A 57,694-nucleotide genomic window follows, 5' to 3' on the forward strand; every position below is an offset into this window, starting at 1 on the left:
GCCAATCGGCCTCCCCTGGGTCACTCCCGCCTCTCCTTCTGCTGGTTCACAAACTTCACAGCAGACAGGCTGAATCCAACCACTCAGGATTCTTCCTGCCCAGGGAAATTACCCTGATCCCTTCTCCCAGGAATATTGGGGTTGTGGCAGGTCCCAGGTCGGGGAGGCCAGCGGGGTGGGGGAGCTGGGAACGGGCTAATGAGCAGCAGAAGTTGCTCAGACACCACCATGAAGGGGAAGGAGCAGAAGGCAGGAGAGCTGCAGGCAGGCTGGTACCTTTTCTTCCAACCTCCTGGCCCCTTCGTCCCTGGTTCACTGTGAGCTGTGGGAGCTCTCTGGGGCACAAGAGCCGGCTGGTGCCCAGGTGGAACGACGTTGCTTATTGCACAGATCTCGCTTTCCCCGAACATTGAAAATGCTTCTACAACCATACCAGGGCCCGCCAGGATCCTTGCAGCTGGTCAGTGCTAAATTGTGAACTGTGCCCTGGCCTCCCCAAGGGGGGCAGTGGGAGAGGGTGGGGCTGGCCCAAGGCCCTGCTGGATTGCGTCTCACGCGTACGGGTCCCAGTGCTACAGAGCTCTGTGCCAGGGGCCGCGCTTTGTGGGGGTTTCGCAGCTCATCTCTCCAAGGCCTGTGTGGCAGCAGCTGCTGCAGAGAATCCCAGGCCTGATTCCTCCCAAGCTGGGTCTCTGAATGGCCCCTGCCCTGCGGGGCTCCATTCCTCACCCACTGTCTCCTGCTGACTCTCCAGCAGCTGCATGGCAGGTGTCCTAATGCAGCTCTAGTCCTCTCCAGCGCTCAGGGGGACTGTCCTGGTGAATAGAACAATGGCTCCTGGCAACCTGAGAATGCCTCTTCCCCTAGCAACCTCCGTGCCATTCCCGATGGAAGGGATGGTGTCAGCAAAGGTGATGGAGGTGGTCAGGCCTAGTGGTTGGAGCTGGACTCAGGAGGCCAGGGCATGGGTGGAGCAAGGCTGGAGGGAGACCAGGGCTGGAGTAGGACTAGGAGCAGGGCTGGAGCAGGCTAAGACTGTTGCCAATGTCAGACAGGAGCGAGTTCCTGGCCCTGGAGTCATGTTGAGCAGACTGAGCTGCTGCTGTGAAATTAATATACCTGCTCTGGGAGTCACGGGTCCAGTTCCTGGCTTGTGGATTGGCTGGAGCCCAGCACAGGACGGACTCAGGGCCTGACAGATGGCTCCAGGGGGTGCTTGGCTCCCAGCCCTGCTGGGTACTGACATGCCAGGCACCCCAGGGCATTATCACCAGCCCGTTCGCAGTCTTGGCATGGCAGTATGTTTCCTTCCCAGTCGCCGTCCCCTGGCATTAAACCAGGAACTCTGCACTGGGGATGTGCACCTGGCAGCACGCAGCCTCCTGAGAACAGACAGGCCAGGGTGCAGGGCGAGGGCTCCCAGAGAGAAATAGCATGAGGGCAATGCTGGGAACCCCCAGGCCGTCTTCATCTAGAGCATGAGTGTGCCCTGGCCTCCTGGAGAGCATGAATCTAGCTTCAGCTCAGCCTTTGTGTCCCCCCGTTCTTTGTGCTAGATGGGTCGGTCTCCTGGAGGGACAAAGTGCCAATCAGGAGTTCCTGGCTTATCCAATGTCAGTTTCCAGCTCTTGTAAAAAAAAAAAAAAAGAAAAAACAAAAAAACAGTGACTTCCCTAACACAGGAGCTGGCCTTCTTCAGGCTGTGCTGTGCCTGTACACGTTCCACTGTAGGGGCGTGTGTACCCAGGGCACGCGAGTCACAGACGTTTGCCAACAGTACCACGGAGCGGTGCCTATGCCCCTGCTCTCCCCATGTGCTCGGGCTCGGGCATCAAAAGGGCACATCTGCCACCTCCCTCTCAAGTCCTTCGCACCTGTGTGCTGCCAGGTGAACATCCCCATTTCTACTGAAGCCTCAGGGGCAAGGTTTATGAGAAACTGGCTGGAGTTGATCCCGCACTGTGTTGCACCCCTACAGCGAGCTGGGGATCCAAACTGACACTCACGGGTTTGAGCCCCTGCCTAACCAGGCCCTGTTCCCTCCCCCCAGGCAGTTGCTGGCCCTGAACTCCTGCAGGCAGCCATGACACCCAGGCACTCTGGGCTCGAGAGAAGGGCTATCGCCGGCTGAATGACCCCTGCCTGTACGGTGGGGATTGAGGCCACTTTGCCAGCAGGTGCCCCCCAAGTCCTGTGCTATGCTGAAAGATGAGTGAATATGTATGGTATAGAGCGCAGCACCCCCTAACGCTGGGCAGGAGGACTGGGAGATGTGTAGGATACAGAGCACAGCGTCCTCTAACCCCTGGCAGGGGGGCTGAGAGATGGGGGGTGTAGGGTACAGAGCACAAGGGCGTGGTCTCCTGCCCTGACTGACTGGGAGGGAGCCACGAACACCCCTGGTGGGCAGAACCGGGACACCCATGGCCGCCCTGCCAGAAGCAGAAGGGCAGGACAGGAAGCAGAACTGTGCAAGGCCGGCCCTGCAGCTCAGATGGGAGAGAGCTGCCAGATGAGCAGGATGTCTCTTCTCCGCTGCGGGAGCCCAGACCTGACTGAGAGCACTCTCCTGACAGAGACCCAGAGGGGCTGCTGGAGCTGCCAGATGCCGGGGACTCAGAGGAGCTGGTGGGGCTGCCACTAGCCATCTACCCTAGTGAAGCTAACAACCCTGGAACCCAGGTACACACAGAATGGGCATGTAGGAAGGAGCCCAGGGCAGCTGAATAGGGTTCAGCCGTGTTATTGACTACAAGCCGGCCACTGTGTTGCCATCAGATTTTCCCTGCTGCCCCAGTGGCAGACCACTCCGCTGTTGTTAGGGCCCCGGGCTGGGACACAGTGGAGCGGGAAGGCCTGGGTTCCCTTGCCCCCGCCACCCCACCGTCAGGAGTGGCAGCCTCCCCACCTGGTTGTCAGGAGGCCTGCATTGGTCTGGCACCCGCCTGAATCAGGACGCCAGATGGTTGTGCTGACTCTCCCACCAGAGAGCTAACCTCCCCTAGACTGCAACAGCTCTGCCAGACTGTAGGCCAGAACCCCCCTACTTGATTGCTGCCCAGCCCTGATCAAGGCCAGGCAAACGGACCTCCTGCTGCTCAGCCTGTAGGCCAGGGCTCCTTCTCGATTGCAGCCCTGCCCTGATTGAGGGCCCCAGGCAAACAGAGTCTCTACCATTGCTCAGCCTGACTGAAGGCCAGAACCATTAATACTGAGCTAATTTTCCCCTGAACCAAGGTAACCCGGAAGTATCGTAGTGAGTGGAGTGGTCTCCCACCCAGACGGATGGGGAGGGAGCTGCGAATCCCTTACAGCCTCTCTTTCTACTCGTTCATACTTTTCCTCTAAATATGTCAAAACACAAGCACGCAACCTTCTCCCGGCCAGACATGGAAAAATAATACAAAATAAATTTTCAAAATGTCCGACACCACCAAAAATGTACATGACCGGAAACGGGAATGGAGGGTGGAACATAAACCCTACACGGGGCACGGAAAACTGTCAAAAAAGTACATGGTGATAAAAGCTATCAAGCAGTTAACTACTCACATGGCTGGGGAGGGCATGAGGCCAATGGGGAAGAAGCCATGGTCTGGCATGAAGTGCTCCACCCTGCTCCAGGCAGACTCTCATGCTCCAAGTCCCCAAAGAGGGGAGGCTGGCTTTAACCAGAGCTAGGGCAGCTGGGCAGCTCCAATGACCGGGCTCTCCCTAGTATACATCGCTGTCATCCTGTGGAACAACATCCATAGGCTGGAGCGGGCTGGAAGGTGGTTCCTGAAAGTATCCAGGATGAGGATGGTCTGTGAAGCCAGGCATTGGACCAAGGACTTGCTGTCCTGTCCTGAAGGAAATGGATGTCAGAGCCACGGCGTTCTGGAAAGCCCCGGCAGACCAAGCCAGCACTGTACCTCTCGGCCCGCAACAAGGAGGCAGCAGGATGGAGGCAGGGGACTCGCGGGAACAACCAGCAACCCTCACTAAACATCCCCGCCGCCCTCCACAGCTGGGGGAGCCTCCAGACACAGGCAAGAAGTCACAATGAATCCCATTCGCTCACTATTTCTTGGACTGCCCCATCCCTGCGGTATCTGAGCTCCTCATCCCTGCCTGTATTTACCCTCCCCCTTCCCCCCAATGCACGGATGGGCACTTAGGCCCAGAGAGGGGGAGATTCACAAAGGGGGCTTGGGCATTTTTAGGCTACGCCTAACTTCAGGTGCCCTGCTGCCCTCCAGGAGGGAGTTCAGCCATTCTCTAGCTCCAGTTGGGAGGCCCAGCTGTGAACCTGCTCTGGGAGTGAGGAGCCTGAGCTATGTCACCCCCTCTTCCCCTTTTCCCCAACAAATGTGGAGGAGACACTGCTCTGCCCTGCACTGGCCCAGGGGTCTGAGCATGCAGTAGGGAGGTAGAAGACCAGACATCACCTCGGCCTCATTTGGAGCAGCGGCTTGACCCCAGGCGCCCCACATGGAGGTGACTGTCCCAAACACTGAACTAGTGAGTGCAAGGGGGGCAGGCAGGACCCCACCTTGGCTGTGTTTTGGGGTGGGGGAGGCAATCGTCTGCGAAGGCCAGGCAGCTCAGGCCGTTTGGGGATCTGCCAGGCCACAGCTCTGATGTCAGGGCTAAGTGCCTGGGCACATGCCAACCAGCAGACACAACAGGGTGAGGGAGCAGCTGATCAGGGGTTGGGCATCTACATTTTGCATCCCTTTGTTGTTCTTGCCCATGATCACATTGCTGGAGTCGGAGACTGAACCCAGGCCGCGGCTCTGGGTCATTCGTCCCCCTAATGCTCAGTGCTCAAAGCGGTTACCACTCACCGTTGCAGATGGCATCCAGCTTGTCCTGGCTTCTCTGGTCCAGCTGCCAGGCAGTGAGCCCTCTACACACACAAACAGCTTGTCACCTCCCCACATCCTCAGCGAGGGTGTCAAAGCATCTGTCACCCTCCAAGCAGTGGGGCTTTCCCCCGCCCCTCGCTGACCAGGATGTGCTCCTGAGTCCCCAGGGAAAGGGTGAGTCCCCAGGGATGGCTGTGGAGCTGGTTGCCAAAGGAAAGCATAGCGCCTTGAGGTTCCACTACCAAAAGCCCATGGCGGGGCGGGTACTGCATGGGGAGCAGTGGGGTTCGAGGGGGCCCATCAGCCAATCAAGGCAGTGTGGGGTGAGCTTGCTCCTGCGGGTTTCTGACACCCCTGAGCCTTCATTCGGCAATCAGGAGCCCAGTGGTTACTTCTCGCTGCCAGCAGGGATTGAGCAGAACCTGGGACTGGATCCAGCCCACCTGCTAAGTGGAGCCCTCTGCTCTGTGCTTACCTAGGAACCTGATGGCCACTTCTCTAATTGGAGCCTGCAGGTTCTCCAGAAAGGCCATAGTCTGACACAGGAAGGTTTCTGCTCTCCCCTTGTAGTGCGCCACCGAGGAGCCAGAACAAGGGAGCACCAGATTCTGAAAGGCCTTTCCGTCCCGCAGGCCGGGTTCCAGGTCTGTGGAGTGGCCTGCCTTCGCCCCTCCTTCCTGTGCCGGGGGGATCACACAGAGGGACTACACCCAGGGCCAGGTCTGGTCCCGGGGCTGGGGCTCGGTGTGGGTACAGAGCTGGGCAATAGCGGGTGCCCTATCCACCGATTCCCCCACTCCTGCCAGCGAGGTCTGCACAGTGAATGACCCGAGGGCTCCCTCACCCGGCAGTCACAGCTTCGCCACAGCTCCTTTTGCTGGATGAGGGCACCGAGTTGGCGCCACCTCAGGAATTGTGCAGCACTGCTGAAGGTGTCCCAACACACCTGCAAAACAAGAGGGGCCGGAGCGAGCCGGCCACGGTTACGGGAGCCGGAAGCCAGGGCCGCCCCTAGGCATACGCAGCTGCGTAGGGCACCATGAAATTTGGGGCACCAAATTGCCCCAAATTTCATGGTGCCCCTAGGCAGCTGCGTGCTGCATACGGAGCAGCCCAAGCCCCAGTGACCAGCCCCATCCCTCGGCCAGCCCCACGCAGGCTGTGCCCACTACTAAGGGCAGGGCAGTCCCGGGGGAGGGGGTCCCAGACAACTCCCTCCACCCTGCCTTTTACCCTTCCCCCTGCTCCGCCCTTGGCCCGCCCCCATTCCACCTCTTCTCTGCAAGCCTCTTCCCCCAGCGACCCCACACTCACCAGCAGTGGCAGGAAGTGGAGCAACCTGGTCCCAGCCTGCTGTACTCCGCCAGCTCCCAGCTGCGGCGCTCCACTTCCCGGCACTGGTGAGTGTGGGGAAAGGATTACTCCCCTGCACTAACCAGTGGTGGGAAGTGGAGCAACGCAGGCCCAGCCTGCTCTGCTTCCCTTGCCCCAGCTCCAGCCATGTCACTCGGGTGGGGAAAGGACTGCCCCACGCTCTCACCGGCGGTGGGAAACGGAGCGCCACAGCTGGGAGCTGGTGGAATAGAACGGGCTGGGGCTGGGCTGCTCTCCTTCCCGCTGCTGTCAGTGAGTGTAGGGGGCGGGGTAGGATCCCTTCCCTGAAACCTCCTCCCCCGAGCAACACGGCTGGAGCTGGGGCAAGGGAAGCAGAGCGGGGTGCTCCTGGCTCCCCACTAATCCCCTGGGCCACTCTGGGCCTGTAGGGCCCCCAAAAGTGGCCCCCACAGCTCCTGCCTCCCAGACCCTGGTGAGGGGTGGAGGGGGAGGCCTGGGGCTTCACACAGCCACACTGCAGGGGGGCTGCATAGGGCACCCGAATGGCTAGGGACGGCCCATCTCTGCTGGACTAACCCTCCCCCTTAGTCTCTTTGGGGCAGGACTCTTAGTCAGGAAGGGAAAAGGAAGAGGGTCAGGGATGAGATGTTCAGCAACATGCTCTGCAGCACTGATGACCCGCTGGAGTAGCAGAAGGCGAAGGAGGAATGGGACGCCCAGCAGGAGGAAGGAATACTGGCTCAATTCCTCAAGCATGAAGAGATCAATTGGGACCAGGACCAGTTGCTGATGGAGCAGTTGATCGACCTGTTGGCCATTGGGTACAACCTCCACCTCCAGTACCAGGGCACAGCCCACTACAGCACCATCTCCATGAGTACAAACTTCCACTCCAGGGCTGCACTATTCTGCAGGGTACCACGTCCTGCAGCCGGAACAGACCCTGGAAACTCTGTGGTTCGGTGGTCAGTGAACAGCTGTATGCCCTGGAATGGACAGATGTTCCCTGTGCACACCACCCGCATCGCCTGTACACCTATGTGCAACATGGGCAACACATTCTGTTGGGGGCAGGAGAGCAGGGGCCAGACTTCTGACCGATTTTGTGCAACAGTATGAAACCTTCCTGCATCACATTCCCCCAACACATGCCCCATCATTGCATTACAAACTCCTCATCCCTGCGTTGCCAGGATGTGGGCACACAAGGCATCCCTCATTTCCCTTGCTTGCCTGGATCCAGCCCCAGTGAGGATAGGGGCACTATCTGGTTGCTAGTAGACTGGGCAGGTGAATCAACAGGAAGCTCCCAGCTCAGTCAAGGAGGAGTTCAGCTGCTGGGAGACCAGAGAGCAAGAGAACTCAGCTAGTGCACAGTCCCTAGAAGGAGGGCCACGAACCCTGATCTAGAGGGGTGAAATTACAGGCCGGAGAGGATTTGAACCACACAGCCCCAGAAGGCAGATTGTGGAAACTCTGACCTGAGGGGCTCACTTTGGGGAGCTGAACTAGGTTGAATATATTAGACCCCAAGAGAGGAGGAATACTGCTTTGAAGAGTTCTTGCTGTGAGTGGATTATTTTTGGGAAACTGATGGACCAGCCGAGACCACGAAGGGTTGCCCTGGGACAGTACCTGTCTACAGTCCCAGTTTGGGATGGGATCTCCATTTTATCTTTTGAAAATTTGAAGGATGGGAAAACCACCCCTCCCCTAGCTCTACTATTTAGGTTTGCTTCTTTCCTGTGCCCCTGTAATGGGGTCGCCACTTCTGAGCACCTGTCATGGCTGGGGATGGCTCTGCAGGTGCCTCTGCCTCAGTTTCTCCTCACCAGGCTTTTCCATCTCTCCCAAGAATTCACATTGCTCAGCCCTCCAGCCAGGTCACTTTTAGAGTTCAGCCCTTTTCAGGGTATTCAAAATACAAAATAAACCTGACCTGTGGCAATAGTCTCAAGTTAACATGATGTGACATTATAAGTGTAATATAATATCTCATTGAAAGGTGACAGGGCCTGTCATAAATATAAAGGGAAGGGTAAACCCCTTTAAAATCCCTCCTGGCCAGAGGAAAAATCCTCTCACCTCTAAAGGGTTAAGAAGCTAAAAGGTAACCTCGCTGGCACCTGACCAAAATGACCAATGAGGAGACAAGATACTTTCAAAAGCTGGGAGGAGGGAGAAAAACAAAGGGTGTGGGTCTGTCTGTGTGATGCTTTTGCTGAAGACAGAACAGAAATGGAGTCTTAGAATTTAGGAAATAATCTAGCTAGGTATGTGTTAGATTATGATTTCTTTAAATGGCTGAGAAAAGAGCTGTGCTGAATAGAGTGACTATTCCTGTCTGTGTGTCTTTTTTGTAATTTAAGGTTTTGCCTAGAGGGATTCTCTATGTTTTGAATCTAATTACCCTGTAAGGTATTTACCATCCTGATTTTACAGAGATTATTCTTTTTTACTTCTATTTAAAGTCTTCTTGTAAGAAAACTGAATGCTTTTTCATTGTTCTAAGATCCAAGGGTTTGGGTCAGTGGTCACCTATGCAAATTGGTGAGGATTTTTACCAAACCTTCCCCAGGAAGTGGGGTGCAAGGGGTGGGAGGATTTGGGGGGAAAGACGTGTCCAAACTATGTTTTTTCAGACCTGCATGAAAACCTCCTCAGCTTACTTTTACCAGCTTAGGTTAAAACTTCCCCAAGGTACAAATTAATTTTACCCTTTGCCCTTGGATTTCCTCTGCCACCACCAAACTTTATCTGGGTTCCTGAAAAAAACGGAGTTTGGACACATCTTTCACTCCCAAATCCTCCCACCCCTTGCACCCCACTTCCTGGGGAAGAGTTTGGTAAAAATCCTCACCAATTTGCCTAGGTGACCACAGACCCAAACCTTGGATCTTAGAACAATGAAAAAGCATTCATTTTCCTTACAAGAAGACTTTTAATAGAAGTAAAAAAGAATAATCTCTGTAAAATCAGGATGGTAAATACCTTACAGGGTAATTAGACTCAAAACATAGGGAATCCCTCTAGGCAAAACCTTAAATTACAAAAAAGACATACAGACAGGAATAGTCACTCTATTCAGCACAGCTCTTTTCTCAGCCATTTAAAGAAATCATAATCTAACACATACCTAGCTAGATTATTTCCTAAATTCTAAGACTCCATTTCTGTTCTGTCTTCAGCAAAAGCATCACACAGACAGACCCACACCCTTTGTTTTTCTCCCTCCTCCCAGCTTTTGAAAGTATCTTGTCTCCTCATTGGTCATTTTGGTCAGGTGCCAGCGAGGTTACCTTTTAGCTTCTTAACCCTTTAGAGGTGAGAGGATTTTTCCTCTGGCCAGGAGGGATTTTAAAGGGGTTTTCCCTTCCCTTTATATTTATGACAGGAACAGAAAGAGTTAATTAACTCCCAGACTGACCTGACCCATGGCCGAACTTTAGAGACTGGTTAGGAAGAGATGTAAATAATAGAGCTTTGAAATGCAGCCTGTATCCTTAGAGATAGAAGAGTAGCTGTTTGCTCAGGTCTTGTGGTGTAAACAAACAAGTCTTGTCTATGGCTATAGCTTTGATTCAAAGACCAAAAAAGGAATATTAACATTTAGGAAGATATTTGAGTGAAATAGTTCAGATACAGGTTATCACAACCTTCAAAGAGACATAGACAATAATACTGTTTAATGGATAAATTATCCTGTGCTAATTGCCATGATGTTGAGAAGAAGGAAAGTTAAGCCTATTGTTTTCTCAGGCCAAAAGGCTGCAGGAAATGTATAAAAACCTTGGGACATGATCCTTCTTCATCTCAGATCTGCTTTGAGTTTCAAGAAAGGGAAACCTTAAGCCATGAGGATTGAGATCCCCAGTCACTGGAATCACCCTGAATATGGACATTGGACTATAACCTATGAGCTATTTCTAAAAGGACTTTTGGCAACTACAAGCTCCTCTCTGCTATGTATCTGAACCTCAAGAATTGAATTCAAGTCTGTCTGGATATTGATCTTTTAACCAACACACTCTCTCTTTTCTTTTTACTAAATTTTAGTTTAGTTAATAAGAATTGACTGTAAGCGTGTATTTGGGGTATGATCTAAGTTATTATTTGACCTGGGTCTGGGGCTTGGTCCTTTGGGGTCAGGAGAACCTTTTCTTTTATATGATGAAATAAGAGTTTCAGAATTTATCATCATATGTTTGACATGTGTGTCTGGATGGAAGCCTGAGGCAGGGTACTTTAAGGGAACTGCATTATTTGGACTTCTGAGTAACCAGTGAGGTAATACAGAAGTTGTTTTGCGCTGGCTTGGCAAATCTAAGTATTGGAATATCCACCAGCTTTTGGGGTTTGTCTGCCCCATTTTGTTTGCAGTTCACCCTAATTGAGTGACCTCAGCTAGCTCCCATGGGCAGCACCTCACATATGAATTAAAGGTTTTCCATCCCTCCTGAGCTCAACTCACAGTTCTTCTCTCTCTCATGGGAGCACTATCTGGGGTTTCCCCACTGGGAGTGCAAGTACAACACAAACAGAAACGGGCTCCTGCGCCCTCCTAGGCTTCACACTCTCCTTAAACAAAGTTGGTCTTAATCCTTACCAGAGCACTGACTCCCAGAGCTTTTCCTGGAGCCTGGCCTCTTCTCTGCCTTGGCCAGTAATACCTACCTGGAGACCTTTTCTCCCCTGTGCCCTCAGGGTCTCCTGCAAGAGCCTTCTTGCTTTCTGCAACCAACTACCACTGCCCCTTTCTGCCTAACCTGCTAGGCTAACTAAGGCCAGATTGTGTCATATGACCCACTGTCATTCTCCCCACATGGAGAGAGTCACGGGTGGGGCTGGGCCCATTTCCCCTTCAAAGGGACAGTCACTCTGCATTAAATCCCTTTTCCTTGCCACCTCTTGTTTTCAGGGAAAGGAGGTAGGAAATATGACAGGCAGCTTCTTCCCCGGAACCTCACTGATTATAGACATTGGTGTCCTGGGAGGCAAAAGTGGAGCAAATTTCCATTGATCATGTGGGTTGATGGCTGACCCACAACACAGAGACTCAGAGATTATAAGTGTAAGCAGTCAGGATGAGCTCCACCCTGACATCTGGTGGTGAGGTGTGGCAAGTTGTGGAAAAGAACTTCAGGGGCTGATCTCATTAGCATAAGCACACCCACCCCACCTAGAATGAGGCCATAGCTGCCCAAATAGTCACTTTGGCTGCTGTGGGATCCCCAGTGTCTCTGTTATTGGGGCAGGAAGAATAAATTGTTATTACCCTGATTATGGGAATCAAGGACAGTGGAACTGTACTTGGTCTTTTGTATGATGGAGGGACTCGCCATCAACTAAGTAGCACTCGCTAGGCAAGGGATATGGGTACCAAAACTCTGTAAATGAAGAGGCTTGAGATAGGTATTAGTTTCTGGTGGTGTGGTCCCCCTTTGTGAGGGCCTGAACTATCAGTTGCACCTCTGTCTCTCTCCACTATGGAATGTCAGAGCTAAGTTTGGCTCTATTAAGAGTCTAGCTACAAGTACTGTGCTGAATTCATTTTGGCCTTATGGTGCAGCAGCACTAAGGCTCCTACTACTACAAGCTGAAATCACTAAAAAGCTAAAATTACTAAGAGCTGAAATCACTGTGCTAAGTAGTGGGGAGCCTGAAGATCTAGAGTGCAGTGGTGCTGTTTGTGGATGGGCTGGTGGAGCTGTTCATGAGACGGTGAGTGGAGAGGTTTGTGGAGCGGATCAGAGTGAAGCCCTGTGGGGCAGTCAGCTTCAGGTCACGTAAGGTGCCCCAAATATTTCCCCCCCCCCCCGCACACACTTTTTACCCAGACTGGGGAGTAACACTCTGCAGATGAACTTTTGAACTCTGGGGCTGGACTTTTTGGACTTTGGGTGATTTTTGGATTGCTGGACTCAAGAGACATTTGGGTTGTGGGACTCAAGAACCCGAGGGAAAGGATGTGGCCCAATTTGCTGGGGTGGGTCTTTGCTTATGGTTTGGTTAATGAACAGTAGTTGTGGTGTTTTCCCAATTTAATGCTGATGTCGTTTACCTCATGTTATTAAAGATTCTCTGCTACACTGAGACTCTGTGCTTGCGAGAGGGGAAATATTGCCTCTTTGAGGTGCCCAGGGGGTGTGTAAGATTTTCCCAGGTCAGTGGGTGGGGGCTCGAGCCAGTTTTGCATTTGCTTTGATGAGAGGGAACCCCTGTGTACTGAACCCAGCCCTTGCTGCTATCAACTCGGCCTGGCAGAAGGGTTACATAAAGCCAGAAAGGACCATTGTGATCATCTAGCCCAGGGGTGGGCAAACTTTTTGGCCCGAGGACCACATCATGTTGTGAAACTGTATGGAGGGCTGGGTAGGGAAGGCTGTGCCTCCCCAAACCGCCTGGTCCCTGTCCCCACCCCCTTTCTGCCTCCTCCCACTTCCCGCCCCCTGACTGCCCCCCTCAGAACACCCGACCCATCCAACGCCCCCTGCTCCTTGTCCCCTGACCACCCCCTCCTGGGACCCCCGCCCGTAACTGCCTCCCATGACCCCACCCCCATCCAACCCCCCCTGCTACCTGTCCCCTGACTGCCCAGACCCCTATCCACACCCCTGCCCCTAACTACCCCCTGGGACCTCACCCCCATCCAACCCCCACTGCTTCCTGTCCCCTGACTTCCCCGACCCCTATCCACACCTCCACCCCCTGACAGCCCCCCCGGGACTCCCACCCCTATCCAACCAACCCCTGCTCCCTGTCCCCTGACTGCCCCCGGAACCCCCTGGCCCTTATCCAACCCCCCCCCATTCACCACCCCCTTACCATGCTGCTCAGAGCAGCAGGAGCTCGCACAGGAGCTCACAGCCCCACCGCCCGCACTGCCCGACAGGAGCAGTGGGCCAGAGCGCTGGCGGTGTGGTGCGCTGAGGCTGCGGTGGAGGGGGGGGACAGTGCGGGAGGGACCAGGAGCTCAGGGGCCGGGCAGGATGATCCCATGGGCTGGATGTGGGCCATAGTTTGCCCACCGCTGATCTCGCCTGACCAATCTAAGGCAGGCCACAGGACTCCCCCGAATAAATTCCTGTTAGAGTGGAGCCTAACTTTAACAAAAACATCCACTCTTCATTTTAAAATTGTCAACAAAGGAGAATGAACCACAACCCTCGGTCGGTCATACCAATGGTTAATTATCCTCACTATTAAAAAAATAGTGCCTTATTTCTAGCCTGAATTTACTAACCTTCAACTTCCAGCCATTGGATCCTGTTATACCTTTGTCTGCAAATTTAAGAGCCCCTTGCCAAAGTTTTATTCTTCATGTAGATTCTCATAGACTGCAATCCAGTCACCCCCTAACATTCTCTTTGATAATCCTTCTTAAATATTGGGCACCAGAACTAGACACAGTTTCTCCATCAGTGGTAGAACAAGTGCCAACTACAGAAGTAATATAATGCTGCTCCTACTCAATATTCCCCTCTTTATACATCCAAGGATTGCATTAATTCTTTTGTACACAGCATCACACTGGGAGATCATGTTCAGCTGATTATCCACCATAAGCCCCAAATCTTTCTCAGGGTCACTGCTTCCTAGGAGAAAGTTTCCCCATCCTATAAGCAGGGTCTACATTCTTTGTTCCTAGACGGATAACTTCACATTTGGCCACATTAAAACACATATTAGTTGCTTGTGTCCAGCTTACCAAGTGATCCAGATCATTCTGTATCAGTGACCTGTCCTACTCACCCAGTCTGTTGTCATCTGCTAACTTTATCAGTGATGACTTTATCTTTTCTTCCAGATCATTGATAAAAAAGGTTAAATAGCATAAGGCCAAGAACTGATCCCTGCAGGGCCCCACTAGAAACATACCAGCTCGATTATAAATCCCTGTTTACAGTTACATTTTGAGACCTGTGTTGACCTGTAACCCCAACTTGATCTGAGTGTGCAAAATTAGATTATAAATCATGTATTAAGGCATAAAATCCTTGAAGATAGTAAAATAGAAGCTATTGGAGCTGTAATGCAAGACATGCAAGTAGGTTTACATAAGAATCTGTGTAACAACTAAGATGGGCTTGACAATAAGCTGAGGCCTGGTGGGCCTGTTAGTAGTTATGATAGCCTATGTAGGAAATGTGTTTGCATGACTGCTTAACCAAACATTATAGGATTTAACAATAGTTTCCAATATGTATCTTGGGATACACAAGGGCACCACAGAAGCTGGAAATAATGGGGCTTTCTAGGGGCTTTGTGGGGGTTTGGAGAAACCATATGTATGTATTGAAACCACTGGAAAAAGAATGACACAAAAAGAGATGATGCTAGTAAGCAAAACCTAAATTATGGGCCCCGCAATGACAAATGTGGGCAGAGGGCAGAGACCTAAATCAAAAATGGTCCCAGATGTGTGGGGGACATAAGGAAAGGGGTATAGAAGATGTTTGTAGATAAAGATACTACCTAACATACCTCATCTCTTTTTTAAACAGATGGCCAAGCCAATGCCTAGTTGAGGCATTAGGATGGTGGAAACCAGATCATTACTGTCCATTTTTGGTGCTCTCCACATACTATTCTCTTCACCTTTATCTCTAATAGTTTCCATAAGATTGCAAGTATGTGAGACTTGGGGGTGTTTTGTTTACATATATATATATATAGAAAGAGAAAACCACCAGTCCAAAATAGGTCTAACGCTTAAACCTAGGTATCGTGATTTTAGCTCTGCAGCATATAACAAGGCTCTTAACAAAGTCAAAATTAGCTCTGTTATTACACAGTACAGAGAGAAAGGTCCAAAGTGGTGTTTGTCACCCAGGTACACATACCTACCCCACAACCTCTCTCAGTTCACTGAGCTTTGGACCCCATGTCCCTTGCCTAGCAAGTGCTTCTTAGTTGAGGGCAAGTCCCTCTATCATAAAATGCCAAGTACAGTTCTACTGTCCTTGAATCACATAACCAGGATAACAACACTTTATTACTCTTGTCCCAATAACAAAGAGACTTGGGATCCCACAGCAGCCAAAGTGACCATTTGGGCAAGCAGTCCCATCATGCTAGGTGGGGTGGGTGTGCCCATGCAAACGAGATCAGCCCCTAAAGTCCTTTTCCACAGCTCAGCACCAGATGTCAGGGTAGAGCTCATTCTGGCTCTGCTTACATATATATGTTTTCATATAATTATGCTTATGCTTGGATTTATTTGGATTTTAAATAAATTTAAACAAAGTCTTCCTGTTCCTATTTGTGTGATTCACCAGTCTCATTTGATAATAATCTTTGGTAGCTCCCTGAGTAAGGAACCTGTTATTAGTGACCTGTGGAATTTGCACCCTAAACTTATCAAAGGCTACACCTGTCAGGTAGCCACTTTTCAATCCAAACCAAGTTGAACATTATTTATCAACAAAATTTGTAAACTCACCAAAAAGGGACATCAAGTTAATTTGACAGGATGCATTTTCCATAAACCCATGTTGTTTGGCATTAATTAAATTATACTCATTTAATTCTCTATTGATTGAGTCCCATATCAGAAATTCTATTATTTTTCCTGGAACCAATGTCAGCCTCACAGACCTATAATTATCTTCAGGGGTTCTCAAACTGCGGGGGGCATGACCCCTTGAGGGGTCACAAGGTTATTACATGGCGGGTTGCGAGCCGTTAGCCTCCTCCCACAAACCCAACTTCGCCTCCAGCATTGATAATAGTGTTGAATATGAATATATAATTACAAGTGGATAAATAGGTTACGTGATATAGATAGACAGATAGACAGATATTTTAATTTTTATAGCGGCCTTCACTTCCCATTAAAGCCAGGTTGGTTTATTTTTAACTGCTGCAGCCCTTCTTCTTTCTTCTTTAAACCCCCTGATAATAAAGCAGGAGATGGATAAATTGTTAATTATTCTTATTAATAATCAAATCGTTATTACATTTATATTATTGAGACACCCAAAGGCTCATTTAGGTCACAGATATAGACACACTCCCAGCTCCAGAGACCTGACAGTCCAAAAGACTCAAGTACAGGTGCAGGATTGGATGTGGGAGAAATAACATAGAAGCAAATTCACATGGTGATGATTGGTACAATTTCCTGTTTTGTCGTTACCGTTTAAGTAGCAGTAAGGCTGAGTGAGGGGGAATGGCAGGATTAGGGAGCGGAGGTTGGTTAAAATAAGGAAAGGGAAGGAAAGGCAAGAGGCACACCCAGAGCTCCTCACCTGCCAAGCTAGTCACTGTCAAGAGTTGTTCCGGAAACACAACAGAGGGAGGGATCTCAAGAAGGGATTCAAAGGAGGATCAGGTGTTGGCTGCACAGATTTTTGGGGGGAGTTTTCTCCATAAAGAAAGGGCAGCACGGGAGAAAATGGAGAGGTAAAGAGTTAAAGATGTTTCCCTTAATCCAAGTATTTGTAACAGTTCTCTTTAGGAAGAGCCTGAGGTGGTGTGATGCCAGCCAGTCATTATTCTGAGCTATATGCCCCTTGCCTTGTGCTTGTTCCGTTAATTGTCTGTGTCCCAAGAATCAAGTAAACTTCTTTCCAAGGAGTCTTCCCCCTACTGACAGCACTGATGGGCATAATGTGTGCCAAACATCCTGCTACTGCAAGAGAGGGTTATGGCCTACTCAGGAAGCCCTGAGATCTGCCTCTACCACAAATGATCATGGTCTAGGCAGGAAACCCCAAGGTCTATTAGTAGAAGAACTGTCAATATTACAGGTGGTGCTGGGTAATTTATCTTGTACAACACCTGATCTGAGTGACACAACCTGGTTTTAGTGACATGTCCTTGTCTACAGTTGGGCATGTCCTATACTGGGAATTGGTCTTGTAATGATCACCTTTGGCACATGGCATTTCTTCCCTAGTTTATAAAATAACCTGCCTCTAATGTCTCTCAACTGATGTCTAATACAATATAGAATCTATGAGGGTGAGAAACAACATAGGTACATACAGTTTGTACAGCAGTTTTTCTTCCCGCACCAGAGATGGGGGTTACCCGATGATCTGAGGCTGTGGTAAATCTGACATCAGGAGGGGGCTCATCACTCATATATGGTGATGTTTGTTGCTTTTGAGTTTTATTGGATGTTTTAGCTTCATACATTCACAGATAAAACCACTGATAATAACTAAAAAGGCAGATGGGTTTGCTATTGGTTCCTTCCCGCAGCTGATGCCAGCCTCTGAATCTATATATTTCCCTTCCACTGCTTTGTTGTCACTTGTCAGACACAGAGGAGCCCTGGCAGGTGTTTAAGTGCAGCCAGAGTATTGAGAGGAGGCGACAGCAAGTCAGGCTGGCAATGAAGGGACATCTCTCCACTCCGGTGCTGTGGCTTCTTCTCCTCACAATTCAGGTCATAGCAGGTAAGTCTCCTCTGTGTTTCACCAGGGGAGCTGGGTTAACTGGAACTAGGGTGGTAACTTTTACAGTCCGCTTTTTACCATCCATGTCTGGCTTGGAGGTTGTGACTTTTCCTTTTGGGATTGGACCTTGCCACTGTTACAGAGGCTGTTTTTACCTTGAGATTGGACTATTGCAATGACCTCTGTGTGGGGCTGTACCTTAAAACCATTCAGACAACGAAGCTGGTGCAAATGGCAGCAACTCACTGAGCAGCGCATCTGGCTGGGAGCTGTGCTGCAGGATCTGCACAGGCTGCCCAGCTTTGTGTGGAGGTTAAGGTGTTGATGATGATTTATAAATTCCTAAATGGCCTGGGACAGGTCTCCCTGAGGGATCACCTCTCTCCCTATGCTGTACGGCCAGAGCTGTGGTTAGCAGGGGTGCCCGAGCTGGTTCCCCCTTTTATAAAGGAGAGGGGTGGCTGGCAGGGTGCCCTCTGTGAGGGCTCCAGGACTCTAGAACTTGCTCACCCTTTGGGCCAAAATAGTGCAAATTTGGTGACCTTTTGGGCACACTGCAAAATACACTCGTTTGAGGGGTGGAGATTGGGAAGAACACAGGCTGTGCATCACATAATGAAAAAGGGGTGGAAGGAGTTTCTGTAGGTGTCTGGTTAGCTGAGTTCCTATTGAAATGGTCACTTAATGCTGATGGAATTTGTGTGTTATCAATGCCATCCAGGTGCCTAGAGCCTTGGCTAGGCATCACTTTAGTGTTTTAAATTCCAATAAATACATCAATAATTTGGGATCCAACAGAAATGTCTGTTTGGTCCAGAATCCAACAGCTCCAAGGGTCAAGTCCTGGCTCCTCACTCCCCCATTCACTCACTGAAGCCAGTAGAAGTTTTGCATGTGTGAGATGAGCAGGATTTTCCCAAATAAATCCAGAGCTGATTCATGCCACAGAGAGGGTGAGGGGGGGTGAGGTAGAGTGCAGTGTGCAATGCCCGGTGCGCGTGAGGGTACTGGAAGTTCTGCCAGCAGGAAGATTTATCCTGCAGGAGCCCTGCCTCCCTCCCTTTCCCAAGGTTTCTGCTGGAGCAGAGAAGCTTTGAATCCTAGCTGGAGTCTAGAGAAGCCCGACCAGCACAAGCTGCATGGCAGAGGTGCTGCATCAGGGTGTCTCACGGCCACATTGGTTTCATTCCCTCAAGGCCGCCCTTGCTCAGTTTCAGGGCTGCTCTCATTCATTCCTCCAGCACAGAGAGAGTTGAAGGCTCTTTGCCAAGCTGTGTCCCAGCTCCAGGCAGACGTAACACTAGTAGCGGTGGCTATGCCCTGTGTTACAGCAGCATGAGCTGGCGCAAAGCAGGGAGTGAATCTGGCCCAGAGATTCCAAAACTGATTAACAATAGGATTAAAATCGATTGTGGGACCCAGATATGATTTAAATAATACAGTGATTGGAACCTGTTTGGCTGGTATTAAGAGGATGAAAATGATCCCAGTGTTGGGCAGGAAAGGTCTGCCAGGATGGTCTGGCCATGTACTCAGAGCTACTGGGAGAAAAGCAGCTTGCAGGGAGTGGGGGCAGAGTCTGCTCCTCATCTGGGGAAGGAGCAGCCTGTACATGCAGGGCAGAGAGGCCGGGGAGAAGAGGAGGGGGAAGAGCCAAGGGAGGAGGGCGGGAGGAGACCAGCGGAAGAGAGAAATGTGTGGGGCAGGTGGGGAGAGGAAGCTCCGTTAGGGAGCACAAGGCTGTAATGCCAAGCACCACAGAACAAAAACTGTGAGGTTAAAAAAACCATCCAGTCTCATTTTTCCATCCATCTTTGGACTTCAGAACTCCCCTCTACTCCTCTGCCAGCGTGGGGTGAGAATTGCAGGCTGAAAAGTCACCCTTTTGTGCACCCGAACTGCACAACTCCCCCTGGCTGCTCAGCTGGAGACTGCGCTTACCCTCCCCTCACCCCTGAGACAGGAACTGCCGTCCATTGCCCAGCACTGCCTTCGCTCTCCCCTCCTGCTTCAGTTCCTCTGACAGAGGAATGGCTGACTGGGAAATAGCTTGACAGCCACTGAGTTAATTCATACAGCATGGTTCACACTCACACAAAGAACTTCTGTTACTGGTCAGGGGTGAACTACAGACAGAGATAGTGGAGACCTTCACACTGACATCAACCATTCACACCAACTACCCTGTCACCATAACAGGAGGGGAATGATTTAGCCATTTGCAAATATCAACACTTCCCAGGCTTCCCCCACCCCACTAGATTTAGCCGAGAGCACTCCCCCCTCTGCTCTGTTACTTCTCACATTTTGGACCAACCAGTAATAGAAAATTTCAAAATATCTCAGACCTGTAGATCTAGCATAGCATAGATAGCTCAGCCAAAAATATACCTCAACCCTACACAGCACAGGAATATCATATTATGGGGTCATTTTTTGTGACTCAGTAGTTAACATAACAGCTACAGACCCAGAGAGCCTGTGTGTAACTGCAGCTGGGTGTGTCCTAATCTGTGTGAATGCTGGTGAAAGTGCAGGCTGGAGGGCTTTGTTGTTTGTCATAGCAGTACAGTGTGAAAGGGAGCCCAGGCCGGTGCATCAGGGGGTTCAGTGGTACCCCAGTTCCAGGTGGCACCCCCCGGGGAATACGTCACAATAGCGTTTCACAACTATTGAACACTTTAAATTGTGTGGGAAAACAATTATGTGGGCTCCAGGCAAACAAATGAGAAAATATCAGGGATGGACTTAAAGCTGTGGGTTTTACTCCCAGACCCAGATCTGAACTTGTCAATGTTCAGAGTGCTGGGTGGGGTCATTATTCCAGGTTGGGTGACAGAAGTGGTGCAAGCATATGATAGGTGCAGTATATAAATGTGATTGTTCTCCTGAAAGGTGGTGCTAATGGCTGCCATCACAGGGTCTTGCATCAAATGCGAATCACAGACCTCATGAAAGCCAATGCCTGGGCCAAGCACACTCTATTAGGCTCAACAGACAGAACCATCAAAATCCTTTATGGAGTAAAAACATCTGCAGACAGTGGGGGCTATTGCCCAAGGCATTGGCCACATGGTCAGGGCAGAGCTAGCCAGGAGTTTCCCTTGTTGCCAGTGCAGGGGCCAGGATATTGGTGTTGGACTATGTCTGTTGGAGGGAGAAGCCAGTAGAAGGAGTTGTGACCGGGATCCGAGAAGGAAGCAAAGAACCAAAGCCTGTTGGAGCTCGCTGGAGGTGCAGGCTGGGGATTTCTGAGCATTGAAACTGCTGGCTGTTGTTAGGTTCAACTGTATTCACGGAAACAGAACTCTGTGTGCACTTAGCCTTAGGTTCTACCACGAGTGAACGTCACTGAGTTAACTCAATTGAAAAAAGCCCCTTTTGTCCTAGTGCAGACCAGGCCCAAGGGGTTTCCTTTGGGACTAGAATGAACAGAGCAGCACCTAATAACCTTCCCTATGGACTGCAGCAAAGTGACCATTTTGTATTTGCTTGGCATTGAAGGAGCAGGATGGTCTGGCCACGTACTGGTGTGAATTGCACTGTTCTCTCAGCTCCATGGAGGCTCCTTACACATGGTGTCCCCAGCTCAGCCATCCACAGCTGCAACCAGCCTGTTCCATGGCTCACAGTGGAACTCTGCATGTAGCCGTAGCTCCTAGGCATAGTAATGATGCCGGGACTTGCTCTGAGTCTCAGGGACAGTCCTGGGTCTTCAAACCCTACCTGGGGGCCAGTTCTCCCAGGCAATACCTGAGGACTGTGTGGCAGGCAGTTGCCCCACCTCACAGTCCCTGTGAACTGCCTCGTTCCCAGCAGCCAGCTTTGCCTCTCCACAACCCCCAGAAATGCAAAGAGGCCTAGAGACAACTGAGGGCAGGGGGTGAAACTCAGAGCAACTGGGAGAAAAGCAGCTTGCAGGGAGTGGGGGCAGAGTCTGCTCCTCATCTAGGGAAGGAGCAGCCTGTACATGCAGGGCGGAGAGGCCAGGTAGAAAGGGGAGAAGAGGAGGGGGAAGAGCCCAAGGGAGGAGGGCGGGAGGAGACCAGCGGAAGAGAGAAATGTGTGGGGCAGGTGGGGAGAGGAAGCTCCGTTAGGGAGCACAAGGCTGTAATGCCAAGCGCCACAGAACAAAAATTGTGAGGTTAAAAAAACCATCCAGTCTCATTTTTCCATCCATCTTTGGACTTTAGAACGCCCCTCTTCTCCTCTGCCAGCGTGGGGTGAGAATCGCAGGCTGAAAAGTCCCCCTCACTCCTCCCCCTACACGTGATCACCCTTCCCCACCCATACCTCCCCCTTTCCCACTTTTTAGAGTCCCTCTTCTCCCCATGCCTCCTTCTGCCCTCCTCTCTGCTCTTTCTCCCTTCCTCTCTCTCCCTGCTGCCTCGATTCTTCAACCCCCTCCTCACTTCTCACTGCTGTGCCCCACTCCAGACCCCCTCCTCTCTCCACCTCTCCATTCAGACCTCCTTCTCCTCCCCTCCCTCCTGCCCCCTGCTCAATAACCCCCTCCAGCCCTATGCTCTCTGCTTTCCCTCCAGACCACCCTGTGCTCTATCTCTACTCCTCCCGCTTGCCCCAATTTCAGATCCCTATCCCCTCTCCTCCCCTCCGACGCTCTCTCCTGCTTCCCTGTTAACCCCCACTGCAGACACCTCTCCCCTCCCCACTTCTCCCTCCTGCCCCCGCTTTCCAACCTCCTTCCCGCCCCCCACTCCAGACCCACCTTCTCATTCCTGATCCTTCCGACAGCCCTTACCAGACCCTCCTCCCCTCTGTCCCTCCTGCCCCCTGCTACAGACTCTCTCTCTTCCCCACCCTTTCTCCCCCCCTTGCTCCAGAACCCCCTCCCCACCCGTCACTCTGGCCAGCTCATCATCTTTACTCCATTCCCTTGCAACCCTTGAATCTGCCTCCTGTCCCTGCAGTGTCCTGCTCCCCTCACTCTCCCCATCCTCCTTTCACTGGTCTCTGCTGCCCGTCACGATCCCTGGGTCCTGTCCAGCCCCCGCAGCCACACAGAGACAGCCGTGTTCCCAGGGGGAAGTGGCAGCCAGCTTTACTCAGGGGGTCCTCACTCCCAGATGCCGACAGACTGTAGGGAGATGGTGGCTTCGCACTGGCTTCAGCCTCAGTGACAGTGACAGTGACAGGAGATGGCGCCATTTGGAATCAGGGAAACTCAGTGAGTTGGCGCCTTTCATTGTGTTCTCATGAGACAGGTAAAAACACCCCAAATCGCCAGAGTGTGGATAAAATGGGGAGAGCTGCAGCACTGACAGCCCCGAGCATGAGGCCCTGAGATGTGAGAAGGTGACACCATGAGGCAGCTCTGGGCATGTCCCATTCTTCTGGTTGTGGGCACGGATCCCCGCTTCCGGGCGTGGACTCTGCTGTGATAATGCTGGGAAGGGGGCTCCGTGCTGTTCTGATCCTGCTCTGTGTCTCTCTTTGAAGGTTCTGGTGAGCTGAGGCTGGTGGATGGAGGCAGCCCCTGTGTCGGGAGAGTGGAGGTTAAACACCAGGAGCGGTGGGGGACGGTGTGTGATGACGGCTGGGACATTACAGATGCTGAGGTTGTCTGTAAGCAGTTGGGATGTGGAGCTGCTGTCAGTGTCCATCTTAATGCTTATTTTGGACGAGGATCTGGACAAATTTGGCTGGATGAAGTTTCCTGTGATGGTACCGAGTCTGTTCTCTGGGACTGTGGGAACGAGGGATTCGGTGAGAGTGACTGCAGTCATGAAGAGGATGCTGGAGTGACCTGTTCAGGTAAGAATCAGCCAGCTCAGTCCTGAAAGACAAAACCCCTGAGACAAAAGGGCTTGAACCCAGAGGGCATCGTGTGCCTGTGACCCTAATTAGAAATGAACAAAAACCAGAACAACTCCTGTAATGATTGTTATTACTGGACTGTAATTATTACTAATCATCTCACTGGCCAATGAGGAGCCCCCTGTGTGACTGTGAAGTGTTCTCAGTATCTCATTTCCAGTTGTTTCAATGCCACATCTTTCCTTTCCCTCTAAAAATGCAGATACGAGAGAAAATGGAAAAGGAAATGTCAGGTTGGTCCTAAGTTGCTGAGACACTTTTGAAAATGTTACACTCATGCTAAAATCCAGACCCAGACACCCAACCGCAGAGGTACAGAGGCTGGGACATTTATGTAGCCCCTTTGCCACCCTCATAGGGTGATGGAGGAATGGGCAGATTTTCCCAGCTTGGCCAGAATTAGATTTAGCCAAGAGCACTCCCCCCTCTGCTCTGTTACTTCTCACATTTTGGACCAACCAATAGTAGAAAATTTCAAAATCTCTGATACCCTGTAGATCTAGCATAGCATAGAGAACTCAGCCAAAAATATACCTCAACCCTACACAGCACAGGAATATCATATTATGGAGTCATTTATTGTTACTCAGTTGTTAACATTACAGCTAAAGACCCATTACACGTTTTATTTTTAATTTCTTCTTCCTGACATTTAGTAGGAATAATATCTTCCTCTGACACAGCACAAGGAAGAATAGAATCTTTTCCTATAGTTCCAAAAGTTTTAGCAGTTCCCCCGGCGATGGGAGCTCAGGGCAGGGTTTAGTCTCAACCCTTTCCTGGATTTTGAGTGTTTCAGGGATAAACCTCCACATTCTCTTCACGTGGGTAGCAGGGGGGAGGGGGGAGGTTTTATGTGTCACCCTCCTGCCAGGTGGAGCTGGCAGTAACCAAGGCCAGGTTCAATACATAGGGGTTCCTTTTCAACAATATGACACAACCGGTTTGAGCCCCCAGGATGGCCCCAAGGGCAGGTCGCTGTGCTGGGACCTTTACTACAGTGTCAGCTTGGGGACAGTCTGTGATGATTCCTGGGATCTGTCAGACTCCGATGTCGTTTGCAAACAACTGGGACGTGGATGTGCCATCAGTGCACTCTCCCGGCATAGTCTGACCTGCCACTGGAAATGAATCACCCGGACAAAGGACACTGATGACCTCAGCAATTCCTGCCTGGGCTGTGGAGTTGTCACAGTGAGTCAGACAAGTCTAATTTCCTGCACACTGGACCCTTCTCAGCCCCACAGGGCCCGTTCCTCGCTCAGACTTAGGGGGGTTATAAGCTTTCTCAGCGACTCCGCACTGGAGCTGCCTGCACACCACACTGGCATCGTTCAGGTCCCACTGGTCATCCAGCACTCTGGCCCACACACCACGGAGGGAAATCTCAACTCTCCCATCACACCGGCTCTCTCCATTCAGCAGTCTGCGTGATTCAGAGCAACCTGGGCTCAGGAGAGATGGGAAATACACTGAATAACACTCCCTGTTATAGACTGGAAATAATACAGAGTGTGCATGAAATTATGGACTGTTTCTCAATAAGAAGATATAAGCCAGTGATCAGAATGTGTCACAGTGTTAAAGGGAACCACCTCTGTCAGAAGACACTTATTCTTTTGACTCTATAAGTGGAAGGTGCTGTAAGGATTGTTGAACTCTGAGCTTGACACAAGGGCTTGCCAACGGACTCTCTAAATGAGTAAGTGAAGTTATTCCTGCAGATTACTGATTGGGAAAATAGTCTCTGTGTGTGGTGGTGGAATGGCTGCTGAGGTTTATAGTCACTTTATCCAGGCTTAAATGCCTGGAAGCCAGTGAACGGTGTCTGCACAAGCACTTAGCAGGTGGGTCGTGAGTGATTTAGGCAAGTTTGCCTTGAGGGAGTTTGGCCAATGGAAGAGCAGGGTTCACGGTGGTCAGGAACAGGTTTTTGTTGGTAAATTCCCTTAGTTCCCCCTGATCTTTGCTCAGTAGGTGGCAACTTTCTTGGTTCATGTGGATCCAGTGCAGGAGCTCCTAGTGTTAGATGGTTCCCGGCACTGGTGGTTCTAACTGGAGCTGTCCCCTGAAATGTGGTGTCATCTCTGAGTCTAACGTGAGATTCGAGCTGATCAATTCATAGCACAAGAAACAGGTTGTGTGTGGGGCGGGGAAGGGGACGTTCTCTGTTGGTGAATATTGTGACTCCCTTGGGATGTGTATCTCAGTGTTTGAGAGTGTCTCAGAATCAGTGAGTCCGACAGCAAGGTGGTAAGTTAGGAATTACTCCCCGAGTTCAGACCCAGGTGCAGCCAGGAGAGACTGACACATGTTAAAAGACAACAGCAGAGTCAATGCAGGGCACACCCACTGGCTGTGTCAGGTACAGTATGTACTAGTATGGCAATCTGACGGGTTGCACTGATGCAAACAGCTCATTGATCTTGGTAGCCAAATAACATTTCAAGACTAAGAGTGAAATCTTGGCCCCACTGAAGGCAATGGTAAAATCTCAGTTCACTTCAACGGAGCCAGGAGTTCGCCCTAAGACTGGACCAGGAGAATGCCTGCATGCAGTTAGTATAGTGCAGGGGTGTAGCCATGGGTTGGTTGTGGCCCACCCAGTTAGCATCCAGGCCCACCCAAATCAGGGCCAGAGCCCCCCGAATCCACAGGCTGGGAATCCCAACCCTGCCTCAGTGTCCATCAGCCTGGGTGCATCTCTCTCCTGCCGGTGCCATGCACTGCTTCCCTGGTCTGTGGCTGCAGCACTAGCCCCACAGGGAGGGTAGGGGCATGCCATGTGGGGGCAGGTCTGGGCGGGGCTGGGGCTGGGGCTGGAGACTGGGGCAGCAGCTTCCGGATTCGGCAGGAAAGGGATGTGGCTGGGCTGATGGACACCGAGCCAGGGTCGGGAAGGGTGGGTGCAGCTCGACTCCCAGTGGGACCCTGCTTCACCCAAAGGGTGTGCCTAAGTGACCAGATGTCCCAATTTTATAGGGACAGTCCTGATATTTGGGGCTTTTTCTTATATAGGCACCTATTATCTCCCACTACCTGTCCAATTTTTCACACTTGCTATCTGGTTACCCTAGGCACGCCCCGCAGACTGTGTGCTCCGGGCAGCCTCCGCTTTGGGTGCCTGCAGAGCGGTAAGAGCCGGAGGGAAGAGGTGGAGGGAGGAGAGCCCCCCTCCCTCTTGCCCCCTCCCCAGGGCACCGGATTCCTTCTGCACCCCTCCTTTTGCCCCTCCCATCATTGCCCACCCACCAAAAGCTGGGTCGCACCCAGGTTTCCTGTCCTACCTATGCCACTAGTGTAGTGTAAGGGTACAGAGTAGATTTGAGTTTTTCTGAGGAGGCTCATGGCTATAACTGAATACCACAGCCCCTCAGGAAGGCCAGATGGGATTATGGCAGATTGAGCTCGTATGGAGGGGACGAGGTGTTTTTCCTTAGAAGGGATTCTTCTTCCAGCAACTGTTGGGAGAAATCAGCATCTTCATGTGCTGAGGAGCTCCTGCCAAGAACCAGGGTATGGGCTGGGTAGCTAGTTAGGAGAGGCAGGGCAGGGCTGCAGGGAATTCAGTTAGGAATGCAGGTATCAGCCTCTGTGAGAAGCAGGAGAACTGCCAGGTGAATTGTCCCCAAGGTATAAAGTATCAGCTGTAAAGAGGAGAGTAAACGTCTGTTGAGAGTGCTGGGCAGCCCTACAGGCTCAGTCAAGGTGTGTAACGGCACCAGTGACTTTGGGCTCTGTGGGGGACAGTCCTGGAAGCTACGTGTCCAATATTAGGAAGAAGGTTGAAATCCAGGGCTTCTGCAGTAGGTTTCTCTGTAAGGACCCCAGCTCCAGTGAGTCAAGAAGCCCTATGGAGACTCTGTACATGGATCTGAAGATGGGGCAGAGAGGGGAGCTGAAACTTCATTAAGTAGGAGGGCTCCCTTTGTTGAGGGGAGAAGCAGATGATCACAATGGCCTCTTTGAGTCTTAAAATTCTGCGGCTCTATAGACCCATAAGAGGAGCTCCATTTAGCCACAAGGGAACCATATTGGCTGGCCATCAAAATTAAGTTTTCGAGTGAATTATTTTTCCCACGGAGACCTGGCCACTTTTGAGTTTTTTCAATTGGAAAAGTGTGAAAAAGGTTTAAAAAAAAATAAGCTAAGTGAGTGAAAGCACTACTTTCTCTGTGGTGGGCTACCAGAAATACCCTCAGGGATTTTTGAGAGAGAAGGGAAATGGTGATTTTCAGCAGTTTATAATTCAGCCAAACCTGGAAGGAATCTCACTGCAGGAGGAGAAGGCACCTCCCTGGCCCCAGCACTGACCCCTTTCCAAATTTACAAAGGCTCCAACAATCAAGGAAGGTGTGAGAGCTTCTCAAGAAGGTGCCGAGAATATTTTATAATAGAAAGTGCGAAGCAACTTCCATATTGGGAGTCACTACCAGCTCCCCCTCTAATTACTATTGGAGAAGGCTAGGGACAATAAATCGGTAACATTGATGTAACCCGAAGGACAAAGTGCTGCCCCTGCTCCGCTGCCCTGCATGAGGACAGAGTTGCTGATGTTTTTACCGGAGAATCCAGGGCTTTCCCCAGTCACAACTATTTTTTTGTGATGATGTTATTTACTTGTATTTTATCTTTAATACATTTACTATTATTTTATGTGCTTTAGGATCTAGCTCCCCCTCCCCTTGCTGTGTCCTGAGGTTCCCCTACTCTGGGGCAGCATCACACACTGAGGGGCAGGTGTCCTTAATCCAGCATCTCTCTTGCACTTAACTGAGCAAATCACACTGGCATCATTGTCGTGTGAGCACTGAGAGGCCCCCAGGGCAGTACCAGAGCAATGGCCCAAATGGATTTCAGTCCCCTTGCAGTGAAATGTGTCTGTCCAGACAGAGCCAGTTCCCTTCCCAAAATACCCTCCTCCTGGGGCTGATTCAGCGAAGCCACAGTCGAGGTGACAACAGAGAACGTTGGCGTCTGATAAATCCCAGCGAGAGTCACAGAGGGTTCCCCAGGCACCAAGAGCCTGGATCTCCACCCTCCCTGAGCATGTTGTGCTGCCGTTCACCAGCCGGAACCCTGTGTGCCCTGGGGAGAAGGGAGAAGGGGTTTTGAGAGGGAGCCTTGGAGCTATTTTATACCAAATAGTTAAAGAAAGGAAAGTCAGGGGGGATTTGATCTGATTCTATTTATCTTGGATCATTTGTGTTTTACAAGAAGCTGGTGCCATCCTATTACCCTAGCTCTCTACACAGTGAGATCTGTATATTGCTTCACCCTAATCTAGAATTCACATCACTGGGATTTTAAAAACTTCGCACTGAATTCTTACTTGAGCATATGGCTCCAGCATTATTTGCATGTGAGCATGTCTGATTGATGTGTGATATCCGGGGACAGTACGCATGGTGGGACTCATTCCCCGCGCACTAGAATGCTTCAGTCCAGATTGGTCCATGTTCTTCTCCAAAGTGAGCTCCTCCTGGGATAGATAGAGCTGTTCCACACTGTAGTTCATTACAGATAACGTTGGAAGCTTTGAGATCAAAGTGGGCATCACAGATTGTAGCCCAGGTGTCTCCATGTCTTACTTCCACACGTCCTGAGCAGGCACTATCCCCTCCAACCAGCTGGAGCTCAATGTGTCCTAGAAAGCAAATGAAGGATGAAAATTACAAAGGAGCCTTAGGGAGTTAGGTGTTCAACTGCCTTAGAACTTTGGCCAAAAGCCCATCCTGGGGCAGTGGAACAGTGCAGGCAACAATTAGACATTTTTTTAAAAACAATGTACAACAAATGGAAAGAGGGGATTTCAATAGCAATCGATATACATTGGAAGTTCTGAGATATAGAAAATCGATAAGGGAAGCTAAAGCTATCAGAGAAAACTCAGGCAGGGCTAGGAACAATAATGACCATTTTTTCAGTATACTAGGAGTAAAGACAAACAAACAAACAAATCCTAACAAAGGTGTAGCCCATTACAAATGGAGATGGTAAAATAGTTTATAATGATGCAAATAAGGCAGAGGTGTTCAATAAACATTTCTAGTTTTGGATAGAAGTAGGATGTGTATTCATACTATGGGAAGAGGGTGAACCACTCTGCTGTCCGTTGGTAACTAAGGAGGATGTTAAACAGTATCTACTAGGGATAAACTTTTTTAAAATCCAGCAGGCCTGAATAGCTTATAAAACCTTGGAATAAATACAAATGTAGGACTGGAAGGAACCTCATGAGGTCAGCTAGTCCATCCCCCCACACCAAGGCAGCTTTAAGTATACCTAGTCCATGCCGGGTAGATATTTGTCTAACTTGTTCTTAAAAGTCACCAATGACGGGGATTCTACAACCTCCCTTGGTACCTTGTTCCAGTACTTAACTATCCTTATTGTGAGAAAGTTTTTCCTAATATCTGACCTGACTCTCCCTTGCTTCAATCTAAGTGGGTTACTTCTTGTCCTACCCATCATACAGAGAGAGCTCAAAACTGGACACAGTGCTCCAGCTGAGGCCTCACCAGTGCTCCAGCTGAGGCCTCACCAGTGCTGAGTACAGCAGGAAAATTACCTCCTCAATTACCAATTACATAGGACAATTCTGTTAATAAAATCCAGAATGACATTTCCTGTTTTCAAAACAGCATCACCCATTTCAGTCTGTGATCCAACATAACCCCAGAACATTTTCTGCAGTACTGCTGCCTAGTCAGTTATTCCCCATTTTGGATTTTTTGCATTTGATTGTTCCTTCCTAAGTCTAGTACTTTGTACTTGTCTTTCCTGAATTTTAATTTACTGATTTCAAACCAATTCTCCAATGTATCAAGGTCATTATGAATTCTAATACTCTCATCCAAAGAGCTTTGACCCCTCCCAGGTTTGTGTCATCCACACATTTTATGAATTTATTCTCTACTCCATCATCCATAAAATCATAGACCTGAAGGTCAGAAGGGACCATTATGATCATCTAATCTGACCCCCTGCACAACGCAGGCCACGGAATCTCACTCACCAACTCCTGTAACAAACCCCTAACTTATGTCTGAGCTATTGAAGTCCTCAACTCGTGGTTGAAAGACTTCAAGGTGCAGAGAATCCTCCAGCAAGTGACCCATGCAACACGCTGCAGACGAAGGCGAAAAAACCCCAGGGCCTCTACCAATCTGCCCTGGGGGAAAATTCCTTTCCGACCCTAAATATGGTGATCAGCTAAACCCTGAGCATGTGGGCAAGACTCACCAGCCAGCCACCCAGTAAAGAATTCTTTGTAGTTACTCAGATCCCACCCCATCACAGGCCATTGGACATATCTACCGCTAGTAGTCAAAGATCAATTAATTGCCAAAATTAGGCTATCCCATCATATCATCTCCTCCATAAACATATCAAGCTTAGTCTTGAAGCCAGACAGGTCTTTGGCCCCCACTGCTCCCCTTGGAAGGCTGTTCCAGAACTTCACTCCTCTGATGGTTAGAAACCTTCATCTAATTTCAAGTCTAAACTTCCTGATGGCCAGTTTATATCCATTTGTTCTTGTGCCCACCTTGGTACTGAGCTTAAATAATTCTTCTTCCTCCATGGTATTTATCCCTATGATATATTTATAGAGAGCAATTATATCTCCTCTCAGCCTTCTTTTAGTTAGGCTAAACAAGCCGAGCTCACTGAGTCTTATCATAGAATCATAGAATATCAGGATTGGAAGGCACCTCAGGAGGTCATCTAGTCCAACCCCCTGCTCAAAGCAGGACCAATCCGCAACTAAATCATCCCAGCCAGGGCTCTGTCAAGCCTGACCTTAAAAACTTCGAAGGAAGGAGATTCCACCACCTCCCTTGGTAACGCATTCCAGTGTTTCACCACCCTCCTAGTGAAAAAGTTTTTCCTAATATCCAAACTAAACCTCCCCCACTGCAACTTGAGACCATTACTCCTTGTTCTCCCATCAGCTACCACTGAGAACAGTCTAGATCCATCCTCTTTAGAACGCCCTTTCAGGTAGTTGAAAGCAGTTATCAAATCCCCCCTCATTCTTCTCTTCCGCAGACTAAACAATCCCAGTTCCCTCAGCCTCTCCTCATAAGTCATGTGTTCCAGTCCCCTAATCATTTTTGTTGCCCTCAACTGGACTCTTTCCAATTTTTCCACATCCTTCTTGTAGTGTGGGGCCCAAAACTGGACACAGTACTCCAGATGAGGCCTCAACAATGTTGAATAGAGGGGAACGATAACGTCACTCGATCTCCTGTCAATGCCCCTACATATACATCCCAAAATGCCATTGGCCTTCTTGGCAACAAGGGCACACTGTTGACTCAGATCCAGCTTCTCGTCCACTGTAACCCCTAGGTCCTTTTCTGCAGAACTGCTGCCTAGCCGCTCGGTCCCTAGTCTGTAGCGGTGCATGGAATTCTTCCGTCCTAAGTGCATTACTCTGTGCTTGTCCTCTTTGAATCTCATCAGATTTCTTTTCTCCCAATCCTCTAATTTGTCTAGGACCTTCTGAATCCTATCCCTACCCTCCAGCGTATCTACCTCTCCTCCCAGTTTAGTGTCATCTGCAAACTTGCTGAGGGTGCAATCCACACCATCCTCCAGATCATTTATGAAGATATTGAACAAAACTGGCCACAGGACCAACCCTTGGGGCACTCCACGTGATACCGGCTGCCAACTAGACATGGAGCCATTGATCACTACCCGTTGAGCCCGACAATCTAGCCAACTTTCTATCCACCTTATAGTGCATTCATCCAGCCCATTCTTCTTTAACTTGCTTGCAAGAATACTGTGGAAGACCATGTCAAAAACTTCGCTAAAGTCAAGGAACAACTCGTCCACCACTTCCCCTCATCCGCAGAGCCAGTTATCTCATCATAGAAGGCAATTAGATTAGTCAGGCATGACTTGCCCTTGGTGAATCCATGCTGACTGTTCCTGATCAACTTCCTCTCCTCAAAGTGCTTCAGAATTGATTCCTTGAGGACCTGCTCCATGATTTTTCCAGGGACTGAGGTGAAGCTGTAGTTCCTAGGATCCTCCTTCTTCCCTTTTTTAAAGATGGGCACTACATTAGCCTTTTTCCAGTCATCCGGGACTTCCCCCGATCACCAGGAGTTTTCAAAGAGAATGGCCAATGGCTCTGCAATCACATCTGCCAACTCCTTTAGCACTATCGGATGCAGCGCATCCGGCTCCATGGACTTATGCTCGTCCAGCTTTTCTAAATAGTCCCGAACCACTTCTTTCTCCACAGAGGGCTGGTCACCTCCTCCCCATGCTGTGCTGCCCTGTGCAGTAGTCTGGGAGCTGACCTTGTTCATGAAGACAGAGGCAAAAAAGCATTGAGTACATTAGCTTTTTCTACATCCTCTGTCACTAGGTTGCCTCCCTCATTCAGTAAGGGGCCCACACTTTCCTTGACTTTCTTCTTGTTGCTAACATACCTGAAGAAACCCTTCTTGTTACTCTTGATATCTCTTGCTAGCTGCAACTCCAGGTGCGATTTGGCCTTCCTGATTTCACTCCTGCATGCCCAAGCAATATTTTTATACTCTTCCTCTTTAGTCATTTGTCCAATCTTCCACTTCTTGTAAGCTTCTTCTTTCATAAGACAGGTTTTCCATTCCTTGGACCATCCTAGTTGCCCTTCTCTGTACCTGTTCCAGTTTGAATTCATCCTTCTTAAACATGGGAGACCAGAATTGCACACAATATTCCAGATGAGGTCTCACCAGTACCTTGTATAATGGTACTAACACCTCCTTATCTCTACTGGAAATACCTCGCCTGATGCATCCCAAGACCGCATTAGCTTTTTTAACGGCCATATCACATTGGCAGCTCATAGTCATCCTGTGATCGACCAGTACGCCGAGGTCCTTCTCCTTCTGTGTTACTTCCAAGTAATGCGTCCCCAGTTTATAACAGAAATTCTAAATGCATGACCTTGCACTTTTCACTATTAAATTTCATCCTATTACTATTTCTCCAACTTACAAGGTCATCCAGATCTTCCTGTATGATATTCCGGTCCCTCTCTGTATTGGCAATACCTCCCAGCTTTGTGTCATCCGCAAACTTTATTAGCACATTCCCGCTTTTTGTGCCAAGGTCAGTAATGAAAAGATTAAATAAGATTGGTCCCAAAACTGATCCCTGAGGAACTCCACTAGTAACCTCCTTCCAGTCTGACAGTTCACCTTTCAGTGTGACCCGCTGTAGTTTCCCCTTTAAACAGTTTCTTATCCACCTTTCAGTTTTCATATTGATCCCCATCTTTTCCAATTTAGCTAATAATTCACCATTTGGAACCGTATCAAATGCCTTACTGAAATTGAGATAAATTAGACCTACTGCATTCCCTTTGTCGAAAAAATCTGTTACCTTCTCAGAGAAGGAGATCAGGTTGGTTTGACACGATCTACCTTTTGTAAAGCCATGTTGTATTTTGTCCCAATTACCACTGACCTCAATGTCCTTAACTACTTTCTCCTTCAAATTTTTTTCCAAGACCTTGCATACTACAGATGTCAAACTAACAGGCCTGTAGTTACCCAGATCGCTTTTTTTTACTTTTCTTAAAAATAGGAACTATGTTAGCAATTCTCCAGTCAGACAGTACAACCCCTGAGTTTACAGATTCATTAAAAATTCTTGCTAATGGGCTTGCAATTTCATGTGCCAGTTCCTTTAATATTCTTGGATGAAGATTATCCGGGCCCCCTGATTTAGTCCCATTAAGCTGTTCGAGTTTGGCTTCTACCTCGGATGTGGTAATATCTACCTCTGTACCCTCATTGCCATTTGTCATCCTACCATTCTCCCTAAGCTCCTCATTAGCCTCGTTAAAGACTGAGGCAAAGTATTTGTTTAGATATTGGGCCATGCCTCGATTATCCTTAACCTCCACTCCATCCTCAGTGTTAAGTGGTCCCACTTCTTCTTTCTTTGTTTTCTTATTATCTATATGGCTATAGAACCTTTTACTGTTGGTTTTAATTCCCTTTTCAAGGTCCAACTCTACATGGCTTTTGGCATTTCTCACTATCCCTACATATTCTGACCTCAGTAAGGTAGCTTTCCTTGCTAATCCCTCCCATCTTCCACTCCTTGTAGGCTTTCTGTTTTTTCTTAATCACCTCTCTGAGATGCTTGCTCATCCAGCTTGGTCTACAACTCCTGCCTATGAATTTTTCCCCCTTTCTTGGGATGCAGGCTTCTGAAAGTTTCTGCAACTTTGACTAGAAGTAATTCCAGGCCTCCTCCGCCTTTAGATCCACAAGTTTTTCAGTCCAATCCACTTCCCTAACTAATTTCCTTATTTTTTTGAAAATTAGCCTTTTTGAAATCAAAAACCCTAGTTACAAATCTATTTTTGTTTATCCTTCCATTTAGTTTGAACTGAATTAGCTCATGATCAAGGTTGTCCCCTACAATCATTTCTTCTATGAGGTCCTCACTACTCACCAAAACCAAATCTAAAATGGCATTCTCTTGTCATAAATATAAAGGGAAGGGTAAACCCCTTTAAAATCCCTCCTGGCCAGAGGAAAAATCCTATCACCTGTAAAGGGTTAAGAAGCTAAAGGTAACCTTGCTGGCACCTGACCAAAATGACCAATGAGGAGACAAGATACTTTCAAAAGCTGGGAGGAGGGAGAAAAACAAAGGGTCTGGGTCTGTCTGTATACTGCTTTTGCTGGGGACAGAACAGGAATGGAGTCTTAGGACTTTTAGTAAGTAATCTAGCTAGGTATGTGTTAGATTATGATTTCTTTAAATGGCTGAGAAAATAGCTGTGCTGAATAGAATGAATATTCTTGCCTGTGTGTCTTTTTTGTAACTTAAGGTTTTGTCTAGAGGGATTCTCTATGTTTTGAATCTAATTACCCTGTAAGGTATCTACTATCCTGATTTTACAGAGGTGATTCCTTTACTTCTATTAAAAGTCTTCTTGTAAGGAAACTGAATGCTTTTTCATTGTTCTAAGATCCAAGGGTTTGAGTCTGTGGTCACCTATGCAAATTGGTGAGGATTTTTACCAAACCTTCCCCAGGAAGTGGGGTGCAAGGATTGGGAGGATTTTGGGGGGAAAGACGTGTCCAAACTATGTTTCCCAGTAAACCCAGTTAAAGTTTGGTGGTGGCAGTGGAAATCCAGGGGCAAAGGATAAAATTAATTTGTACCTTGGGGAAGTTTTAACCTAAGCTGGTGAAAGTAAGCTTAGGAGGTTTTCATGCAGGTCCCCACATCTGTATCCTAGAGTACCTTGACACCTCTCTTGTCAGTTCAGCAACTACTTGGTGAAGGAATCTATAAGCTGTCGTATCCAAGAGCCCTATTATTATTACTAGCACTTGTCCTCCAGTCTATATCTGGGAAGTTAAAGTCTCCCAAGATCACACAATTCCCATAGGTTTTTACTTCTTTAAAAACATTAAAGAGGTCTCTATCCATATCCAGTACGGATCCCGGCAGTCTATAGCACACCCCAAGCACTGTCCCAGGGCAGGCTCTAGTAGCTTTCTACCCCAATGTGATTTTTGCTCAGACAGACTTTGTCTTATCCATTCCATCACTTCTTATTTCTTTACAGTCTGCCTCATCATTGATATACAATGCTACTTCACCACCTTTGCCTTTACTTCTGTCTTTCCTAAACAGCACATACCCTTCAATATCCATACTCCAGTCATGACTGCTATTCCACCATGTTTCTGTTATCCCTATAATATCTGGTTTCACTTCCTGCACCAGTAGCTCTAGTTCCTCCATTTTATTACCTAGGGTCCTTGCATTAGTGTACAAACATCCTAATTTTTGCCATTTGGCTTCCCTCACATTCTTTACACAATTGGGCACAGACATTCTTCTGCCAATATTACCTATTAGGTTGGTATGTACACTGCCCTTCCACTTTATGTCCATTCTCCTACCTACAGCTGTATCCTCTCTTACTTCATTTTCTTCTCTCTCAAAGAGAATAACTGGGGTGGAGATTACCTGGACATCTCCCAACCATCTCCCCCAAATTCCTAGTTTAAAGCTCTCTTGATCAGTTGTGCCATCCTCCTTCCTAGAAGTCTATTTCCCTCCTTACTCAGGTGAAGTCCATCCCAAGAGAACAGTCCTCTGTCCATGAATGCTTCCCAAAGCCCTCCTTATAGCACCACTGCCTGAGTCATCTGTTGAGCATCATAATATTGTCACACCTTTGTTGCCCTTCTCTAGGAACAGGCAGAATCCCACTGAAGATCACCTGAGCCTCGATTTCCTTAAGCGTCTTCCTCAGCCTAGCATAGTCTCCCTTGATACGTTCCAGCGAGAATCTAGCCATATCATTTGTTCCCACATGAAGGACAATCAGTGGATTTTTTCCCACTCCTGTTAGGATCCTCTTCAGCCTCAGGTCCATATCCCGTATCTTAGCACCCAGCAGACAGCACACCCTTCTGTTCTCTGGATCAGCTCTTGTTACAGGCCTGTTTATTCTTCTCAGTAATGAGTCCCCAGTCATGTTGACCTGCCTTTTCCTTGCGATGGTGCGATTCTCCAGTCTATCCCCTGTTCCATCTGACCACAAGTCCTCTCGATTCCTATTGTCCCTTGCAATCCTCTGCAACCCATCCCGTATCCTCCTGGGGCTCATATTTGGTGATATCTCCATTGACTCTGGCCCTCTTCCAATAGGACTATCTGCTCTTCTCTTTTTCCTTGCCCTCTCACCTTCAGTGACCACCTGCTGTGCCTCTTCTTCATTTTCCAACTCTGCAAACCTGTTCCTGAGCGCTATTTCTCCTTCACTGCCCTGTCTTTTCCTCTGCCTGGTTTTCCTAGTCACATGCTTCCCCGTCCACTTTCCGCACCCAGCAGTATCCTCTCAGAGTTCTTCGGTCCTGCTTCCATCTGCAAGTCTGAGCTTTTCTCTCCAGCCTCCTCATGTCTTTGCTCCATCATCCGCTCGAACCCCCTTCTAAACTCAAACAGAATCTCCACCTGCATCTCTAATCCTAGGATCTTTCCTTCCATCAGCTCTATCAGGCGGCACTTCATGCAGAAAAAATTCTTTTCAGGTACCTCCTCCAGGATCATGTACATGCTGCAGCTTCCACATGCAATCATCTTCATAGCGTCTTCCACTACTTGGGTCACTTCCCCTGCTGCCTCTGTATCTGTCATCGCCTTCTCACCTAAGTCCTGTTAGTCTGGGAAACACAAACCAAACCAAAACACCCACCCACAGCAAAACAAACCCCCCAGCGAGCATGAAAACACTGCCAGACCACCCCACACTCCCTTCACTAGGCTGTCAGTTCCTTTGCCTGTCTCTCTTAGTCTTCCCCCCCCAAACTCCCCTGTTTACAGCTCTGTTTGCTGGCTCCTGTGCTGCAGCAGCTGTCTGTGCCGCTGCCTGACTGGCTGGCTGCCTTTATCCAAATCATTAAATAAAATATTGAATAGTACCAGGCCCAGGAGAGTGATATTATTTCTGTATCCATAGGAACACAGTGACCAGAGAGAAAAGTGTTTAAAGCCACTAATGGCCAATGGGCATATGTCTTACCTAATCCTCAGCATTTCCCTCAAAACCTGGGCTGGCCCAGCCTATCCCAGGTACCCCTGCTTCTGGGGACTGGGTTTCAATCTCCTTCCCTGCAGACCCTGCCTCTCCTTCTCTGTTCATCAGGGCTTCTCTTTTGATAGTTCCCAAGCTCTTTGTTTAATTTTTCCACTGAAAGGGCCCCTCCCCTCTCCCAAGCTAGGGGGGTTGTGCCCAGCTTGGTCAGAGGCAAAAGTTCAAAGGCCTTGACACCGGTATTGTCAGTTAAGCACCAGTGACTGGGTTCTCTGCAGCCATTGTCTGCCTTGCTGGGACATGTGGGGAGCTCCAGCAGGAGTTACTCTTTGAATCCTGGTAGGAAATGGCAAAACAGCAATAAAAGAAACAGAGGTACACATAATATATGTAAACATACAGATATTTCCTATGGTCTTTGCAGGGGTCATAGTGGACAAGCAACGGAACTAGAGGTCCCAGGATGATGCTGTGAAAAGGCTAAGATGATCCTTGGAGGTTTAAACGGGAGCAGTGAGAAGAGCTGGCTGAAACACAGGATTTCCAGCTCACAGGAAATTTTGCTATTTCAAAACTTCCTGTGAACCAAATTTGTTCTGGAAACACCAACACATGGTGTGTCCAACATGAAATTTGCTCCCAGGGGCACCAGCAGATGCTGAGTGACACTGACATTCTTGTAAAAGTGGCAAAGAGTCCTGTGGCACCTGATAGACTAACAGACGTATTGGAGCATAAGGTCTCATGGGTGAATACCCACTTTGGCAGATGCATGTAGTGGAAATTTCCAGGGCGAGGCATAAATATGCAAGCAAGAATCAGGCTAGGAATAACAAGGTTAGTTCAATCAGGGAGGATGAGGCCCTCTTCTAGCAATTGAGGTGTGAACACCAAGGGAGGAGAAACTGCTTTCATAGTTGGCTAGCCATTCACAGTCTTTGTTTAATCCTGAGCTGAGGGTGTCAAATTTGCAAATGAACTGAAGCTCGGCAGTTTCTCTTTGAAGTCTGGTCCTGAAGTTTTTTTGCTGCAAGATGGCTACCTTTAAATCTGCTATTGTGTGTCCAGGGAGATTGAAGTGTTCTCCTACAGGGTTTTGTACATTGCCATTCCTAATATCTGATTTGTGTCCATTTATCCTTTTAGGAAGGGATAAATTCTTGTCAGTTTCATCATCCCAGGATTTCTAAATTCCCTGCTATGGAGCTGGGAGCTGAGCCCTGGTTAAAGCTGGGACTCCCTTCTCCATGGCAGTGTTTCCCTGGAGCTTCAGACTATAGAGTACCAGGGTCTCTGGTCCTGGGGCAGTCTACAGGGTGCAGCTATCCCAGAGCAGTTGACCTGAGAAGACTGGGGTACCTGGCCCCAAGGCAGTCTGCATGCAGGTTTCTGCCACAGACCTGCCTGTGATCTGGAGAAAGTTCATTACACCCGACTCACTTTCATGGGAAATGTCCAGTTCAACAAACCCGCATTTTCCAGTGAAGCTCTATTTTGTTGGATAATTTCTGACCAAGGACATGATTTTACCTCTGTATACAGCATGGTGAGAGCAATACTGCATCCAGCTGTGCTGTCCACATTTTAAGAAGGATATTAAAAAAAAATGGAAAGGGTACAGAGAAGAGCCACAAAGATGATTTAAGGACTTGAAAATATGCCTTGTAGTGAGAGATTCCAGGAGCTCCGTCTCTTTATTTTTAATAAAGACCAAGAGGTGGCGTGATTATACTGTATAAGTACTTTAGTGTAGAAGTACTTGCACAGGGACAAAACACTGGTATGTAGAGGCCTCCTTATTCTAGTGGAGAAAGACAAAACAAGAACAAATGGCTGGAAGTTAAAGCCAGAGAAATTCATATTAGAAGTAAGCCATACACTTTTCATAGTGAGGGCGATTAACCATTGGAAGAAACTAAAAAGGGAAGCAGAAGATTATTCACTCCTGAAGTATTTAGATGAAGACTGGATGCCTTTCTGGAAGATGTGCTTTAGCCAAACAAAAATTATTGGGTTCAGTTCAGGAGTAACTGGATTAAATTCTGTAGCTTGTTACCCAGGAGGCCAGACTATATGATCTAATGTTTCCTTCTGCCCTTAAAATCTATGAAGCTATGTATCTAAAAGGAAGTCAAGCACTCAAACATTCAGAATGCCAGATGCGTGCTGTCCTCTGTAACCTTAATTAGTCCCTTTTGTATTTGCATTGTGATAGTCTTTAATTACACGATCAAATGCCAACTCTTACAGGATAATCTCTTCCTGTCGTATGTTCATTTCCATCCAGCTTGCCCGCACCTCCCTCCAACTGACAGTGGGAGAGTCACGGTGCCCGTGGTCATCTGCATTATCCTGGGGGTCCTGCTCTGCCTGGTCTTAGTCATTCTGGGGGCGCAGGTGCGAAGAGCCAGGGCACAGCACAGAGGTGGGTCCTGATTGGTGTCACTGTGTGAAATGCCACTGCAATAGCAGTGGGCTGCATGGTTTCAGAGTTTGGGGCGGTACCAGGCTGGGTGGGGTGGCTGAGGGTGCCCAACTCCTCTCTCATTGAATATTTCATCAACTGTCTGGCAGTGGAACAGCCCAGCCATGAAATCTGAAGATGATACTAGCTAGGGAGTGTCACAGTTTCAGAGAAGCTGCCTCTGTATCCCCCCATCACCTGTCTCTGGGTGGGAACCCCCATCCCACCTCCTTGTGGCCAGGGGGTTTTAATGCTGCACACTCCCCTGCCTTCCACTGTGATACCCCCAGCAAACCAGTCTGCCTTCAGACCAGCCCCCATGCTGTGCATTCTCCCCAACGGCTATGAGCAGGGCATTGCCAGCAGTTACAAGTTACCAACCAGCTCTCTCTCAGCAGACTCCACTTTATTCCTAGGATAAAAGTATGACAGAGAAAACATTAAAAACAATAAAAATTCCTCCACACTTGCTGAACATACCAGAATTCACCCGTCTTCCTCATGGGCAGCCTGGGAGACTCACGTCCCTCCAATGATTCAGTGTTGGGATCCCTGTGGACAGAAAGTCCTGCCCATTTGCTGAATCAAAATGAAGGCCCTGAGTCTGTTTAAACTCAGCCTTTCATATCAGAAGTCCTCCTTTGTCTCTTGGTCTCTGGTAACCCAGCTGGAACCAGTCTGTGTAAACCACACCGAAGGCTGTTACCTTTCTGGAGTTGTTTACAATCTCAGTGATTCATCTTCATCAACCCCCCAACACATACACACACACACAAACACTGTTTGTTCTCCCTGAAGGAGCTGGGGTAACCCTCCCACATGCAGTAGAACCATTCATAGCTTTAGTTCATAAACCATTCATAGCTTTAATACAGTGATTCCCAAAGATACTGCCTGGAGCTGCAGTATCTGCCACAGGGAGGGGATCTGAATATCATGAGAAGAGACATCATGGAAAAGGGAGCTAGAGAAACGGGAAATATTGTCAGGAAAAAAAATTGTATAAAAATCGAGCTGTGGTAAATAGTTGTGAAGAGAGTGATCCAGTAGAAAAGACAATCTTAGGAAGGAGAAGTGTGGGAAAGGAGCATTATATTGTATTGTACTGAAAGCTGGCACTTGTAGGGGATTTTACTTCTGTAAACCACTGTACAAACATTAGCTACCAGGGCCTTGGAAAGAAGATGAAGAACGGGACTGCCATCAACATACAGGTAACATTCACAACTTTGCAGTAAGACAATGACTATAATCAGACCTCATGGTTCAGGGCTTCAGCCAGTCGCCTGCAGGGGTCAGGAAGGACTTCTGGGAAGCCCCCATATTTGTGTTTTGTTTTGCTTTGTTTTGTTTTTTGCCCTCTTCTGAAGAATCAGACATTCTCTACAGAGAGAGCTGTGACACTGGATGGGCTGGACCAGTCCTCTGAGGTGATATAGAGAAACCTCTTTTGAAGATATCTGGCTGGTGTGTCTTTTTCACCTGCTCAGGGTCAAACCAATTGTCAGATTTGGGGTCAGGAAGGAATTTCCCCCCAGGTCAGATTGGCAAAAAGGGACCTTGAGGGATTTTCCTCTTGCTCTAGCATGGATCAACTGCCAGGATTATCTAGGCATTTCTCAAGTAATCAGTTCCCTGCCATTGCAGGGGCCTTGGGCATTGGTGATACCTTACTCGTTCCTGCTTTCTGCATGTGGCACACAAGAGCTTATTCTCCTGAGGAATGAAATGCTTTACTCTAAGTGCATCTTTCGGCTCAAACCTTGGGGTATCTGGGTGAAATGCAGTGGCCTGTGTTATACAGGAGGTCACACTAGATGTTCAAATGGTCCCTTCTGGCCTTAAACTCTATGAAAAAAAATGATGTTCTCACCATTTTGCAGATAAACACCTGCATGGGGGAAGAATTATTTAAGATGCTCCGAAGGGGAATAACTAGGAATAATGGGATGAGATTAAAAAGGGAACATTTAAGATGAATGTGAGGAAGCTTCCTCACAGCGATCTAGCCCTGGGAACCATAATCCAAGGGCTGTTGTGGAAAGAAACCCTGTCACCCGGCTCATTTAAATTCCAGCACTGGGAATGTGCGGTAGGGTTCAGGCTCGCACTGGGCCCACGGGATGAGCTGGATGATCCCACAGTGTTTCCCATCTCTGGTTTCAATGACCCTGTGCAAACCCTGCCCTTTGTTTTCAGGCTCCAGAAGACCCTTGGATCCCTTCCCTGAGGCCGTGTACGAGGAGATTGATTATAACCTGATGAGAGAGAAGCAGGAGATGTTCAGTCGCTCAGGTCTGTGGGTCTCACTCTTAACAGGCAGCAGCTATCTAACGCCCTGTCCATCTGAGGCCCTGACCCAGAGTTAAATCACTGCAGCTTCAGCCCTGTGAGCTTGTCATTGGAGCTGGGCACAAATCTCCATTGCAAAATGTTTTGGTGAAAAATGCAGATTCAGAGACACCGAAACATTTCACAGATTCCTGTCAATTTCACCCAATTGTTCCAAATACACACAGAATGATTCATTTCATTTCAACACTTTCTAAAAAAAATATTTTGTTTCTTTCAATTGGATATTACTTTTCCATTAGAAATTTTCTTTAATATTATTGGAAAAAAACCAAACAAACAAAAATGAACTAATGCCCAAAAGAACACCAAATGGTTTCATTCAATATGAAACTTTTTTTTTGCTTTTGCATTTCCCAAAAATTGCCAAAAAAGAAAAGTTATTTTTGGCTCAATTCAAGCCAATGTTGCGGGGTTCTTTTGCTTTTTTTCCCCAATGGCCAGAGAACCAAACAATCTGTTTTTTTGCCAAGCTCTGTGGGAGCTGGGTCTGTGGTGAGACCAGCAGTTACTCATGTAGAATGAGGGAGATGAGTTTCCTTCCCACCATACACTGTGAGTCCCAATTTTAGGGACACTAAATGTCACTCTGCCTGTCCTGCAGCCTTGGCGTGTAACCAATAAGGGGTTAGGAAAGCGACCGCCTTGCGCAAGGCTAAATTATAATTTGAAAACTGCTCTTGAGCATTGGAGCAGGGGATGTTCTGTGCCCCCATCCCACCTCAGCCACTGGTCTGCTGGGTGGGCTCCCTCCTGCCCCTGGAGCAGAGAGATCAGCCCAGGAGAGCCGCTTGACTTTGAGTCATGGCCCTGTTATCCTTTGTGCCATATTGTCTCCATGTGTGACGGGAACATCCTGCCTAAGGGCTCTGCTGTGGTGGGGCTCTGGGAACATGCTCAGGGCATCCCCCAGCATCACTGCCAAGATGGTTACAGTAAATCACAGCGGACAGCTGATCGACTGATTCATGGGGGAGGTGGGTATTTAGCCTTAAGAAGAAGGAGTCCCCTCTGTGGCTGAGGAGGCCAGAACCATTGTGGGACTTCCCTGGACCAGCAGCCAGAGACATGCCCTTCACTCACCCCAGCATCTTTCAGGTCAGATTGTATCATCCCCTCACCCACTTTTACACAGTAACATGGAGATTTCTCTTGGGGAGTCTGTGTCAGCCTCTCACCTCTCAGAGTGGAAGGAGGAATAGACTGAGACTGGAAATCTGGATGTGTTCCCATTCCCACAGCTCTGCTGTTCTTACTGTGATGAATTTCTGGTGCTCGTCTCTCCTGTCTCCTATTCAGATGACTCAGTGACAAAGCTGCAGTATTACACCGGGGACAGTGAGGGGGAAAATGATCCTGGATCAGAACAAGGTAATGGGGGAGGGGCAGACTCAGGCTGAAAGACCCAAATCTGGGCAGAGAACAGAATTTCTATGACACTGTCTGCAATCGCAGCCATTTCCCTCTCCACGGTTCCCATTTTACACAGTCGGGTCTAATCCCATTGAACAGGATTTCTGTCAGAATCTCAGGATGGGACCATGTGACCATCTCCTGAGCACACGTCCCTGGGAGTGGCTCCCAGTGACCTCCCCAGGTGAGGAGCTGGAGAAGACGCGTCAGTCTCTTTGGGTGGAAGGCGTCAGTGCCCAGCAGGGCTCGTCTCTCATGCCCAAGAAGAGGAATATTGTCCTTTGTTATATTTACAGAGGGACTCAGCCCAACTCACTGATCCAAACCCACCAGAACTTTGGAGGGGGGGAATTTGCAGATTCTGACCCCAGCTCTGGATCTCAGTTTTGCAGCTGACACCTGTTGCTATAACAGGCTGAAGCAAAATCTTGGATCTGAACTTCCTGACCTGGCCCCATCTCTAATTTTAAACAGGGCAGCATTTCTACCCCAGCAGCTCTCAAGGGAGTCCATGATTTGTGCCTTTTGGGATTTTAGCCTGTGGTTGCGGGAGGAAACTTTGAGCAGATGAGCCAGGTCTGCTGAGAAGCTGGAGCGCTGCCAAGCTTAGCCCAGGGCTGCCTGAGAGGCTAGTGGAGAGCAGGAGCTCACAAAGGATCAGGACAGTGATCTCCCAGTGGGATCTTTAATTCCTGCAGAGTGGAGGAAAGTTCAAACCTGTCTGCAGAGATCGGCTGGATTCACACAGGCCAGTTCTGGCCTGGCAGCGCCCTTGTTGCAACCTGTTATCTCAGCACAACCCAGATTCTGCTCCCACTGAAACACGTAAAAGAGCTGCTGTTGGATGCTGCAGGGAGAGGATTGGCTCCTAGTTATTTCTGGGACTCCTGTTTTACTGTAGTTCTCTGTCTTGTGCCCTGCTCAGCATGGGCCCCCTATAACTTCCCCTCTCATGTGCCATGACACATAGCTCTAGTTATAAGGGCCACCTGCACTGAAGAGACGCTGCTGGTGCCATGGGCTGAGTGTGGTGTTTGCTGTTCCAGAGGAAGCTTCCCCAGGAGGGTCTGAGTTGGATTATGATAACGTGGAGGAGCCTGCCTTGAACGACGTCCCCCAGACTCCAGACGGCCGAGGTGAGTAGTGAATCCGCCTCCTGGAGGCAACGTCACCCTGACAAAAAACTGAATGTGTTTCCCAGTAGGGACAATAGTGGCTTGTTAAGAAAACCACAAAGTTCACCCAGTAGTATTTTCTATTGAGGGAGAGATAGCTCAGTGGTTTGAGCATTGGCCTGCTAAACCCAGGATTGTGAGTTCAATCCTTGAGGGGGCCATTTAGGGGACCTGGGACAAAAATTGGGGATTGGTCCTGCTTTGAGTAGGGGGTTGGACTAGATGACCTCCTGAGGTCCCTTCCAGCCCTGACATTCTATAAACACTGGGGTCCCTGACCAGGCTCATAACAAGAGCTGTGTGGAGGCCCAGGGATAGGGAAGAGTGAGGTATAGGTCTCGATAAAGGCCCATTGCAGGGACTGAAGGAGCAGTTCGCTCAGGAGCTTCCCATGCAATACTTGGCTCAGGTCACTGCCCTGTGACCATCACTGCCATGAGCACTAGGGTAACTCACTGTTTGTGAAGAGGGCATATCGAAGCACAGATGTCTACAGTGCAGCAATGTTCCCTTCCAGTCTTTCCTGGCATGCAGCTATTGCAGCGTATATACGTCTGTGTCAGACATGCTGGGATAGGGTGGTGGATGGGACAGAGATTTTACACCCAAGGGCCCCTGTCCCAACCTTATTAGCTGGCTCAGCTCCAAGTGGTGTCAGTACGTTGGAGACTGATGGCAGTTTATGGGGTAAACTTTATCAAGAGAATGCATTGAAAAGACATTTTTAAAATAATGTCAAGTTTAGGAAGCCGGGAACAAACTCTGGACAATTCCAAGTCATTTACATTTGTAATTATTGAAACCAAATGCCTTGTGGAGCAATCCCTCTGGATTAGATTCCAGTCACCACTTTCTACAACTCCCCCTTCCCCTCAACATCTGGGAGCTCTAGGATCCACTCAATGAGCTATTGAAATGTATCAAATCAATGTGATATGTAAAACCCCTCAATCTGAGGGTTCCAGGGGAGGGATCCTCTTATCGCCCTGAGGGTGGAAGTGCTGAGAGATCCCCAGGGACCAGTGAGGCTGGTGCATCTGCAGCTTGTAGTTTACTTCTACCTTCACTGTGACTATTCTCTTAATTACTTCACATCTTCATGTCAGATGCCCCTGCCCTGCCTGGAGATGTCCCAGGGGATGGTTACGATGATACCAGAGAAGTGTCTGACTCTGAAGGTGACCCTGGTTTGGGGCAGAATGATAAGCAAGGCATAGGGGCGAGTGACAGGGAGAGGGATTCACAGACAGGTGAGTGGAGAACTGTTTGCAATTCACACTGTCTCTGCAGAGTGGGAGGGCTGGAAATGTGGGGTACGCAGCAAGGGAACAGCCCTGGCCAACCAACACCTGTGAGACAAACTCTCCTTCTCTCGTCTCTCCATTCCCTGAAAGCAGAGGCTTCAGTGCCTGCCATGGGGGGAGGAACAGCAGGGTCCAGGCTGGGTGATACTTCGTGGTCAAACCAGCAAGACACCTAGGATCCTTCTGCCTCTAGGTTCCAATCCTTGTGTGGCTGCCACGCCCTGGATGTGCTGGATTCCCACCACTTCACTCTGCCTGTATCTTTTCGGCAGAATCCTATACACCAAAGTCCTCTTACTGCTGCACCAGTGCTAACGAGCCCATGACACATCCTGTAAAATCTGGGATGGGCTTTGCCCATTGTCCTTAGCCAATATCTCCCTCTCTTCCCCAATGTGTCATGAGCAGAGACACCACCCACCACCAATGAAATGTGCATTGATTAGGACTTGATAAAAATAACGTGCTAATGTTCATTGCTAGGGCAGAGTGAAAGTTATGATGTTCTTAACTAATCGCTCCTTGCTGGTAAGTGCTTGGGTTTTGTACATGAAGTGACAGGTAGCTATAGCTGGCACTAGGCAACTTTACCTCGTCTGGAAACCAAAGGTTTTAATTTCCAGACTATGTACAGTAACTCCTCACTGAAGGTCCCCCCGCTTAATGTTGTTTCAAAGTTACGTTGCTGCTCCATTAGGGAACACGCTGTTTTAAAGTTGTGCAATGCTCCCTTATAACATCGTTTGGCTGCCTGCTCTGTCCACTGCTTGTATGATTTTGTGGAAGAACAGCGACTTTACAAGGGAGCATTGCACAACTTCCTCTTCTCCACCTCCTCCCACTCCTTCCCAGCACTTCTCCTGGGTCCTATGCACCCAGCTGTTTAGCAGCACTTAGGACTTTCTGGCGGGGAGGGGGAGGAGCGGGGAAGCACTGTGTCTCCACTCCTCCCCCTCCCTCCCAGAAAGTCCTAAGTGCTGCCAAACAGCTGTTTGGAGATCCTTAGGACTTTTTTTGAGTGGGGGGGGAGAAGGAGCGGGAATGCGGCGTGCTCCAGAGAGGAGGTGGAGTGGGGATGGGAAGAGGTGGGCCTGGAGTGGAGCGGGGATGGGAAGAGGCAGGCAAAGTCGGTGCCTGTTCTTCTCTGGGTAACTGCCACTGCTGCTGCAAAGGTGCTTCCTAGCCTCCTTGCCTGCAGGGGGCTGTGCCTGTGTGGGGTAAGCCAGGGGCACTTCCCAACCACAGGACAGTACAATACTGTACAGTATATAATGCCTTTTGTTTGCCCCAAAATAATTTCTTTGGAACTTAACCCCCCGCATTTACATTAAATCTTATGGAAAAATTGGATTCGTTTAACATCATTTCACTTAAAGTTGCATTTTTCAGGAACATAACTACAACGTTAAGTGGGGAGTTACTGTATAGACATGATGGATTAGAACTTGTCATAGACCCGAGACTGAAGGGGGAACGGTTCCCAATCTGTACTGCAGAGCAGAGGTTCCCAAGCTGGGCAGCACAGAACATATTCTGGGGCGGCATGAGAAGCCAGAGCAGAGAGCGGTGACTCCTGTCCCGGTGCCCCGTTTTGAAGGCAGCGCTGCCACCGGCAGCAATGCAGAAGTACAGATGTCATGGTCTGGTGTTGCTACTCTTATTTCTCCGCTGCTGCTGGCGGTAGTGCTGCCATCGAGCGGGGTGTCTGGAGAGCTATATACTGATATGGCTCTTTGTGACTCAATGCCCGACTGGTTTTCATAGTTAGTGAAAGTTGCATGTTGTTGTTTTTTTAAATGGGTATATGTACTTGTGTGGCAGGGAGGGGAAGTGTCAATTACTACGGAGACAAAGAAAGGAGCCACAATCAAATAAGTTTGAGAACCACAGCTGTAAAGTGCACTCCACCTTGCTCTGCAGCCACACATAACCATAGAATCGATCCACTGACTGTATCTGTCTCCCTTGGTATTTTCAGGTGGGAGTCTGCAGTCGCTAGGGGGTGAAGTTGTCTCTGGGATGGAGAAGGAAACCCCGTCCCTGCTTCTTGGAGACACAGGTTATGATGATGTGGGACATGGTGACTCTGGGGGTTCAATATCATAACAATTTGATTGGACAAACTAACCCTGTGATGATGTAAATGCTTCACCTCTTTCTCTCAGAAATGATGGCCCAGAGAAAGTCCCTTCCTGGTTGATAGACAAAGCAGGTGTTTTTATAAGATTTGTGTGAAGCCGCAGGAAATACAAGAGTGAGTGGGGAAAAGGTTCATAAGCTTTCTTTGTATAATTTTCCATTGTTTGGAAGGAGTGGAAGTTTCCTGCTGTTTTATGCCTATATTTTCTTCAGCTTGACTTTGTGACTTTTTTATATTAAATCTTTTCTGAAAGTCTTCCCCTTAGTGAAAGTTTTTCTTGCCAGATGAATTGTTCAGTTTCCAGGGCTCAGCACAGGGAGACGCTGAGATTAAACAAACCAAGAGACAAGGGAAGGCCACCTCTGGTATGGCTGGCTGTTTGATAGCAGGGTGGGTTTACACATCAGACATGTGGTAAAAGTGAGAAACCAGGTAGAGAACATTCTGAGATGAGCAACATGGTTGTTCCTGAAGTGAATTCAGATTTGAAACTTTCATTGAATTCAAGGAGATAAATGGAAAATTCTCCCAGGGTAATTCACACCTGAAGTTAAACAAACTGAAAAGATTTCCCGATTAGCAATAAATGCAGAGGATGAATATTTCTGCTAGGACAATAAATGAATTCTGTAGAAAATAATGGCAAGAGGAGGGTTAATAAGAACCTGGATTTCCACTGAACCAATGAGGCTACAAGAAGTAACAAGTCACTGAGTTGTTACTACAAACCCCAGTAAAACCAATCATGTTCACACAGTGGCATGTTTATTTCCATAACAATCCACAAATATAGTTTACAATCAATGCTGAGCTGAGTACTGACCAGTGGAAAAGCCAGAAGTGTTCTCTTAATGAAAGTGTTCTCAGTGAAATCAGTGTTCTCAGAAGTGTTCTCAGTGAAATCAATACCAGAACGCACAAAGAGTACATCACTCTTTCACAGAAATGTCTGTCTTTCCTTTACCACAAGTTCTGCATTCAGCTGGGTCACTTCATCTGTAGAAGGATAGATTGGAAATAGAAATGTCCAGAGAAGGTGCTTCCAATCATCTGCATTCAGCAGGGCCAGGAGTCATATAAAAAGAGAGAAATACAACAATTTACTTTTGAAAGGAGAAAAATAAAAATACAGTAGGAAGATGTGTAATAGGGCATACTGAACCTTGACGACTGAGGAGGGAAATCTCAGGGGCTGTGCTAACCTGTTCCAAGGGCTGTGTCCTCAAGACAGATTTGTGGGACAAAGGCAATGACCACAGAGAGAGAAAGTGGACCCATTGTGGGTGTTTGTGCTTCGACAGGGAACACAGGCTGCTGACCCTGCCTAGGGCCTGGGACTGGAGCCTTATAGAGGGAGCAGATGAAGGCTCCTCTCTTCAGGCTGAAGGAATCCTGGCAAATGTTCCTGGGTTTGGCCAGTCCATCCAGGGTTTCATGTCACTCACAGGCTGAAAGAGGAGGAGAACTCTCCCCAGAATGACACATCTCTCCATGTTTCCCCACTTTCTTGTTTAAATTCATATGGGCCCCCCCTTGCTGGAAATCCAGGGGGTTGAAATTTCATCAAACTCTATGGGGATTTGCATTGAGGGAATAAGGGAGTTCCCTAGCCCATGGTTTTCTGTCATGTTAGATCGTGATTCCTACAGAGGACAGCTCGCTTACTTACCAGATCAATAGTCGTGGGTCACCAGTGTGGTTAGATGTTGATCGATGTTTGGCTGTGTCTGTGTGTTCCCTTTGTGTGCTGCCCCAGCCCTGCACAGACAGCTGGCACGGCAGACCTCGAGCAAACCGCCCGATGACCACAAGGTCCGTTGAGGGACGAAGGCACCCAACCAGGTTAATTGTTGACAAAGCATAGTACTGGTACCCCACAGACTCTAGTGGACCACTAATACTTATTTGCCCGTAACAATGGACCAGCTCAGTGAATGGCAGGACTTTCCGTTCCTCCCTAAACCAGACAAAGATTCTCTCTCTACAATACATTTTTATACCCTGATACAAACAAGTCACTTACTGCCTCTGGCATAGTTAGTTACTGCCCCCTGATGTGGCTAGTTATTACCCATCACCTTGTACATGTTGGTTTGATTAAAACATCTTTATTACATACTGTTATCCTGACCTTATCTTTTAGGAGGGGTCAGTGTGTTCGTGTTATCCTTGGGGAATGTTTCTGTACCATCCTCGATAGCAGGATGTTCTGGTACCACTTGATAGTGGGATGTGTTTGCATTCCAGCAGCACCTGTGTCACATGAAGCCTGCACCACACCAGTATGTCTCTCCTGCTCTCAGATCAATACTTTGCTGGCCAGTACCCAGGTTACCAGGCCCAGCCCTTCTCCCCAAAGGGTGACAATGGTTGTGTGAGAGGAGAAACTACATCTGGACTACTTCACCTACGGTTTTGGGTAAGCTCTGAGTGTCTGGTGCTCACGCTCCCTCTCTTTCTGTCTTGACCCCGCACAGTCACCTGCTCTGTCCCTCTCTTTGTTGTATGTGCCCCAGTCTCCTGTCAGTGCCATTTGTTTACCTGTGACTGACTCTTAGCATGCTGGATGCCACAAGAGCTCCCTCCCCACTCTGTCAGTCTGGACTGGGCTAGGAGCTACATTGCTGGTAGGCCTTGACGTTGCCTACTTGGCTGAAGAGCTCAGATTCCCTTCCTCACATGACGAGGATAGGTAATGCCTGTGCAGTGCCCTCTGGATGAAAATCTCTCTGCCAAGGCTGAGTCTGATCAGTTTAGCATGAAGCCAGTACTAGTTTGAGTGACTCAGGATTTAATTCTCTCTCTCACTCTGGTTTGGTACATGGGCAATTATCTTAGGTATCGTGAAAGACACCAAATGAGACGAAGCCAAATGCTGGAGCCTGTGGGAGTGGGACATCCCAGGAGCTGGAGATAGGACAGAAGGACACCCTGATCAAGCCCCTGTTGGTTGAAGCATGGTAGAAAGCCCTGACCCCTGAGAAGAGGGAACATTCTTTCTATCTCATCCCAACGATAGCTGGAAGCTAGTTAGGATTTTTCCTACCTGTGCTGAAATCCGCTCAGCTGGGGATGAGTAAAGCTGGCAACAAAGCTAAGGTGGACCCCAAATAAGACTCCTCCTCCTCAGGAAATCCAGTGTTTGGTAAATGTGATGAACATGGTCTGTTGGGGACCTTGCAAGCTCCAACCACAGAGCAGGAGGGGGTTGGCCTCAGAAGAATGGGCATGCCTGACCCCTTCCTGCTAAGCGATGGGCAGATGTTCCTCACAGCCAGTTCTTCTAGTCTCCTCTCCCAGCATAATGCCACTTGCTGTGCGTAAGCCTGTATATTATTGTGGTCCCCCATTCCCCATAGGGAGCACCAAGGCCAGGGTAGACCAGAACACCATGCTTAGCATTTCATGAAGTCACGTCTGCTTGTGTCTTCCCCCATCTCTGCTGAGCAGCCTGAAGACATCGAAAAGGAGGTGACCCAGAGTTCCCTCATCTGCATAAAAGGTAAGGGCATCTCTCCAAATTCTGTACTACTGAGACTAGAACCAGCAGCGAGGGCAGCAAAGGGAGGGAATTTGCAGCATCTCCCTCAGTCCACAGCTAACATGATATGCTCAGATACACCCATGTAAAACAAACCCTTGGGTGTGAGCTGGTACCTAGGACTCTCTGGCAAAACACTGTGAACGCCTGTTATGTTGCACTGCCACTAATATTACATCCACACTAAGGACCAAGGACATCCAAAACTCCATGAAAACCCACTCCAGCAAATCCTTCAAAAGGAGCTTGCAAGTGGACAGCAAGAACCGCCTGCTGCTCCAGCAGACTGCCCTGCCTGATGTTTCGGGGAATTACACAGTGTATGTGAATGGCCATGGCTGTGTCTATGTGCAGCTCAGAGATCCCTAGCCCACTGCCCCTCACTGTGGGCAGCTCCACCCAGTAATGAACCATTCTTGTGTCTGCCTCTTCTTTGTTCTTTCATTCTTTGGTACATTCATTCTTTCTTTGATTCTTTTGTTTCTTTTGCAATGTTTTATTCTTTTAGATTTCAGAGGAACAGCCGTGTACAGCCTCAGAAACAACTCTGACATCATAATCAAAAAGGCTGACAAAGGAGGTGCTGTTGTCATCATGAATAGGTCGGAATATGAACAAGAGGCTGCTCGGCAGCTCTCCAACACGAGTTTCTACAAGCCATTACCCTCTGATCCCACTGAGAGTTACCAAAAGCAACTACAGCATTTGCTCAAGAAACTTCCTGAAAAAGCACAAGATCAAATCCGCACAGACACACCCCTGGAACCCCGACCTGGGATATTCTATCTACTACCCAAGATCCATAAACCTGGAAATCCTGGGCGCCCCATCATCTCAGGCATTGGCACCCTGACAGCAGGATTGTCTGGCTATGTAGACTCCCTCCTCAGGCCCTACGCTACCAGCACTCCCAGCTACCTTCGAGACACCACTGACTTCCTGAGGAAACTTCAATCCATCGGTGATCTTCCTGATAACACCATCCTGGCTACTATGGATGTAGAAGCCCTCTACACCAACATTCCACACAAAGATGGACTACAAGCCGTCAAGAACACTATCCCCGATAATGTCACGGCTAACCTGGTGGCTGAACTTTGTGACTTTGTCCTTACCCATAACTATTTCACATTTGGGGACAATGTATACCTTCAGATCAGCGGCACTGCTATGGGTACCCGCATGGCCCCACAGTATGCCAACATTTTTATGGCTGATTTAGAACAACGCTTCCTCAGCTCTCGTCCCCTAAAGCCCCTACTCTACTTGCGCTATATTGATGACATCTTCATCATCTGGACCCATGGAAAAGAAGCCCTTGAGGAATTCCACCATGGTTTCAACAATTTCCATCCCACCACCAACCTCAGCCTGGTCCAGTCCACACAAGAGATCCACTTCCTGGACACTACAGTGCTAATAAACAATGGCCACATAAACACCACCCTATACCGGAAACCTACTGACCGCTATTCCTACCTGCATGCCTCCAGCTTTCACCCTGACCACACCACACGATCCATCGTCTACAGCCAAGCTCTGCGATACAACCGCATTTGCTCCAACCCCTCAGACAGAGACAAACACCTACAAGATCTCTGTCAAGCTTTCTTACAACTACAATACCCACCTGCAGAAGTAAAGAAACAGATTGATAGAGCCAGAAGAGTTCCCAGAAGTTACCTACTACAGGACAGGCCTAACAAAGAAAATAACAGAACGCCACTAGCGGTCACCTTCAGCCCCCAACTAAAACCCCTCCAACGCATTATTAAGGATCTACAACCTATCCTAAAGGATGACCCAACACTCTCACAAGTCTTGGGAGACAGGCCAGTCCTTGCCTACAGACAGCCCCGCAACCTGAAGCAAATACTCACCAACAACCACATACCACACAACAGAACCACTAACCCAGGAACTTATCCTTGCAACAAAGCCCGTTGCCAATTGTGCCCACATATCTATTCAGGGGACACCATCACAGGGCCTAATAACATCAGCCACACTATCAGAGGCTCGTTCACCTGCACATCCACCAATGTGATATATGCCATCATGTGCCAGCAATGCCCCTCTGCCATGTACATTGGTCAAACTGGACAGTCTCTACGTAAAAGAATAAATGGACACAAATCAGATGTCAAGAATTATAACATTCATAAACCAGTCGGAGAACACTTCAATCTCTCTGGTCACGCAATCACAGACATGAAGGTCGCTATCTTAAAACAAAAAAACTTCAAATCCAGACTCCAGCGAGAAACTGCTGAATTGGAATTCATTTGCAAATTGGATACTATTAATTTAGGCTTAAATAGAGACTGGGAGTGGCTAAGTCATTATGCAAGGTAGCCTGTTTCCTCTTGTTTTTTCCTACCCCCCCCCCCAGATGTTCTGGTTTAACTTGGATTTAAACTTGGAGAGTGGTCAGTTTAGATGAGCTATTACCAGCAGGAGAGTGAGTTTGTGTGTGTATGGGGGTGGGGGGATGTGAGAAAACCTGGATTGGTGCAGGAAATAGCCCGACTTGATTATGTAAAGAGTTGTCACTTTGGATGGGCTAGCACCAGCAGGAGAGTGAATTTGTGTGGGGGGGTGGAGGGTGAGAAAACCTGGATTTGTGCTGGAAATGGCCCACCTGATGATCACTTTAGATAAGCTATTACCAGCAGGACAGTGGGGTGGGAGGAGGTATTGTTTCATATTCTCTGTGTATATATAAAGTCTGCTGCAGTTTCCACGGTATACATCTGATGAAGTGAGCTGTAGCTCACGAAAGCTCATGCTCAAATAAATTGGTTAGTCTCTAAGGTGCCACAAGTACTCCTTTTCTTTTATTCTTTTAGAGTTTTTGTTTCATTCTTTATTCACTCCTTCATTCCTTCATGTCTGGTGTTCCTGTGTTTCCCTCGCCGTTCGGAGGGAACTCTTTGTCCTAAGCCTCTTCAGTCCAATTCTGCACTCAGAGGCGTAGCTTTGTTTTCCAGCTTTAGCACCTCCTAGCTTTAGAGTCTCCTAGTGGCACATGAGGCAAACCGTTTTTTCCACTGCTGTCTGCCCAGAGCAAGACATTTGACTCCATTGTAAGTTTTCTCCATGATGGCAACATCCTTTTCAATCATCCTGCTCAGAAAAGTACATGCATTTCCAGTTGAAATCTGTGCCAATTGCACCCTCTTGAGCTCTATGGTTTTCTTCTTTCCCAGGCAGTGAGGTTTCTGAGGGACATTAACAGCAATGGATTGTGTGTCCATTGCAGATAAACCATCTGCCTGGAGGAGTCTCTGTGCTGTAGTATTTGAGTCAGAAATGAATCTGATCGGAATTAATGATGTGAAAAATAAAGGATAGAGGTAGATCTGTCTGAAAGGCATTTGAGAACTGCCACTGTGTTAAATGCAGGATGGGAGTGATTGGGGTTTGTCAGGACATCTGGGTTCAATCTCTCTCTGCAGACAGTGAATGCTTCCTGCACACCAGCCTTGCAGCAAAGTTTGATCTGCTCCTTTCAGCCAGGTCACTTCCCACCATTGCCCCAGCTCCCTGAATGACAAGAATCAGCCAACTGGGAAATGGGGGCGGATAGGGGTTTAAAACAGGATTACCAATTATAAATATTAGAACAAATCTGTGGCACCCAAAGACGTCCCTGTTGTCACTCTGCTGCACTGCATGGCCCGTCAGGGCTGCACTGTGACTGTGCACATAAGGCTTGGCTTCTCCTGCCCCATAAACCCCAGGCCTCAATGACTGGAGCTAAAGGAGATTGCCACTAGCTGTTAGCAGTATAGGGTCTACAGCTAAGCACTTCTGGTTCCATCCAACAATGCCCTGCAGGGCGCATTGACAGCTGAGTGCAGCGTTAGTGCTGTTTTATAGTGGGGATGATTCACGTTTGCTCCCTGCACCCCTTTAGCCACCTTGTTGTTACAGAGATGAATACAAACCACAACATGCATACGACCAATGAATAATTTACATGGCAGTTGCCACATTGCAGCAGCCATTGTAAGTACACTGGGTTCTCTCCAGCCTAGGGGGACCATACGTCCCATTTTGGACAGCATAGTCCCTTTTTTAAGCCCTGTCCTGACTTTTTTGGCAAAAGTGGGCATTTGTCCCATTTGCTCTTGTGGTGCGGTGATGGGGGGGAAGGGGCAATGGTAGCCCTGCACAGGGGGAGAGGCAGGGCTCAGGTAGGGGGTAGGCAAGGCTCCAGCGCACAGCAACAGCCTCACATGGGGGGCAGAAAGGACTCAAGCAAGCAGCAACAGCCTCGTACAGAGGGCAGGCAGGGCTTGAGCGAGCAGCGGCCCCGACTCTGCACAGGGAGGGTGACTCAGGAGAGCAGCTCGTGCCAGCCCCATGCAGTGTCCTGTTTTCCGTTTGGGAAATATGGCCACCCTACTCCAGACACAACCCTGTGACACCTGAGTCCCCTGAAGCACTTCCTCCTTCTGAGACTCCTGTTGCCTGTTCCTGATGCTGAGAACTGTCTGCAAATGTGATTTGTATTCAGTGGCCCCAAGATAACCAAGTCCAATAATTTTGGATCATGTCCCTGTACTATGGTCCTAGTCAAACACCTGGAACATTAGCTCCCTCATCCTGCATGAAACTTACCGTGCTTCATGGAAACACCTTTTCTGTTTCTAGATGTTTATAGAGCACCCAGCACTGTAGAAACCAGGTACTGTATTAAGAGGCCTCCTCTCATGGCCTATCGCTCCAGGGGGCCCTTCGCTACCCTCTCTCTCCGTGATGTAATTAAGTAATCACAATGGAACAGGTAAATCAGAAAAGTCCTCACAGGCTATTCGTGCTCTGAAGCAGAATGTGTCGTGTTTCCTCCTCACTTGTGGTCCAGACTGATCCAGTCTCTCTGGTTTCAGTTATGCTGGGAAACGCAATAGCTCCAGCATGGCCATTGTTGATAGCAAGATGCTCTCAGGCTTCATCCCTCTCAAATCATCCCTGCGGAAGGGAGAGATCAAATATTTGAAAATAAATATTAAAAAAGACAATTTTTCTATTTGGATTTTTTTCACAAAAAGGAAACTTCTTTGAAATTTGCTGTCTTCAAAACAGCAATAATGATGGATATTTTTTTCATTCGAAAACTATTTGATCAGCTGTCAAGGCTGATTCCCCACTTTGGCCCTTTGAGTGCAGAAGGTGGGGGCCTGCAGGGATTTTAAAAATTAATGCTGGCCACTCCAGGCTTGTATTAGACTCCCAAGGCTACAGCTTCTCTCTGACCTTGGATGGGTAGATGCTGTTACCACCCAAA

General features: G+C 48.6%; 2 protein-coding genes across 4 annotated transcripts; both read left to right on the forward strand.

The window, feature by feature from the left end:
* Nucleotides 1-17,462: 17,462 nt before the first annotated feature.
* Nucleotides 17,463-49,115, forward strand: LOC142069406 (uncharacterized). 3 transcript variants are annotated; one of them, XM_075120345.1, is made up of 8 exons: nucleotides 17,463-17,590; nucleotides 23,051-23,365; nucleotides 40,300-40,437; nucleotides 42,676-42,771; nucleotides 44,128-44,199; nucleotides 45,288-45,377; nucleotides 46,523-46,666; nucleotides 48,699-49,115. In XM_075120345.1, the coding sequence occupies exons 1-8, from the start codon at nucleotides 17,527-17,529 to the stop codon at nucleotides 48,824-48,826; spliced, it is 1,047 nt and encodes a 348-aa protein (XP_074976446.1). In that variant the 5' UTR covers nucleotides 17,463-17,526; the 3' UTR covers nucleotides 48,827-49,115. The 3 variants fall into 3 exon arrangements, with proteins under 3 accessions (XP_074976446.1, XP_074976448.1, XP_074976452.1); XM_075120347.1 differs by lacking the exon at nucleotides 40,300-40,437; XM_075120351.1 differs by lacking the exons at nucleotides 17,463-17,590; nucleotides 23,051-23,365 and adding an exon at nucleotides 23,763-25,130.
* Nucleotides 49,116-49,203: 88 nt separating this feature from the next.
* On the forward strand, nucleotides 49,204-55,636 carry LOC142071002 (uncharacterized). The gene is made up of 4 exons (XM_075125147.1): nucleotides 49,204-51,279; nucleotides 52,311-52,362; nucleotides 52,910-54,079; nucleotides 55,611-55,636. The coding sequence occupies exons 1-4, from the start codon at nucleotides 51,145-51,147 to the stop codon at nucleotides 55,634-55,636; spliced, it is 1,383 nt and encodes a 460-aa protein (XP_074981248.1). The 5' UTR covers nucleotides 49,204-51,144.
* Nucleotides 55,637-57,694: the final 2,058 nt, after the last annotated feature.

Source organism: Caretta caretta, chromosome 1 (genome assembly GCF_965140235.1).
Source record: "Caretta caretta isolate rCarCar2 chromosome 1, rCarCar1.hap1, whole genome shotgun sequence".
In the NCBI taxonomy this organism is placed as follows: Eukaryota; Metazoa; Chordata; order Testudines; family Cheloniidae; genus Caretta; species Caretta caretta.

What these genes read in the sequence shown, in the direction of transcription:
- LOC142069406 (XM_075120345.1), top strand. Translation starts at nt 17,527, where the DNA reads ATGAAGGGACATCTCTCCACTCCGGTGCTGTGGCTTCTTCTCCTCACA. An exon ending in CACAATTCAGGTCATAGCAG is followed by an intron (nt 17,591 to 23,050) that starts GTAAGTCTCCTC and finishes CTCTCTTTGAAG; the next exon opens with GTTCTGGTGAGCTGAGGCTG. An exon ending in GGAGAGGGATTCACAGACAG is followed by an intron (nt 46,667 to 48,698) that starts GTGAGTGGAGAA and finishes TGGTATTTTCAG; the next exon opens with GTGGGAGTCTGCAGTCGCTA.
- LOC142071002 (XM_075125147.1), top strand. Translation starts at nt 51,145, where the DNA reads ATGTCTCTCCTGCTCTCAGATCAATACTTTGCTGGCCAGTACCCAGGT. An exon ending in TACTTCACCTACGGTTTTGG is followed by an intron (nt 51,280 to 52,310) that starts GTAAGCTCTGAG and finishes TCTGCTGAGCAG; the next exon opens with CCTGAAGACATCGAAAAGGA. An exon ending in TTCCCTCATCTGCATAAAAG is followed by an intron (nt 52,363 to 52,909) that starts GTAAGGGCATCT and finishes TTATTCTTTTAG; the next exon opens with ATTTCAGAGGAACAGCCGTG.